Source organism: Plutella xylostella, chromosome 6 (assembly GCF_932276165.1).
Source record: "Plutella xylostella chromosome 6, ilPluXylo3.1, whole genome shotgun sequence".
In the NCBI taxonomy this organism is placed as follows: domain Eukaryota; kingdom Metazoa; phylum Arthropoda; class Insecta; order Lepidoptera; family Plutellidae; genus Plutella; species Plutella xylostella.
The window spans coordinates 7,171,065-7,240,622 of NC_063986.1; the positions used below are offsets into that span (position 1 = coordinate 7,171,065).

General features: G+C 38.2%; 7 protein-coding genes across 9 annotated transcripts; 1 reads left to right on the forward strand and 6 right to left on the reverse strand.

Annotated features, from left to right (window-relative positions):
• Window positions 1-1,704: 1,704 nt before the first annotated feature.
• LOC105384910 lies at window positions 1,705-4,979 on the reverse strand. Its single transcript, XM_011555203.3, has 5 exons — window positions 4,611-4,979; window positions 4,338-4,397; window positions 3,361-3,453; window positions 2,876-3,008; window positions 1,705-1,995 (listed from the first exon to the last, which is right to left on the reverse strand). The coding sequence occupies exons 1-5, from the start codon at window positions 4,702-4,704 to the stop codon at window positions 1,947-1,949; spliced, it is 429 nt and encodes a 142-aa protein (XP_011553505.3). The 5' UTR covers window positions 4,705-4,979; the 3' UTR covers window positions 1,705-1,946.
• An 11,149-nt stretch (window positions 4,980-16,128) lies between these two features.
• On the reverse strand, window positions 16,129-17,031 carry LOC119690604. Its single transcript, XM_038106248.2, has one exon. The coding sequence runs from the start codon at window positions 17,029-17,031 to the stop codon at window positions 16,129-16,131; it is 903 nt and encodes a 300-aa protein (XP_037962176.1).
• A 4,467-nt stretch (window positions 17,032-21,498) lies between these two features.
• Window positions 21,499-28,908, reverse strand: LOC119694162 (tetraspanin-5). Of its 3 annotated transcripts, XM_038119958.2 has the most exons (9): window positions 28,649-28,908; window positions 27,913-28,033; window positions 25,651-25,724; window positions 25,239-25,313; window positions 24,841-24,939; window positions 24,283-24,462; window positions 23,732-23,845; window positions 23,323-23,439; window positions 21,499-22,718 (listed from the first exon to the last, which is right to left on the reverse strand). In XM_038119958.2, the coding sequence occupies exons 1-9, from the start codon at window positions 28,733-28,735 to the stop codon at window positions 22,650-22,652; spliced, it is 936 nt and encodes a 311-aa protein (XP_037975886.1). In that variant the 5' UTR covers window positions 28,736-28,908; the 3' UTR covers window positions 21,499-22,649. The 3 variants fall into 3 exon arrangements, with proteins under 3 accessions (XP_037975886.1, XP_037975885.1, XP_037975883.1); XM_038119957.2 differs by lacking the exon at window positions 23,323-23,439; XM_038119955.2 differs by lacking the exon at window positions 23,732-23,845 and having other exon boundaries at window positions 28,649-28,906.
• A 2,044-nt stretch (window positions 28,909-30,952) lies between these two features.
• On the reverse strand, window positions 30,953-36,468 carry LOC105384926 (transmembrane protease serine 9). The gene is made up of 10 exons (XM_048621646.1): window positions 36,227-36,468; window positions 35,873-36,075; window positions 35,581-35,647; window positions 35,311-35,355; window positions 33,047-33,215; window positions 32,357-32,565; window positions 31,942-32,135; window positions 31,379-31,436; window positions 31,150-31,194; window positions 30,953-31,056 (listed from the first exon to the last, which is right to left on the reverse strand). Exons 1-10 carry the CDS (start codon window positions 36,465-36,467, stop codon window positions 30,977-30,979), a joined length of 1,311 nt encoding a protein of 436 aa, XP_048477603.1. The 5' UTR covers window position 36,468; the 3' UTR covers window positions 30,953-30,976.
• Window positions 36,469-46,037: 9,569 nt separating this feature from the next.
• On the forward strand, window positions 46,038-48,770 carry LOC105384925 (acyl-CoA Delta-9 desaturase). Its single transcript, XM_048621840.1, has 6 exons — window positions 46,038-46,287; window positions 46,443-46,573; window positions 46,919-47,124; window positions 47,435-47,620; window positions 47,939-48,134; window positions 48,345-48,770. The coding sequence occupies exons 1-6, from the start codon at window positions 46,038-46,040 to the stop codon at window positions 48,585-48,587; spliced, it is 1,212 nt and encodes a 403-aa protein (XP_048477797.1). The 3' UTR covers window positions 48,588-48,770.
• A 668-nt stretch (window positions 48,771-49,438) lies between these two features.
• LOC105384924 (polyserase-2) lies at window positions 49,439-60,571 on the reverse strand. The gene is made up of 19 exons (XM_048621841.1): window positions 60,344-60,571; window positions 56,499-56,592; window positions 55,606-55,710; window positions 55,441-55,545; window positions 55,270-55,374; window positions 55,099-55,203; window positions 54,928-55,032; window positions 54,698-54,860; window positions 54,145-54,350; window positions 53,565-53,770; window positions 53,168-53,225; window positions 52,859-52,978; window positions 52,296-52,369; window positions 52,109-52,181; window positions 51,521-51,683; window positions 50,917-51,122; window positions 50,311-50,516; window positions 50,115-50,172; window positions 49,439-49,634 (listed from the first exon to the last, which is right to left on the reverse strand). The coding sequence occupies exons 1-19, from the start codon at window positions 60,401-60,403 to the stop codon at window positions 49,513-49,515; spliced, it is 2,334 nt and encodes a 777-aa protein (XP_048477798.1). The 5' UTR covers window positions 60,404-60,571; the 3' UTR covers window positions 49,439-49,512.
• Window positions 60,572-62,204: 1,633 nt separating this feature from the next.
• Window positions 62,205-68,245, reverse strand: LOC105384923 (trypsin-7). The gene is made up of 7 exons (XM_048621645.1): window positions 68,028-68,245; window positions 67,790-67,901; window positions 66,531-66,693; window positions 64,612-64,817; window positions 63,373-63,578; window positions 62,797-62,857; window positions 62,205-62,395 (listed from the first exon to the last, which is right to left on the reverse strand). The coding sequence occupies exons 1-7, from the start codon at window positions 68,082-68,084 to the stop codon at window positions 62,274-62,276; spliced, it is 927 nt and encodes a 308-aa protein (XP_048477602.1). The 5' UTR covers window positions 68,085-68,245; the 3' UTR covers window positions 62,205-62,273.
• Window positions 68,246-69,558: the final 1,313 nt, after the last annotated feature.

Consider the following 69,558-nt stretch of genomic DNA (forward strand, 5'->3'; position numbering starts at 1 on the left):
GTATAAGTAGCTGCTTATACACTTCTGTACATGTCACTGGGAACAAACAGACAATATTTTGCAATTCAACTACAACTTTTGTACACTTCTGTAGAACTGCGCAAAAAACTGAAATCCTGCTCAAATCAAGTAGGTAGGTACTTACCTTTATTCCGTTTAAATTCTAGATAGAACTCGTTCCGTTGGTAAAAGTTTACAACATTGTCTTCGAGTGAATGCATAAGCGAGTACTTCGAAATACTTGATGTTCAAACGTAATTTCTTTAAAGTTCCGTCAGAATGTTCCTATGTAGCTTCTTATAACGAGCTGTGTTCTACTACATAGTATAACAAGTCGGGTGTTCAACTTTCTTTAAAACATTATTATTTTCATAGCAAAGAAATATTTTAAAAGTCTAATTAATGATCTCATTCTATAGAAATAGACGATCTTACAAAGTAGTAGGGGTGAAGCGGGTCTGATTTGTCTAAATGGTACTTGGATGTTACATATCATAGAATAATAATATTAATAATATTACCTATATATAGGTAATATAATTATCATTGACAGATACGGTGATAATGATGATAATATTACCTAATCCTTCAGAAGTCCTGAAAACGGAAGTAGATTCTAACTAATTATTACCGACCGTATTTCATCGACATATTATATGTTTATTAAAGAACAAATCCGTTAATAAGCCATAACCAAACGGTATTTTATTTTAAAAATGTAAGTAAATAACTAATATAATGATAAAAAGTCACACTCTTTATGGTCATGACTTTATAGTTGGACTGTAACTATCATAGAACAAAGCGGACTCGGGTGTACCCTCGGGAAGCGTCATAGCGATCTTTCTTGATACAAAAAAGTCTGCCAATTTTTGCGGGGGGAATTTTTACCGTTTACCATGATTATGTCCCATTTGACATGTCATTATGAGTTTTAATACCCAGCAATAAGGGTTATGTGAAGTGACATTTAATAATGAACACAGTGTAGTAATTTTTATTGCCAATGGATGTAACAATTATCGATAAGTGTTATCGATGAATTCGAAAGCATGGGTTGGAAATACTAATTATAAATTATTTAAATTATGAATGAAACGAAGCATTTATTTATATAACTGTCTAGTGAAAATTGAGACTGCAACTAGTTTTTATAAATCGGTGGGCCTTTCTGGCCTACCACCCCGGCAGAGGGGAACGTCTGCCTTTTTCGTCTCCAGACCATTCATACTCAATGGTAACTATATTTTAATTTTGTATGCAGCTTTCCTACTTATCATCAATTATATCACCAGGATCGAAAGGAATTCCATGATATTATTATTAGATAAGTTGGTATCTAATATTTAAAACGTGGGAAACAGATAACTTTTATATAATTTATAGAATCGATTATTTGTTATAGTTTTCATTTATTTTTAAAACATTTATATTCATAACTCAACTGTCTCATCATTAATTTATTCTATAGATATACAGCTGTAACTAAACAAAATCATATATATTTTACTTGCCTATTTGAGGAAAAGAATAACTAATGCCTTATTTAGGTGCTTGGCTACACTGGGCTTGTTACCCAGCCTAAACCCCTAAACCACCACAACATGTGGTTTTTAATAGACATAGATACAATTAAATAGTGGTCATTTTCACATAATTATACTTAGTTAAATTATGTTTCCGGATCATACCATTTTTCAATAATAATTTTAAAAACTCACTTTTATTATGATAAAATCTACTTAAGATATTAAATTAACAACAATAGTTAATAATATTACAGGGTAACAAGCGTGTACTAAATATGTAATTTAAGATTACGTACATTTTAAGGTACCTAGGTTTATCTAATATATGCGCCACATATTGATACTAAACTAGACTTTATGCAGCATAATATTAAACTATGTAACAATGACGTGTTGTGAATATTATAGACATTTATTTTATTCCATGGGTATTTCAATCATCCCACCACCAGGCAGATTCGCGACCCTGAAACAATAAAGTAAATAAAATATTTAGCAATTTTATGCAGGGTTTAGGTAGGGTGAAAAGATAATGCGGACCCTGGAGGGAAAATATCTAAAAAGTTAGGAAGTTTTACGTAAAAAAGTAACATATTTTCTTTATTTTTTAAAGAATTAAAACTGCATTCGACAAGATACCGATGGAATTAATAAGAGAAAAATAGATAACAATGAAGATAACAATGATACTGAATGAATAGGTAAGGTACCTAAATTGTAGGAATATACTAATCACATGACATGACACATTCACTAATACAATGCAAATATTTCAGAATATTTTTTCTACATACCTATTTGTTATTTTTTCCCATAAGGACAACCACCTTCCCTGCAATAGCGTTTTGTTGGTATCTTACTCTCATACTGTATATTCACGACATCGACATAACACTCTCAGAAACATCTCCCAATTAAATTTTTAAACTTTACTTGATTAACGTAAGCTTGTTATATCTGTGCTTTGAAATGGACGAAGTTGCATCACAATAAGCTATCATCTGGGACATAAAAAAATCATAACTTAATATTGTAATATTCAAATTCACAGCCAAAAATAAAACCTCCAAATATAAAGAATTTTATGAAGAAAATACACTCGTCAAAATTCTATAAATAAAAACAGTTTAACATGGACGTACCTACGCAATTTCAGGGCAACGATCTCCATGAAAATCTCATGAATCAGTGTTATGATTATTACTTATGAATTGCTGTTGTGGCAAATTAATATCGATTTACTTCGACAATAAAATCCTATCCTATCTTTGACAATAAAATTAGTTTTGTGTTTTTTTTTCTCGTAACAAGTGGGTTAATTACTACAGTGTTATTCAGGTACTCACTTCTGATAGTTGTCGTGGCGGCCCTGCCCTATCATCAGAGACAGGGCGGTCTTGGAGCTGCGTTTCCTGGCCCGCGCCTGCGCAGCGCCCGGGCCCGCCTCGTCCTCCGCCAGGTCCTTGCTCAGCATGTGGTCTGAAAGAAAAGACATTATAAACCATACGATCTGCTGGTCTACTAGCTGATCTAAGTATCCTTCACATGACCAATAAAAGTCTCACACACACAAGCTTGGAAAAAAGTACATTTTAACTATATTTCTCAGAGAGAGTTGTTCAGTTGAAAAAGTAGTTATGTAAGTACAATGTAGTTAAATTTTTTGGGGGCATCTTCATATTTATAAATCTTGAAGTTTATTTGTCAGCATATGGTTGTGTCCATAGAAGTAAAGAAACTAACGTTAGTGTTTGATAGTTTCATTCATAAAATTACATTAATTTATGAACCTAACAATACCAATGTATAAAACTATGGAACTGAATCTTACTTTTGAAGGCGTTTCCGGTCCTCTTCCTGTATTCCTGCTCAAGCACAGCTGGCAGTATACCGGGATACAGCTGTAGCGGTGTTCTGTAGAAATCTATTAACATGAAAAACCTGCTTAATAAGGTACATATTTCGGCGAAATAAAAAAACATAAAATACTTATTTTAGCTGCGAGCAACGACTTTATAACATGACTTTTCTTTTTAGTTCTTTCGACGATAACGAAGATAGATTATGAATTTAATCGGAGGCTTTTAATCTTAATGTTTTCAATATAAAGATGCATTAGAATTCAGATTTATATTGTAGCAGCAAAATATTACTCAGTAATTTTCTAAAAGGTTGCGAAAGAGGCTTTTAAACAATCAGTTTGTTAGTCCATACTCCGGCTTTTCAAATCCATATTAATTATAATAATGTAGGTTCATCAAACACACACTCTCTAAATTGATTTACATAATATATACATTCCGTATGTTGTTCACAATATTATCTTGGTCCTATAAAACATAGCCATGGCCATGCCGTATCATAATCGTAAAGTCATAGTAAACCCCTGGTTGAGAGGTAATACTGTGAGGTCTATGAATCTTGGTGTCGTGGATTAGGTCTCGGCTCCCATTCGAGAAGCTGTGTGTTCAAATCCCTGCATGTCCCCATCAATTCTTAATATAATAAATAAATAAATCACAAATTATATCACGCGCTCTTACGCTGAAGGAAAACATCGGGAGGAAACCTACACATCTAGACTTGTTTGAACCCACCAAGTGGACCCGTACATGACAGGATTTGAACCCATGGCCTCTCGGATGAGACGAAGAGACTTTATCCGAAACGCAACCTATGATTCGTCAAATATATGTGACCAAGGGTTGCGTCGCAGTCGCGTTGCTTGAGAATCGCGTAGTGGGAGAACTGGCTTACCTACACCGCTACGGCACGCCTCATCAACATAGGTTGGTATGAGCAACTTACATAGCATCCTGTCAGCTTCAGCAGGCGGGAGGACCTCATCGGATCTGCCTCGCAGGTAATCTATAATAGAAATGAAAAACGTTTTGTGTCACTGTCTATCTATCTAATATTAATATACATTCTTTATTCTCATTCATGGCACTCAGAAACAATGTTTTTTAAAACTTAAAACTAATTTGTCTAGTTATTTTCAGAAACAAAACCCGTCTCGTCTGGGCACATATTTACCTAAGCAGATATTTCAATTTCATAGAAAACCCTTTGAAAACTTACCTTTGTAATAGTTGAACCCGTCCTTTAGGTCGGTCCCGCCCGCCCTCGAGCAGAGAGCCAGCAGCGCCAGTAGAGACAAGACTCCCTCTCTCATTTTATACTACTTTTATTTTATTTAAATTAATTAGCAAACAAACATGTCCCGACTCAAAGTGGAGGCTCACGTACAGTACTACTGGAGGGAGCGCGCGAGCTCCCTATTTATACTTATTTTAAACTCTAGTGAAGTGTGTGCAGGAATTGGATGTGGAGGGTTCTGTATTGAGAGAAAGTATTTTTTGCAGTAGATTACTCTGATAGGAAATTACACTATGCAGGTGTGTCAGAGATGAACGTTTACGACCTGATCATGTATGTTAGTGTTTTATGAAATTTTCTGGTCTAATTTAATAGTAAACTTGGCGATAGTAATATAGCGAAAATTCGCCTATTTACGTCTTTAATGTCTATTCCACTAATCCAACGTTGATTCCGTAGTTTCACGTATTGTCATTAGCCTTTGCTGGCTTTCATGTACCAAGTGCCATCATTTACTAAGCAAAGTTTAAAAAACAGTTTTAGTAAGATTCTTGGGAACTATAAAACTGCGGGGCCGTCAGAAAAGGGCAACCTTTCCACCTGTCAGTGTCGCTGACAGCCTGGTGGGAGGCTGTGGAGGAAAACTCCGCTCTGCCCATCCGCTGCACACATAAACTTCTAACATTCTTATGCAAATAGCGGTTAACTTCACTATAAGATGATCCCCCTTTTATATACGCTATTGTTTCTCATAAAACTTACGCTGCCCGCATTTTTATTTTTCACCGCAAACCCAACTCAATGAAAAGGAAAACAATTTTATTTAAAAGCTGCGCTATTCCGCCGCAGTTAACTTTTTAATATGCAAATGTAATGAGAGCGGCCGTCATTAAAAGTTCTGGAGCGAAAATTCGCAAAAAAAGAATAATCACGATGATAATTATAACACTGCCTCGTGCAAAATGTGCAACGGGCTGTTGAGGATTTTGTGCCGTGAAACAGACCAGGGCCCGAGACCCCCGGCGAGGCATTTGGCGCCTTCTGATGTTATGTGTTTTATGAGTGAAGGCAGGCTCTCCCCGGCTGGTCGCTATGCTACAGCTGAAGAACGCGAAAAGAGTTCCTTTGTTTGTCGCACACAGCTACTGGCATAACCTCTCTTTCATTTGCTGAAAGCATAGACTTTATACCTGGATCTTTTATTCGACGGAATTCTGACATTTCAAAAGTGATGCTACTTAAAAAGCTCTTAACCGAAAAAAGGAAAAATTTGGATCCATTTCTGGGCAATAAAAAAATAAAATGACAGATAATGTATGGAATTCATATTAATTACTTTATTTTATTCTTTAGCTGGCATCACTTCCTACTGAATTCAGGGATAGTAAACCTTTTTAATCGATTTCAAAAAAAGATTCTTTATTCGGTACATAATTGTATGTACTTATGTAAGATTATTGGGACTGCACAACAAACAAATATACCTACTTGCAAAATTTTATAGATGTACCTACGTATGTTTATAATGTTTGTCCACGCATATCTCCGAAACGATTGAACCAATTGCCACTATTTTTTTTTTAATGGCTTACATTGAGCAGTCTAAGTATCATCATAATCGGTTAGTATTAATAATGATTAGATATTCTATTCTCTTTGGGGATGTAAGTACCTGCACCTGGCTCTCTCGAGTGGAACCTTTGTGCATATCCCCAAGGTCTAAACTGCCTTCCTAAGCTTGGACCATTTCCCACCACGCTGGTCCACTGCGGGTTGGTGGGTTCACATATCTAGATGTGCTAAATCTAGATATGCAGGTTTCCTCACGATGTTTTCCTTCACCGTAAGAGCGATGGTATACATTGTACTTAAGTTAAAAGTACTCATTGGTACATGTCAGCGCCGGGATTCGAACCCGCATCTCTTGCGTGAGAAGCGGGCGCTTACCCGACTGAGTTACCACCGCTCTTATTATTATTTAATAATCGATTAGATATTTTAATAATCAATTATATTTTTTCTTTATTTATTAATTTATATTTTAATTAAGTATATTATTTTTGTGATGTAAAGGGACGTAATTATTACTCACCGTAGGTAGGTATATCCCCTTTTAATTTGGAGCGCCGCACTTAATAAAATGGATAGGTACATTCACTAACAAATAAAATGTATAGAGTAGTTTAGACTTAGATGTTCAGGGGGGTCACCCTCTAAATCGACGAACGGACGAACAAGAATTGTCACGCAATCGGCACGCTTAATACAACGAGATAGAGCCGAGCTCTTGTTCGTTTGATTTTGGTAGTGGCCCTCCAGACTCCTATTGAAAAAAGGGCTCAGCCAAAAAAGGTTTGTGATCTCTGACATGTCAAAAGTACATAACTGTCAGAATTCCGTGCAATAAAAGATCCTGGTATAAGTGCCGTCAGAAATCTACCCTTTTCAATCTAGAGGTAGTTGCGCTTTTAAAAAAACAAAAGTGATCTCTCTTGAGTGAAAAACGTACCTAAGCTCACTAAAGAAAAAAAGTAAATTGCAGCTCAAGTTAGATGTAGCAAATACTGTAACATACCTGTAGGTTGTAGGGCGGAGAACATATAAGTACTACTCTAATGTTATAAGGTGTCCGTTGTACAGTGACTAAAATGCCTACATTTAATTTATTTGTGTAACTACCTACGTATATAATTAAACCATATAATTCTGGAAATACCTAATGAATCACCTAACTATTTGGAATTAGTTTATGAAACGCACAGACAGTTACCTACACTAATCATATAGGTAATCAGACTCCAAGAAATAGAAATAAGTACCTAATATGTACTTATTTATATTTGGTGGAGTATAATATACTGTTACAGGATAGAGCACTGTTGCTTTATGAAAACCAACTATGTAGCCTTCCTTTCTAGTATCTAGGCATTGCCACAATACGACACAATGGCGTACTACCCGGGCACCATAAAAGCAATAAAGCTTTACAGGATTTCATCGCGCACCTAACGCGTCGATAACGCTGACATAAATCCTTTTCACTGTACACTGATACTCCATTCGATTTAAAATATACGCTCATGACTTCATGACAGCCTAATCCATTGTCAAACTACGAATACCTACCTACTCTACCTAGTGACAAAACGGGTTTGATAAATACACAGGGTGATTCAGGAGACTTCAGCAGGATTAATTCTATACAGGTTAGATAGATAGTAGGTATACTTGCAAAATGGCTTATATATTTTTGATATATTTATGTGTTATTTGATAGCTGACGGATTTCACTAAAGAAACTGATCAAAGATAAGTATGACAATATTTTCCTTAGTGAAACCTATTGTATAAAATAAAACGCAGTAGCTTAGTAATTACTTCTAATGACCATTAAAAAAAACCTTGACCCATTTAAAGTATGAAACAATATAAAAGACGATAGATAACTCCGACAATTAATTACAATAAAAGTCCCGACGACACAGCTCATCGGTTCCTTTAACCCTTATTCGGAGCCGTCACTTAGACGACACTCTGATTTATTGCCTCACCCGACAGCAGCGACAAACTGAAGCCAACCGCTTTGTTCGCTTAACCCGCTTAATGCTTGTATCAATGAGCCAAAAGAATGCGGAACCAAATAACCCTTTCAGTTTAAATTGTAAGTGTGGCTACAGCGGCCACGGCAACGGTTTGGCCATTAATAATGTAATTTTGTTAAATAGAAGGTGGGCGACGATAGAGGGTTGTGCAAATAATGTGAAAATACAAAGAATACTCGTATATTAATTTATAATTCGACGATTTTCTACAACGTGACAAAATTTTGCGCGTCTGTTTTTATTGTTGCCTAGTAAAAAGCTTATGTCATAACTACTATTGAATATTGCTCACATACTCACATCACTTTCCGCTCCTGACAACAAACACAATTTTCAGCCTAGGTCAATAGAAAAAACTCCGATTTCGTTTTATCGCGCTATAGCCTCAGGTTGAATTGCACCCATCAAACTGGTTTCAGATTTAAGCACCAAGCGCTTTGTGAAAAGCGGGTGCGAGTTTGCTGACTTTTTCACAGTCAACAATGTCCAATGGTGCATGCTGGTATGGTAGCCTTTAAAACGGGTATGAAAACTGCCAATCGATTCATTAATTAGGCTGAGCAAGTAACTGGGTCAATCGACTCATGCATCACTGTTCAACTAGGATATTTTATTTTTAGTATGTTAAACTTAGTAAGTAGGTATAAACAATTAAACATGTACCTACGTAAGTACCTCAGTAATGGAACTATACGTAGGTAGGTAGATACCACAAGTTATGTCGATTTCCAGAAGGTAGGTGCAATACTAACTTGGCTAAAGAAACAAATTTCAATGCCAAAACAAGATTATTATGGCAACAATTATTAAGTATAAGTACCTATTTATAGTTGTTAAATGTTAGTTAGTAAGTACATAGGTATTAGGCCTACATCATCATACTAGTAGCAGTTTCCTACTTATAGATATTTTATCATCTACCTACTCATGTAGGCCTATATAGGTATTATACCAACACCCTTTCTATCATATTCACGAATATAATAATAATTCCGGAAAGGATGTAAAAGAATCAAGGTATTTCCCAATTTTCCAAGTCACTGAACAAAATTGACAAGGCAATAGTTGAACAGAATTGGCTCGTGTGATCATGTCGCGTTTTTTTCGCAATTACCTATAGAAGAGGTACAGACTACAGATATTGGTTATAAAGTTATATTCGTTCTATTTTCATACCAAAATAGTTAACCTAATTACTAGCTTATTATGTATCTAGCCAGCTACTTACACCATTTTAAAATGCTAACTGCTCTATCTCCACCTTGTTATGGGCAAATATTGACATAAGTTAGTACCTACATACCTTTTTAAATAAAACAATGTAATTAATTATACATAAGGTATTGGGTCTTCAGCATATAACCCACTAACTACTGAAAATGCAAGTCCACTTAAAAAAACTGATACGCTTGATACGGATCCTTACATTGGCGAGTCACTTGGCCGGTTTTTGTTGACACAAGCTACTGCAACTCCTCGTGCTGAACCTATATACCTAGCCTATACATGTGTATGCAATGTATATGTCGCAGGCATCTGGTTTAATCTCCTGTTTGATTGAACCGCTAGCCCGTTTATTGGATGACGATATTCAGTTGTATGACTAGGCCGAACGTTGATTGTACAAGCGTCACAAAACGTCCAACTAGTTAGCGGACTTAAAATCAGTCAGGTGGTGAATAAAACAAATATGGCGTCTTACAGCGAACAGCTGACACAAAAAGCACTTGTATTGTTATTTTTTGCAAATAAATTAGCTTTAAAGTGCGTTATTTATGTTAAAATAGTGTGACAACATGGATTTACCTATTATTTCCCAGCCGGCGGATAGTTTCAAAGAAAAAAATGTGCTGAAACTGGATAATTATGAACAACAATATCAAGATACGTTTATTGTTATTGTTTAGTTAATTTGTGAGATGAGAGCTTTGTAACAGTCTTTTTGTTGACTCTTGTCTGGTCATGTTCATCCTAACCAGACATTACAAAGTTGCTATACTATATCCCATTTAACGACTTCGCTGAATAACGTTCAGTCAAGACGTTGGACGTTACAGTCAACCATTGACGAGTTCTTCTTTAGTCATTCAACTGAGTAGCGTCATCCAATGAACGGGCTAGCGGTTCAATCAAACAGGAGATTAAACCAGATGACTGCGACATATACATGTATACATGTGTGGGGCGATCGTCGGAACAGCGATACGTAATCGCCACGTCACGTCAAGTCCACGGCATACGGACACGTTGACAAATGACCATCTGACGCTAACTGCCTGCGACCTACCATTCTACTATCTCATTTTAACAACCTACTGATTCCAATTTGTACTAAGAACATCAATGTACGTATGTATGTGTCTTCATTAAATTCTGAGGAAAAAAGTTGTATAAAGTTGTATAGGTAGGTATGCTACCTAAGTAGGAAATTTCTGTTTTTTGTAGAGTAAGTACATTGGGAGATAGGCATTATGAACACTTTAAACCATAATTATATAAATAACTCAAATAACTATACCTATAGGTAACTATAACAATCCAAAATTAAATAAGGAGGAGTTCGGTTACAAATACAAATACAAATACAAATACAAATATCTTTATTGATAGCCAAAACATTGAATCAGTGTTATAATATCCCTAACCCCTACACTAGGATTCCCTGTGTCGTAGGGATTAGTCTCTTTCGTCTTATGCTATACAATAAAAAAAAAATTATAAGTTTAGAATGAAGGTTAGTAGTAACACAGTATTTATAAATTTTTTGCGACAAGACAAATTTTTCTATTAATCCTCATTTAGTTAAGGTAAAATTGTTAGTCAAACAAAAAGAAGCAGACAAAAAATAAAATAAAAATATTAGTACCCATGTCCACCGAGTAACAACAATTTGTGGCTTTAGGTATTTAGCGGTAGAAGTAGCTCACTATCTTTGTAGTCCTGTAACATAAGCCACGCAGTAGCTTTTTGTTTACATATATGTCTTGTAGTTTTTAAGAGGGATAAGGTTTGGTTAACCCTAGTGTATAAGAAGGGACCCATGTAACCGAAACGTCTTTTGCCAAACTCAGTCTTTGTAGTTGCAACTTTCCATTTTTCGTGTCTTAGGGGGCGTGATCTCTCCACAAGATTTAGCGTCAATTCACACGTACCACAACCACACCACGTCGCAGCGACAAAATGTGGTCAATCTGTGGTTACGTGTGAATTGCGTGACAGCGGCTTTTTGCAGTTGCGTTGTGGCAGCGACAAAATGTCGGTGTGGTTGCGTTGTCGCTGTCATTGCGATGTGGTAACCACGTCGTCGTGTGCAGTTAATACGGAAAACAGGTTGCCGCGGTGCCGCCGCCGCGTGGCGGCGTTGCCGTTGCGATGTGGTTGCGTTGTGGTTGCGATGTGGTTGCGATGTGGTCGTATTACACAGGTGGTCGATAACAACGGCAAAATGTGGCACGTGTGAATTGGATTATTCATTGTCAATACAAAATATACGCCCAACCAAACCGCGTGGTTGTGGTGTGGTTGTGGCTGTGGTGTGGTTGTGGTACGTCTGAATTGACCCTAAACAGGGGCAATTTTATGAAATCTCAGAGTTGTGGCTAGAATAAAAAGTTGTCGTACTGTTAAAACTTTCGTTTCTCTATAAAGTTTAGAAGTTGAGTAACGTACCGGCTTTTTGTATGCTACTTTTAATATTGCACGCTGAGCACGCTCAGCCTTGATTAGGAGACTTTTGCAAGCTACACCCCAACAAACGATGCCGTAAGATACAATAGCTTGACACAGTGCGTAATAAACAACCTTAATAATCGACTTATTAGCTACTGAACGCAGGCGTTTGAAGACGAATATTAGCTTTCTAAGGCGATTCTTTACTGCATCTACATGATTGACCCATTTAAGGTGTTTATCTATATGAACGCCGAGGTATTTTATGGAGTTTACCTGCTGGAAAGGGATACAATCACAATTTTGTCTAACTTTGCAAGTGTGTGCATAGACAGGAATCACAGCAGAAGCAGCAGACCGATGACTAATACTTAAGTTTACCACCTTCGTCTTATCGGCATTGAGTGTGAGGAGATTGTGGGATAGCCAGTCACCAACCAAACTAATACCATAGCTGGCAGCAGCATAGGCAGCATCCCATGTTTTAGCCGAGAAAACCAGAGCGGTGTCATCAGCAAAAGCAAATACGTTTGCCTGCGGGATGTCCAAAAGGCAGAGGTTATTGATGTAAAGTAAAAATAAGGTTGGTCCTAGAACGCTGCCTTGAGGGACCCCAAACTTAATGGTTTTGAATTTACTGGTATGGTTCTGAAGGATAACTCTCTGCTGGCGGTCAGTAAGGTAAGAATGAAACCAGTCTAGAGCCACACCACGTATACCAATAATCTCTAGTTTTTTCAGCAAGATCACCCTAGACACCGTGTCGAAGGCTTTCGCGAGATCTAGGAAGATACCCACACATTTTTTGCCGTTATCCAGTTCTGACACTATATGATCAACTAAACTGGTTACCGCATCCTCTGTAGATCCATTATTGCGAAAACCAAATTGCCGATCAGAGAGGATGTTCTCCTTATGTATATAGTTGAGCAGACGTTTGTTAACTATTTTTTCAAGTATCTTTGATATTGAAGATAATAGGGAGATTGGACGGTAATTGGCTGATATTAATACGTCACCATCCAGTACCGGCGTTAGGGTAGGGCGCGGTTGGGCGACCGCCCAGGGGCGCCGGACTTTAAGGGGCGCCGTTAAGCGGCGCCCCTTTATATTATTTAAAACAAAAACAGGAGTAAGTAACCACTTTCTGATCAGGCAAAAACGATTTCAGACTAACGAGTTCATCGCACAACATACATCCATCTATATCTGATTTGGAATTTACATTTATTTTCAATTGAAGATCACAACAGAGTTTGATAAGGTCGTGTTTTTCTGGAATCTCCATAAGATCCATGTCTGTTGATTGTAGAGATTTACTAACGACATTAATTTGAAAAAGTATGACATAACAGACAACCAATTTCTTAAAAGATATCCGCTTCATAGTTTCATTGGTTGTCAGTAAATATCTACAATCAACAGACATTGAAAAAATGCTGCAATTTCTTGGAAGAATATAGAAATACAGGCTTTAAAAGCGCCATTTTTACTGCGAAGGAATTGGCTGAAGAGTTAGAAATAGAACCTGTGTTTACAGCGACAACAAGAATTCGACGTGTTAAGCGTCAAGCTGGTGAAACTGCCCAAGATGAGCCTATAACTTCTCCAGAAAAAAAAATCTGTTGAATTTTTCAACTGTCTTTTGGACACGACGTTAACTTCACTCAACGAAAGATTTGAACAGTTATGTGAGTACTCGGAATCTTGGTCTTTTTTGTACAATTTAAAACAGATTCCAGAAAAACACGACCTTATCAAACTCTGTATCTGTAGTGATCTTCAATTGAAATTAAATGTAAATTCCAAATCAGATATAAGTAGATGGATGTATGTTGTGGGATGAACTCGTAAGTCTGAAATCGTTTTTGCCTGATCAGAAAGTGGTTACTCCTGTTTTTGTTTTAAATAATATAAAGGGGCGCCGCTTAACGGCGCCCCTTAAAGTCCGGCGCCTTACAAGAACTATATCCAAATGTTTGGATAGCATTACGAATATTAAGTTTTAACTATTCCCGTAACGGTTGCTAGTGGAGAGAGGAGTTTTTCTAAGCTTAAGCTGATAAAAACCTATCTGCGATCGATAATATCTCAATCTAGATTGACAAACTTGGCAACTTGGTCAATCGAAAATGAAATTGCTAAAAACATAGACTTTGATAACTTAATAAAAGAGTTCGCCAATAGAAAATTTTATTCGTTTTTTTATAAATGTTTATTTCTTTTCATAAATGGTTATTTCATTATTATCCTTCGCCTTTTTTCCTATGGGTTTGAAATGTAGGGGGCGCCGTAGAAATCTCGCCCAGGGCGCTGGTAGTACTAAAACCGGCACTGTCACCATCCTTATAAATTGGACAGACGTTGGCCCTTTTCATGCAGGCAGGAACAATACCTGATTGTAAACTCAAATTGCATATAAAAATTATAGGGCTTAGCAGTGCTCTATATGAGTGTTTTAGAACAGAGTTAGTGATTCCATCCCATCCTGGAGCAGAACCAGATTTAAGAGACACGATTATTTTGTGGACTTCTATCTCATCTGTAGGCGTAAAGAAGAACGAGTCTTTAGGTGGTCCGGAGCTCGAAGTTACTGAGAGAGCATTCGCCAAGTCTACCTCAGTTTTATTAAGCCGCTGTAATGTTTTCTCAGCTAGCGTACCACCAACGTTAGTAAAGTACTGATTGACATCGTTAAGGGAATCAGCAGGGTTAGATTTGTTGGTTAGCAGTTTTAGGCTTTTGGAGTCTTTCTTAGTAATATTGCATACTTTTTTTAAAGCAGACCACATTTTTTTACTATTGCCGGATGATTTTTCAATGAGATTGGATTCGTAGTTATTTTTTAAATTTTGTATAAGGTTATTGCAAAAGTTTCTGTAAGCTTTGTATTTTGCTTGTATGATTAAGTTACCTCTATTGACTTTCTTCCTAGCTTCTGCATGTAGTAAATCACGTTTTCGTATGCATTTTAGCATTCCATCATTGATCCAGGGTTTTTTTATTGACATAGAATTTCTTACAGAAACAGTTTTAGTGTGATGTTTTATGGCATTACTCACTACGTCTACAAAATAATTAGCAGCAGAATCGGCATCAGTCAACTCATAGATGGAAGTCCAATCTTTTTTCTCTAAATCGGAAGCCAAGGTGACGTAGTCTATTGTAGTATTAACTATCGGAGGCTTTACTTTGACCGGCTGGTGGTCATGATTTCGTTCAATTCCAAATAACACCGTGTCATGGTCCGTAATATCAGTTTGACACACAACAGTTCGGCAATTTTTTTCGTCCTTAATAGAACATGGTCAAGGCAGGAAGTATCATGTGTCGCAAGCAAATGTCCCGGGTAAAAGCCATGGTGGTTTGTAATATCCAGGTAATCATCAGATCGTTTGTCTTTACTATGAGGCCCATTATCAATATTGATATCTCCCGTGATAACGCAAGTGTCAGCTTTACAATAGTTAACAATTACATTTTCAAGTGATTTGCAGAATAATTCAATTTTATGGAAAGACGGTGATCTGTAGATGGCAATTAGAGTCAGTTCTGTTCCTACGTTAATTACTAGGCAATTGGACTCGTTGAAAGGAGGTTCTATGATATTAACCAGAAGGTTGTCCCTGGTAAATATTACAAGACCATCATTCTTGTTAAGGAAGTGTTTAGAATAATGACAGTTATAACCAGGAATATTGTAGTTTGGGGTTTTATCACTAAGAAAACATTCTGTTAAGACAATTATATCCGGAAAAAAGTTCAGTCTCGATAGGAAAACTTCAAAAACATCGAAGTTTTTATTTATGCTGCGAATATTTTGGTTGAGCACAGTAAGTTGGGAGGTAACATTTCCTAGGTTATCTTTGCATCTTTCAGGGTAAAATGTTTTAATGTTAAAATAAAGTTCAGTACTATAAATTTCATTTAGAAGTTCAATTTGACTAGCCATTAGAAATTATTAAGGTTGGTGACACACAAAAGTGGAGCGGTTTAGTCAGGTGAAGTTTTGGTATTTTAGGGGTATCTTTGGCGTTTTTTATGTCATATATCTGCATAGAGGAGAGATCGGCAATCGACGCTTCAGTGGCATGGCTTCTGTTCTCAGTTAAGTTACGAGTAGGACTACGGTTACAGGTTGTGTTAGTGTTTGTATACATTTTATATGTGAGTTAAGAGCTTTAGGTATAAGATAAGTTAAGCACACGAAACAAACTATGCTATAATATCTATTTCGGTTCATCTTCATCGTTGATGTGCTCTGGATAGAGGCTGGTCTCATTTTTAACAAGGATATACTTGTATCCTTCATCCTTGCGAAGAAAAACTCGTCCATTTGAAATCCAGCAGAAACGAAAGTTTTCTCTCTTAGCAAACTCTCGGGCAAGGAAGTGTAACCTCTTGTTTTTTGGTGACAGGTGTTCCGAGATGAATATTGGGTTGGTTCCAGAGTAACCGAGGTGGCTTGCATTTAATTGGGCGTTCTTATTTGTTTTATTAAATGATTTCACCGTTTTTAAAAAGGTTTCCTTGGTCAGGGCGTTGGAAAACTCCACTACAACTGTTGCAGTTTGAGCTGTATCCTTAGAAGGAAGACGGTAGGCATCACGAATATACGTTGGCAAGTTTTCCATTGACAGAGTAGTAGCAATTTTTGCTATGGAATTGAACAGGTCCTGCTTGGATTCCCTTACAGCTTTAGGGACGCTTCTGATTTCAATACAAGTTTTCCTTGTATTACGCTCCAAAGCATCCACTCTTTCATCAATCTCTGCAACCTTGACATTAAGCTTCTTTTTTTCATCTTCAAAGCTACTAATCTTCTTTTCGATATCAATTACCTGTGCCGATAAAAAATCAAGGGATTTCTCAATATCTGTGTTGGACGTTTTAATTTCAGTGGTTTGTCCTTTAATATCTGCGACGTTTTTCTCCAACCGCTCAAATCTAGCACTCTGCTGTTCCATCATGCTCGCTAGCATTTCTCTCATCTCATCTTTAAAGGATTTAAAATCATTAACTCCATCGTCATCATCTAGGCGCTGTCGTTTTTTGGCTTTTCCATCAGTTAACTTCGGAATATTAGGCGCCGAGGCTGAGAGCGGAGGTGTACGCAGCAGGGGGTTATTCATTATTTATTTATAATAAGCAGCACAGTATTATTTAGCGGCAAGCAAATCAAGCGTAGGACTCGCTGGCCTCGATACCTCGTAGCGGATGCTACAAGCGGTGCAAGACAAGAAAGCAAATATAATATTCTATACCCGTCTCCTTCTATTCCGCACTCGTAGCAAGCACGTAGCAAATTTCGTAGCGGCCGCTACATGCGGCGCGAGAGCAAGAAGAAAGAAGTTCGGTTAGATAGCTGTATTTTTTTTGTGAGCGGAATAGTTTAGATCAGAAATGTGAATTCAATGGATTAAATCAAGGCCCATTCCACGCCAATCCCAAGATTAGTATGTCAACCGAATCACGGGTTACCTAATGACTTCACAAGTTCACATGTTGCTATTTAAATTAGGTACTTATAAATACACTTACCTTGTTTTCATACTATTTTTATTAAATAGTTAGGATGAATGAAGGCATAGAAAGTGAAGGTTTCATTCAGCGGTTGAGTTTTCCCAGCAGTTTGTTTACATCTGGGGGCACGGCAGTGCCCCCACCAAGTCGAGCAAAAAAGCGGCATAAAACATTATCATGTACTTATAATATAGTCAAGTTAAAAGGAAACCGGGTAAGTATAAGTTTTAAACAACATTTTAATCAACGGAGATCTCCCATATCATGCATTCAATTTGCTTGTTGGGAACTAAATAAGAAACTTATACTTGTTCCATCTTCAGAGCGGCAAAAGTTGTTTAAAGAAGTTTAATTAATCTGCCGCTGGTCGTGAGTAGCTAGCTGCTGCAGCTGAAACCTAGGCACAGGTTTTCCGCGAGGTAGGTAGGTATCTATTTTTTTTAAACAGTTTGTGAATTTCTGCTATTATATATAATAAATTAGTGAGATTTATGTAGGTACTTACCTATATTAAATTTTATTAAATAACTTAAACTATGGTAATACCGTACACGGAATGCCCACGGATTTTTTTTTTAACTTAGGCAACGCCTATGCCTTGGTCTTACCTAGATGCTACTGTTTTACGCAATCTCTACAATTTAACATTTACCCAACATAAGTTGTAACAATTCAGAGAGTTACAACACAGCTTATTTTGTTGCTGGTCCAGTCCAATACGTAGACACGTCCTCGGCATAAACTTTAATCCGGCGTGGACAGTGCGGGTATTACTTACAGTTTACAGCGACTGTCAGCGGACTCCAACTTGTAAATACTTAGCTACTTTGAAAATACACACAACTTTTACGAGTTTTCAACTGTGATTTTTGCTTCTAACAAGAAGGGGATGAGGAGGTTCTAGTTAGATTTTATGAGTCAGAGATTAAGCTGTAAATAGTAATAAAACAATAAGTACTTACACTTTGTCTTTCCTCACCTTTAATAATTTTGGGCTGATCGAAGAATGAATTAACCTACTTAACGCAAGCTGTAATGTCTGAAGTTGCTTAGGTTATAATGTCGAGTAGGTAGCTACTTGTTTTTCTATGGTATAACATTGATCGGAAAACTGAATACACCACCCTGTATAGGTACGTAAATCTAGCTACGTAGTATTTATCTCATTCTCGATGTGTGTTGTGGACCTTCCCAGCGTAAACTTTAATACAGCCAGGACAGAATTAGGCATTACTTTCAGTTAGATAGAACCAGCAAATGGACTCCAGTGCTCGCCAATCGTAAACATTGTGGCAGCGTTGTTTAGTTGCACTACTGAAGATAAACTTACTTTATAACATTGTGTAACGGTCAAAATACCTACAGATAAATATGCTATACCACTAGCCATGCCTTCTTTTCATTTATCATACCTAATATACCAACATAATATATCTGATGCACTGATAAAATTCAGTGGTATGTAATTACCTACACAATTCTTTTTTTTCTCTTTTGCGCAATAAATAATAATGACATAAGAGCTAATTAATATTCATTTAATTGGGCCCTTCATTAAGTGTGTGTGTAAATGATTTCACAATTTGTTGAGCGGGTGCCCAGAAGTGTCGTGGAATAAATTATGTGAGGCGCTGGCTCTACCTATGTACGATTAGCGGACATGTTCATTGTACAAACACGCAATCACCATAGTTATAAACTTACAAAATCAAACAAGAATAACTTGATCCTAGATTTTATTTTCAATATAAAAAAGTTTATTTCTGAATACATTTTTTTATAAATAACTTAATACATTTATGCATTACACAATCATTATAAAACTTCCACAATAATAGAGGCTTTCAAAGTGTTGTAACGAGCACTTAGCCATTATTACATGTCTTATTATTCTTAATACTTAGACCTACCTAAATAGGACACATGATTTAAAATTAACGAAGGTTATCAATATGCAATACCTAATGTACATAATTATTATGTAAGATTAAAGAATAACATAAAATGAAAGTCTTACATAGATCAAAACAAACCTAACAGGCACAGATATAAGAAATGCACGCTACCCATTCAATGTATTTAAATAGCTGAAATCTAAAAAAATGTGACCTATCGTAAACATTAAATATTGGACTATTGTAATCGAAAATGTCATTAAGATTTACATACTTAGATAGCTACTTATAAGGCAGTGGCGGTTAAATTAAGTAGGTAGGTTTATGGCTAACCATCATCAACAATGAAGGAACATTCGCCATTTCATTTTATTAACCTAGGTCTTTAAAAAGAAAAATCCTGATAGATCTACTGAAAAACAATGTAGTACTTAAGTATTTAGAACTTTGACCTCCATAATAGCATTTCTTTGTAAACAAAATATTGAATATGATCAAATGCTCAGTACCAAATTTCGTATAAGAAAACAGTATATAAAAATACTTTAAAGCAGGCTTGTTTAATACTGTATCATGAGATTCACGGAAAAGCAGGAATGTACTCTTAGGAAGTTATAACTATTAGTATCATTAAAATAATAATAAAAATGGGATAACTTTTGACAAATTATTTTTGATACGAGAAAACAACTAAATTTTATATGGTTTCAGTATAAAAGTAATGAGAATTTTAGAAATGTAAAGATGTATGAGTAGATACAGTCGGGGGTAGAGAAACCTGACCATGCATTGTGAGTTGTGACTTTGAGAGAGGTCACGTTTTTGCCTCAGTCTATTCATACCATAAGATTAGTCAAGTCAGGTTATTTAATATATCATTCTAATACTCATTAGTAATACCAATACGTTAAATATACGGATCAAAATTTTGTGCTCTTAAGATTCCGTAAATGAAACTCAACAATAAAATAATTGGGTATAAAAGCGGTAAAATTACATTAATTCATAAAATTATAAAATTCATCATACAAATATATCAAAATCTACCTAATTAAATTATATTTAATTCTATGTAAGTATTATAATTTGTGCAAAATGAAAATATTCAAATTTTATACTTAAATTCATAACAACTAAGTTAATCACTCTAGAACAAATTGAGACGTATTCAATCCAATCGCTACATTAAATATAATACTTTTTATTGTATAATAAATCTAAGGCCTAATTTCACACCATTCGGTTAGGTTAAAAATACCTCGGTTTGGTTACATGTTGGACCGTTAAGGTTAGTGAGTGTCCCACCATGCTAAATCACGGGGTTAACTCCCTTGATCGGGTGATAAACTTGACTGCTGCTGTGGGGTTCCGCTAAGACTTGGTTAAGACCGGTAACCAGGCAACGGGTTGTTTACTTGTCACTCATTCTGTCAAGATTCAAGATGGAAAAATGAACAGAGCTTTTGATAAACAATATACGAACTAGATGTTGTGTGACATAAAAAATTAAGCGAAATACTGTCTGGGTTTTATATAATGTCAAACCGAGATAAAAGTTTAAATATAATGTCCTAACCTAACTTGGAACCGCAATATATAAACACAAATTGATGGCCCTACCTGGAAATCGAACCCGGGATCCCTGGGTAATGAAGCTGAGCTTCTACCACTAGACCACAGAGGTAGATTCAAGAAGTTAAACCTAATGACTTAATGAGAACTATTGAATTAAGTGAAAAATCTTCTAACAAAATATTTTAAAATAATACCTTACTTAGAATTTGATATGTTATTTCCCGAGAAGTTTCTTTTGCACTGACACTCCGTCTAGTTCGTTGTATTGTTTTTCAAAGGGCATGGCGTAATGATATTAGTTTCAATGACGGATGTCAAAAAACAACCTCGATAGAAATAGTAACCATGGCAACCTCATAACCAAAAAGTTTGGTTGTTTGAGGTTGTTTGACATTATAGAGACATAGACACCAATTTCAATGAATATGACAGAATATTGAATGAAGTGTGAGTGAATGATTCACATAATGCTTGATTTATGAATGGTGTATTAGATTTTCGTCATGGGACTCATCCAATTAAAAAGGGTAATAATCCTTAAACGCGTCGTCAGCAAATCCGTTATTGAGACTGTAACTAACAGAATCATGAGAAACCAGGTCTAAGTCTAGGTTTCTAACGAAATGTTAGTGTGTACATAGAATAGGTAAAGCATTTATTTTAGGAAGCAGATTCGAAATTATACTTAATATTTTTAGGAAAAAAATATTAAACCCAAATGAAAAATTATATAATTTCAAAGCTGCTTCGCTTAAAGCACTAACCAACATTTTGACTATATCTAAATGAGTATTTCCTATAAATGTACTTATTTAGCTATGTTTCTATAAATAAAGTATTCCAAATATATACGTAAATTACATTTAAACTTAACGGATATTGTCAGCCATTATTCTCCTGCGCGTGCGCTCGCGACCCAATTCAGTTATTATTATTATTTCTATTTTAAAATATATTTTGCAAATATTTTTTTCATAATTCTTAATAAGTCATTTCCACTATAAAGCACTTCATATTTTAGTTGTACTTGATGGTATGCTAAATATTCTAGGAGCATTATTGTAATCATCAGCTTTAAATAAAACAAGGAATATTTTATGTGACTCGAGTTGATCAGTCGATTGTTTTAAAACTTTACGTACAGTACCGGTTAGGTATAACGTTAATATATAAATAGGTTATTTGGAGGAACTGCAGTCATTCATAAAATGTTCCGTATATTTGAAACTTGAACATATTTAGCATACACATATACATTGTATACATATTACAACAATAACTTTTATCATCTTCACAGCTCAAGTTAAGGCTATTAAATGCCAATTAATTGAACACATCTATTAGAGCACATAATAAGAACATTGGCATTCAATTTGGCATAGAAGGATGATACTTGAAGAAGTGCAAATAGTTCAAAGTGGGACTTGTAAAGTAAAATGAAGCAGTTTTCAAGGAAAAGGTGAAAGAGTGCAACAACAAAAATATTTCGAGAAAATCACAAACGCGGGCAAAAAATTTAAAGCAGCGCCATCTTTTGCACATTCACACACTACTGGCCACTAGTGTAAGTGTAGTCATCATGCATATAATTTCTACATTTCAGTCAACAGATGGCGTTGCTCGCAGATAGTTGAGACGCTCTGTGGCGCCATCTCTGGAGCGGTTTGCGTCGGTCACGTGAGCGAGTAGAGGGCGCTGTAGGGGTCGCGGGCGGCGTGGCGACGATGACGTCACACGGCGGCAGGAGAGGCTGATTGTCAGTGCCACTTCGCTTTCTGGGCGAAGATGTCGGCGCGCAAGTTCTGCGCGAAGCAGATGCCGAGGATCTGTCGGGGGGATTAAATGTTATTTTATTGGCTTGAAGATGAGGCTTACCAGCGGCTATGGCCCGGCTATGAAGGCGAGCAAGATAAAAACCGTATTGAAATTGGCCAAGTAGATTGTTCTGAAGTAGATTTATTGCAAAATAGTCACTATTATTATTACGTTATGATCTTATGATGCACCACTGACAGGTGGAAATTTCTCCAATCGTAATCCTCTGACTGATTGGATTATGTGTTTTATGGTACTGACTACTACTGACATTACAAATATTTAGTACTTAAATGCACTTAGTACATACTTGGGCACACTTGAAACCAGTTTTCCGTTTTGTTTGTAGATTCGGCCTAAAACCATGATTAAATGGATGCAACTTTAACGTAACTATAATATTATTTTTATATTTAATTCACGATGCAAGTAAGTGTAGAAGGAACGCCAACTATAAGTCCGAACATAGGTACATGCGTTTTAACCTTACACACAGGTGACAGGTAAGTTACCTACTTATAATCGCAAACATATTCAAGTTACATACAAGTAGATTATAAAAAAGCACAATGACATGCTATTTCTATAATAAGCGCAAAACAGGAAACAACTTACGTGTGCGAAAGCGGTACAAACTGCGGCCGTGGCTACTATCAACAAGTTGTGGTCAAACCATTCCTCGGCAGCTTCTAAGCAGCCTTTGTCGTAAATTATCTTAGCAATGTCATATTTCTAAAAACAAAACGAAAAAAAAACCAAATGAAAACCAGAAAAATAAAACATAATACGATGGACTAAAATAAATTATCGTACTATCCCATACACGGATAAAAATACTTTAAAAAAATCTACGTTTTATGACTAGTATGTGTTTAATATTTTAGTCCATCGTCATTTTCACACAACAATCACAAAAAAAAACAACAATCTACAACGAAAACTCGCAAACAACGCCATCTAGAGTCAAATCATCAAACTATAGCAAACAACGCCATCTACACTCATGTCGCTGAACTACTAGGACCTTGAGCAGCATGGCGGCGACGGCGGCGCCCGCCACCGGCACCAGGTGGCTCTCCACCCACTCCTCGCCGGCGCGCAGGCAGCCGCGCTCGAAGATCACGCTCTCGTTCGGATTCTATGTTCGAAATCCGATGTAAAGAATATTGTAGCTGCTTATGTTTTGTATGTATCGGTAAAGGACATAATGATAATACCTACTTAATTGATTATTTACTGTTTCTATTTTTTGTCGCATTATGGACACATACAGACACTATCTGAGCTGTTGCAAGAGATTTAGGTACGGATGAGGTGTTGCCTAGGTTTTATCAGAATATACAATTACTTTGAAATTTAAGTAGAATGACTGTATAGAATCGCTCTTATTATGAAGGAAAGCATTGTGAGGAAACCTACGTTATATATGTCTTGCAATTTTAGGACTTCTTCATGTGGGAATTGATCAACCCGCAGTGGACCAAGTAATGGTCCAAGCTTAGGTAGGGTAAAGTAGGGTCTGATCCATTCGTGAGATACAGACAATGGAATAAAATATGATTGTAATCTACTCACATAAGAGCTCTTCCGCACGTCGTACCCGCACTGTTTATTCCTAATAATATCCTGGGGTTTATTCCGGCAGCAGCTGAACGGCACCCCGCACGCCTCGCGAGACCCAACCGCGCCGCTCGAGCAGTTGAAGTAGGCGTTGCGGTCCCAGTCGCGCGGGCCTTCGACCCCGCAGCATTGCAACTAGAATGGAGGATTGGGTATCATTAGTAGCTTGATACTTTTGTGCCTTGACAAACTCGCAAGCCATCTGTAGCCGTTTATGTCAAAAGTAGCTGTTGCCTGCGAACATTGCTTTAATAAATTTTTCCGTGAGTATTCCAGGATAAAAAAATATTTATGTGTTAATGCAGGGTATCATCTTCCGGATAATCAAACCATCAAATTCCTTCAGTCAATTTTAAATTAAAGTAATAAATCTGTAAATATGGGAGCAAAGACCTTATAGGAGTATACGCCAGGACATCATATGAGTCAGCTTTATACAGGAACTAGCACACAAAAATGACAGTATGATTAGAATGGAACGGCGAGAAATAGTAATAAGTTTGTGACAGTTACCCAATCTTCCTGAATCCAGTCGATTAAATTTTGCTGATCGGGGTCTTCTCTGTAGTGGGTTATAAAACCTTGGAATCCTGTTGTAGCTTGCGTCTTTATCTGCAAGTATAACCGCGAAGAGATAAGAACTCTGCATTATAATACATATAAGTACAATCATTAATGTAAGACTCATCACTCTGACTCTGTCAAACCGAAATTACTAAGGTATTAACTTCATATCTAGTACAAATATTTCAGTTAATGCATGATTAAACAACGTAATCATAAGCAACAACATCCTGGGAAAGTACTAGGCATAATCTTATCAAATTTAACAGAGTAATAAAAAAAATATATCAAAAAAGCCTTTCATTAAAAAATTAAATATGAAATCTTAAAAGTACTCTAATGCTTACCCAATCTTTGAACACGAAGCCCAGAATTCCAACTGTCATTTCCGCCAGCAAAAGTAACGCCAAGAAAACTGCATACTGGAAATTAATGAAATATTTTGTTAGATAAATTTGGAAATTGTGGGCCTGATTTAATGTGAGCATTGTAAATAGGATCTTTTGTCGATGGTTAGGCCAGTAACTAAGTTTTACAATAGTAAATCATACAAATTCCTACTACTCAGTTAGATTTTAAAGGCCGGAATTACTACAATGTAAAGGTGATGCAAATAATATTTGTTTTTAACACAAAAAAATGGTGCTGCTTCCTTATACTGAAAAGCATTCAAACTCAGCATAACGCAATAATAAACACAGCCTGGTGCTAGTTTTCAGCTAAATGAATGTGGCGGTAGTCTGGCAGATAGGTACTTACACAAGCCAGCAGACAGGTGTTCTCACGCAGGGCCCCCACGCACCCAGTGAACCCGATCACAAATGTTATTGCCCCTGTAAATTAAGTTAAATTAAATTTATTGACATAGTAATTTGAAGTTTTAATTTGTAAATCAGTGCATTTGTTAAATCAATCAAGACTCCTAATTGGTGCCACCAGAATCCTAACTAAGAGTAACTGTGTCTGTCTGTCTGTTACTCTTTCACGCCAAAACTAAACGGATTTGAATGAAATTTGGTATACAGAGGGTCTAGTCTAGACTCTAGACTAGAGTCTAGACCCTGAGAGAGAACATAGGCTACTTTTTATCGCGGAATTACCACAAGATTTTTTTAAGGCTAAGTAAAGCACACGGGAACAGCTAGTTTTTGTATAAAATAAATGCAAAATGCATCTTGTTCTACTTTCAGTATAAAAAGTTGAATCCTCAAGGACAATTTTTAAAAACATTGTGTGTACCTCTCTATACTTTAATAATTAAGTACTGTATCACTATTTGGTCAATGATAGTTGGTACACATCAGCAATGTGGCCTTGACACAACAAACAAAGCAAGTTACAGAATTAATTATCAGCTCGTAACTAACAATGAACTTAAATTGTTCAAGTTAGGTAGGTAAACTAAATAGCTAGGTAGTATGAAAGGGCTTGTATTTAAACCTCCACCAGAAATTATATGATACTGCCGCCAATAAATTCGAAATCTCCGCCAAAACGGATAAATCATCACCAAATCATGCTTCCCAAAATATTTTTGAAATGAACCAAATTATTTTTTACTGCATACTGTAAAACTATATTGACACCATTAAAATTTATTTCAAACCAAATAAAGTATATCATCGCTATATAGATGTAACCAATATATTATTTTAACAGTATCATTTTAATAATCCTTTCTAACCAAAAAAAGTAAAAGTAAATATTAAAAATTAAGTTTATACCAAATAGCTTATCCCAAAACAAAGTCACTTGTTAAATTGCTTTATGAATTAATTAAATCATTAGTATGTGCCTAGTAAAATCTATCCGTTACGCCATCTCGACTCCCATTCGTGTGGCCGAGGGTTTGAATTTTGCCATGTACCAATAAATTCTATAGAAATAAGGAATTGAAATACAATTTATTATAGTTAAGTGGTGCTTGAGGTTTCTCTGATGGATCGTATCAGAAATGAGGTTATCTGTCAGAGGACTAAGGTTATTGACATAGCTGTCAAAATATGCAAGCTGAAATGGCAGTGGGCTGGTCATATCTGCCGAAGAACCGATAACTGTTGGGGTAGACGAGTTCTCGAGTGGAGACCTCGAACAGGCAAACGCAGCGTGGGACGCCCTCCTGCCCGCTGGACTGACGACCTTAGACGGGTTGTGGTTGGATGAGGAAGGCCGAGGACCGAGTGTTGTGGCGCTCCTTGGGAGAGGCCTATGTCCAGCAGTGGATGATTATTGGCTGATGATCATGATGATGATAGGTAAATGTAGGCGCCGCTCAAATTTGACCTTGTCCAGAAGGGGTGAATTTGCCGCGATGTATTGAGGTCGATGTACTAGACATCAACATTGCGTCCACAAGCATCGCGCAAATTCAAAATTCATGCCGCACCACTCTTAAAGCCTACATATTAAAATTAACAGGTAGGTAAAAATCGATTACCTTTATACTATATTTCATATTGTTTTTGGGTAGGATAATTTGGTGATATAAAAAAATTTTGAACACTTAGTTTTGGTGTCAATGTTTATATTTTAGTATAGCATAATTTGGTGATGATTTATCCGTTTTGGCGACGAAAAAGATTTTCTATTGTAAACTTGCAATTATTTGGAGGCGTGTTTATTTATTTTGGAACGTAAACGTTTTTTTTGGGGTTTCGATTTTGGAGTTGATTTAATTAATTTGGTTTTTTTTTTTGGTGCAATGTATTAGCGTACAATTATTTTTTTTGGTGATGATTTAAATTGTGCCCGTATGAAAGTGTTTTAATGTAGGTAATAATTATACTACAAAGGGCATCTATATAATAACATGACAGGTATGTATGTGTACAAACAGCCCTCTCCCCTCCCCAACTATGCCTATATTGTTGGGACAGTCCTTGGATATCCAAGGACTTATATTCAGTGATGATTGTTATTTGTCGTGATCTTTAAATTACATATTGTGAGTGAGAATAAAAGTATAATTCCCATTTTAATAGTTGCAAGTATAACAATCAACGAAATTAATTTGTTACTTACCAGCACATATAAGAACGAAGGCTGGATCTAAAGCAATATTAGTCAGTCTTGATAAATTGTTGAATGTGTCCTTTTCTGTCCAAGCCCACACTCCTACAGCCAGGACTACCAGTCCAATGAACTGAAAATTATAAAAAATTACATAGTAACTAGGAATTTTGATCATATTACCTTTAAAAAAATGCATTTGGATACAGATATAGTGTGTGTTGTATTTCGGTAGAATAAACACCATTAGATGTTAACTAATGTTAAAAGATGATAATATCAGAAAAGTTTTGCATGGAAAAACCTACATTTTGAATTATCTTATTAAAACTATGTTTTAAAACAAAATTTCGCTGAAATACCTAACATCATTTTTAAAGTGCATGAAAACAAAAAGATCTCATCCATTCAATTAAAATTTGATAGGAATTGCCAATACACCATTTACAGTTACACATTAGTATGATGATGACAATGGTGGACTTGGTTAAAAGAATTAGAATGAGGTTGGCAACTGATACTCAATGACCTAATGAGAAATCTACATCACAATAGGCTCACTTTTGGTCTGCTTACAGTAAGTACGGTCATTTTGATGTTAAGTTGGTAGCTAAGAGAACCTTGAATGAAGATTTTTTTGAATAAGATACAGATACAGAAAACTACATTTATAAACACGATTTAAAACGGAATGAAACCTGTACTGTTTTGATGTGTGTTTGATGATAATATAACAAACTGAACTCACCCAAAATAAAACATTTACACCAAAAATTACATATTTTAAACAACAGCTGACTTCACTGGTATCCCGTCGATATTTCCTGATTGGCATTGTCACTAGGTTATCGTCATTAAAATATTCTACACAGGAACTAGAAAGTTTCTTAACAACATTTGATTTGAACCTATTAGAAATTAATTTAGAAATTCAGATTTATGTAGGCCAAAGTAAGACCAACCAAAAGGAAACCCGACTTGGAGGAACAAGAATATGAAAGGAGGAGACTGACTAATAAAAAGAGTCAGTCAACAGAGCCTGACGACAATATATCTTCTATGCTCTAACTAAGGTATTGCGCTTAAGGCAGAAAGAGAAAGAGCATTATTTGACGTTTCCTTTTTGACTTTATAAAATAGTCGCATAATACCGTCATTGCTTAGTTGCAAATTCGTTCCGAACACTCTATCGTTTTATTTAATTTAAATATCATTTAGGTGTTTATTATTTTAATTTCGTACATTGAGTTGAGCTATAGGTAATATATAGGCCATGAAAATAACAAAAATGTACGCATTTAAATATCTTAAGTACCTAACTACTGTTATTACTAACTTCTATGGTATAAACTATTAAAATTACGTTTTGAACGTATATTTTTCAGAATCGATTTGCATGCCATCTAGCGATTCAGCGATTGGTAGGTACCTATTAAAGTTTTTTCTCAGAAAGTTATAAACTTTGGCTAAGCTTTCATTGACGTAACAATTTTACAAAAGTCTAGTACTTACAGTTACAGTGCCACAAACTTATCTGTTCCGGTGACAGCTCACATAAATGTCTAATATTTCTTCATTCTATAAGATTTTAAGTGAGCCCGTAGTGGTAATTTGCTGGTAATGGTTTCAATAAACCCATATAATCTATATCAATATAGGTAAAATTCATTAGTAATTAATGAGATATGGATCAATTTAGTTCGCTCTCACCGGAACAGATAAGTTTGTGGCACTGTACAGTGCTCCAAAATTGATAATGCGCATAGAAATCTTTGACAGATCGGTTGTTTTCGATTATGTGACACATGATATTGACTCCTATTCATTTCAAACAAGGTGCAAAATGCAAGTGTTTTTTTAAGGCTCTTACTATTTAATGATTCGGGTGTGAAGATCTGCATGTGCATTATTAGTTTTGGACAAGTTGTACTTACTTATTTTTTAGTTTTAACCCTTTACGGAAATATAAGGTATATAAGTTTAACGTGCCTGACATGTGTATCCTGCCCGTCCTAACCTACGGCGCTCAGACTTGGTCTTTGACGGAACATCAGAAGTCCAAACTGAAGGTTTGCCAACGAGCGATGGAGCGCAGTATACTGGGTGTGACCAGGTTAGACCACGTCAGGAATACCACACTGCGCTCCGCCACTCGCATAAAAGACGTAGGTGCACAGACCGCTAAGCTGAAGTGGGCCTGGGCAGGCCACGTCATGCGAATGCACTCGGATCGGTGGGCAAAAATTATAAACGAGTGGGTGCCGAGCGACGGACGCAGGCGCCCAGGTAGACCTAGGCGGAGATGGCGGGATGACCTGGACAGATTTTTGCCGGATTGGCGTCAGGTGGTCGACAGCAGAGACGTGTGGAATAAACATGGGGAGGCCTTTGCCTGACACTGAATTGGCTACTTAAAAAAAAAGTGTCTGTCAGGTGGTAGCGCAGGTTCCAAACGGCGGAACCGATTTTTTATACTTAGTGCCAATTTCTCCATAGTCGGTTATCACACCGGCAGGGATTGATTTATAAATTAAACGTCATCTCCATATAAAATTCATGACAGATTTGTCAAAAGTCAACCACTAATACCTGGTTATGCTCTAACCGACTATTTGACGGTGATAGGTAATGTGACCCCAAAAGTTCTTATAGCCATGTTTCATAAAATTTTGTTGAGCCGTTTTAACATTAGGTATATTATTATGATAAGGGGATCTGATAAACTTCCTGATGTCCGATCGATTCCAAATTTCGTACCATGAAATGATTTGGTAAGGTAATTCGTGACCTGATCAGCCGTTTGATCATCGTCATCAGCTCTTTAATATCTGATGAGAGGATCTACCTATCTTTCATTAATTCGTCATATCGATTCGAAATTTGGTAGGTACCTACCTACCATGTTACTTCATTGATATTGGAATGATCATGTGACCTTATCAGCCGTTTGACGAAAAGCTCTGAGGGGATCTAAATGCGTTCCCTTTTTACAATAGATCTTAAATCTTCCTTAAATAGAAATAATGATTTAAAATAAAACTGTTCATTTAAATAAGTATGATTTACTTATTCAGTTTCAACTATCGGAACATTTTGCACCGTCACTGCTGTGGCTTTTAATCCAATCAATGTAGTTGCTCACTTTCGTGTAAACTCCTGAAAATAAAAAAAAATATAGATATAAGTGGTACGTGTAGCAGGTAATTAGTTAGATTAGATCGTATAATCATTCTACCCAACTTTACTTACCAGGGTATCTGGGATCGGCACATCCAATACCCCATGATACGATTCCTGTGGGTACGAATAACTTAATTAGATTCTATACATAATGTATAGTTAACGTTGATAATATGGTAACTGAAAACATGTACTTCTAAACGGAATCGTTTAGAACAATCTGTTTTGAGGTATGTTTTAAAACCTACCTTCATTATATACTACCCTTACAGCATCCCATTGGGCACTTAACACTTACCAGCTTGAACGTATTTTCCCTCTGGTTCCAAGGTTAGCAACGGACCACCACTATCACCCTGAAATAAAACCGTAAACATACCTACATATAAGTTCATTATTATCTACATGCTCAAACTACCTCGGTGCTATTATCCTAACTAAGGGTGCTTACATAGAGAATCGGGTTCCCTGTATCTACCTGTACCGGTAACCTGATTATGCGAAAGCTCTCATGACATTAAAAAAATCCGGGATATGCTCCGCCGTGAGTGAGCGCTTTCGCATAGTCAGGTTACCGGCGGTACAGGTAGATACAGGGAACCCGATTCTCTAGGTAAGCACCCTAATATTATAAATGCGAAAGTAACTGTGCCTGTCTGTCTGTTACTCTTTCACGTCAAAACTACTCAACGGATTTAAATCAAATTTGGTATGGTCTAGACCCTGAAAAAGAACATAGGCTACTTTTTATCCCGGAATTCCCACAGGAAAACTTTTTAAAGCGAAGCGAAGCTCGCGGGAACAGCTAGTTATGTTATAAAGTGAATAAGTCATTGTGATGACTGCAACTTTTCTTCGTACCTGGCAGCCATCTTTCCCCTTGGCGTAGGCACACATCATGGTCGGCTTGAGGTGCTTCGCCAGCTGGGAGTTCTGGCACTCTTCATCAGGCAGGATGTCGAGGTTGGCCTTCAGCAGAACCTTGGACGGGTCGCCCTTCACGTCTATCCGACCCCATCCCACTATCGTCGCCACACGCCTCTCGAACGACTGGCCTGGGACACAGATTGATAAATCATGGTTTAAGAAGCTACTAACGTTTATGACACGTAACGTTTACACATGAAAAAAGCAAGGAGTAGATAATTAACTGTTGTTATCAATGGGATCTAAGTACCTAAGTATGTTCAATAATGGCATTTAAGTACCTTTATTAAGTATCAAGTACCTAAATTCAAATAGTTCGACGCTTATACAAATAATAAAGTCATCATGCCTGGTTTTGGTAAGCAAATGGTAGAAATGGTATCCCGAAATTCTACGGGCTCCGAAAGGGTAGCGATGGCTATGTCATTCTCGTCTCTAACAGAAGTGGATGTGAAGTCCTCGTGGATCACCACGTTAGAAATACTTCGCTTCTGGACATCTTCACGCTCATACATCTCGTGCAAACCGAGCAGGACTTCCATTGATTTAAAGTTGTCCCTGAAAAAAGTAATCTTCAGTAGGTACTAGGTACATTATAACGTATAACTCAATAAAATAGGTATACATCGTATTATTTACGTACGTTTATAAAATGTATTTATGGCCAGTCGCATATAAAACTTGGCACGTGCAACATTTTTAATTTCACGGACAAGCTAAGCGATTAAATAACTTTGCAGTTAAGTATACTATACTTTTTTTTCGGTATTTCCTAGCTTAATAAGTAGGTACATTGGTTACATATATATAGTTAAACTGTTAGGTATCCTGAAAAGAGTTACGGAACCTGAGAATAGAAAGCATATTCACAACATTTTCAGTATTAGAGTTTTTAAATTTGATATTGTAGCTAACTATATTTGTGTATTTGCTGGAGTTTGTATAAGACGTATTGATAACCTACACAGACACTTTTACTATGTTTCATCTTAATCTGGCCAGTTCTTAAATCTAATAAAGCAGTTGGTAAAATGCTCACCATTGGAAGCAATGCCCAGCGCTGAGTACATGTCTGTCGGTGAGCAGGGCGCCGCCGCAGTGCATCCGGTGGTTCTTGGTGATGGCCACGGTCCAGGGGAAGGAGTGGGGCTCGGCCTGCCTGCCCCCCACTATGCGCATGGACAGCGCCGACGATGGCCTGCCGCATTCTGGAATCGTCCACGGAAATTAGGTCCCCCAGAGCAGTGGTGGTAGCTCAGCTTGTTACACCTACCGATTATCGCCCTAGCACTCGGTCAATTGCTAACCGTTCATTGGTCGAGAATCGGCTATATACTGTCTCGCCTAGGTGTAACGAGGGTCTTAGCACGACAGAGATGCGGGTTCGACTCCCGGCCGTGACGTGTTAAAATGAGTTCTTTGGAATTTAAGGAAATCAGTTTTTTAAGAATTCAAGTTCAAGATTTCTAAGTACTCAGCTCTGTTGTATAAAAAATACATACTTACTTAAAATGTACTTGAGTTTGAAAATAGCCTTCCCTACTGTCGTTGTTGCAGTGGAGCTACATTTTGGTATAGTTTTAGGAATATATTGATTTGAGTAGTAGTAGGAGAATAACTCCTGCTACTTTTGGCCGAGACCACGTTGTTCTATTATAAAATTGTTACTCTCTGCTGATTCCAAATTACTTACCACATTCCGTACTGCCGATAGGCACCACCTATAAAATTAACTTCAATGTAGAATCTAGATTATTTTATATGCAGGTACTTAAGTAATTAAAAATAAAATAAAACCCACCTTTGAAATGGCAATGACAACAAACACAATGCTAAGCCAAAACATAACGAAGTCGGCGACAAAACAGTAGCACAGGCAGCGTTCTGATAATTGAATGGGTACATTCGATCAAAATATTAGGTATATTATGCACCGCAAACCATAAAAATCGATCAAATTATCCATGCCATAAATCCACTTCTAAGCACTTAAATCATAATACAAAATTTTCCTCAAGTCATAATAACACGGTGGTGTTGGATATGGCTATCAAGATTATCAGCGAACTGCAAGCATCCTGAAAACATAAGGAAATATACCTAGTAGGTACCTAATATTAAACGATACTTAACTTAAGTGGTTTTTCTATAGTTACAATATTCACCTTTAAGAAATTCCTTAATAATAAAATACTATTTACAGTAATTACAGTGTGTCCATGTTATTGAGAGATTCGTAGAAGGTTTAAGGTATACCGTGGTTTTATTTCCATCGCATTTCCCGAATGCCTACCTATCTATTATATATTTTACTTCGGTATCATATGAAAGGGTATCATCTGGTCTCTGATTTTTATCGTTCGGTACTTACAATATACATGTAGGTACTTGGGCTGATTTTTCAATGGTCAGATAAGTGTTATCTGAAGAATAAATTTATTGCTGTCATTATGTCTAATAAAAACATTCAGATGTGACAGAAACAGTTTTATTCCTCAGATAAGACTTATCTGACTATTGAAAAATCAGCCCTTAGGTAACTATATTAAATTGTATGGACCAATTATTGTATACCTTCTATTCTATTCTATTCTATTCTCTGTGGGGGTGTACGTAAGCACCTGCACCTGACAGGATTATTATTATTATTATTATTAATTACATTTATTTTCAGATAACAGGATTCCTCACGATATTTTCCTTAACCGTCAGAGCGATGGTATACATTGTACTTAAATTCAAAGAACTCATTGGTACGTATGTCAGCGCCGCCCGCGATTCGAACCCGCATCACTGGCGTGAGAAGCGGGCGCTTACCCGACGAGGGATACTTACCTACTAAATAAATAAACTTTACATTTTTTTTATTAATTACTTATAATTATAACATAATAATATAATTATATTATAAAATAAGTTTTATTGGTACAATTGTTATTCAATTCAATCATATCTTAACATCACCTACAATACATTCCATCAGCAGTTTCTTGTTTAATCCACTCTTTGTATTTTCGTACGTTTGTGTAAACCCCTGAAACAAATATTTTTTATACCATGCTTGAATATAATATATATTATTAATACAGGAAATGTACATACAAGTATAGTGGTAAGTAAGTATAGTAAACGAAAAGAGCTCGTCATTCTGAACCACTTTTTTATACGCCTTTAGAAATTCGTGAGAAAAATACTACTCTCCATAGTAAAAAAGCCACTTGGCTAACAAATTTATGTATATGAAGAAATTATGTAACGAAAATCCCCACGACTGAGGCTGTATATGCAGCACGCAAGGCTTACCGGGGTAGTCTGGTTTAGCGCAATCTATTCCCCATGACACAATTCCTGAAATAATTGTACTCAGTTATTATATCTCATACACATTTCTATTTAGGTAAGCCTGAATAGAGTAACTTACAGGGTAGAAACTCTAGCATACAAAAAACCATGTTTCGGAACGCAACTGCGCTAACCATGACTCTGCCTATCGTAACCTTCTTTATTCGTTTTTGTCAAGCTAGAGTAACCATCCAGTTTCTGTCCTATTATCATTAAAATTATAGTTATTACCAATTTGATAGTATTTTCTTTTGTTAGCATTAGGTAGCTTCCCAAACATAGGTCCACCACTATCTCCCTGAAATCATAATACAATTATAGAATTAGGTCCGCAGTGGCTCGTTAATAAACATTATGTACCTATGTTTAGTTCTTATGTATAATAGAAGACAGGCATACTGCCACCCATAGGACAAATACGTGCAAGGACCGGATAGGATAAATATGTGTATTTAAATAAACACACATCATCCCTAGTCAGGAAACCTACCTCATTCAATTTAATTATCAAGTAAGTACCAACCTGGCATGCATCTTTGCCCAAGTTATACGCGCATATCATGGTATTTGGTTCCAAATTGTCGCTATAGATGGAGTTGCGCTGGCACGTGGCTCCGTCCACCAGCCGCACCCTGGTCTCCAGGAGGTAGCGCGATGACGTCAGAGCTGCCTGTCTCGTCTTGCCCCACCCGGCCACCGTCATCGTCAAGCCTGTCCAATCCTCCTCTATAAAAAAAATCTGCTTGTTGTAGGCATTGGTTACAAAAATTCTGCTAAAAATAGATTTATTTCACGTGAACGTGATACCGAGCATTACCGGGCTCGAATCCTGGCAGTATAAAGTATGCTACATACGCAACTTTTTAGTCTTACTTACCAGTACCACTTTCTGGTAAACAAATAGGCCTGACGACATCAGAAAATTGGACTCTTCTATTTAAAGTCAGCACAGCTATGTCGTTGATGTCTCTAACAGCGTTGGATCTGAAGTTAGGATGTTTCAGGCCGTACTTTATTCTAACGACTTGATGGTTTTGGTCGAGTCGGTCGTGCATGCCTACGTGCACTTCCAAATCCGAGTAATGGACTCTGGAAGAATCATTAAAAATTAAGCTCATCTACCTACTCAAATAAGTCATCACTACAATAAAATTATTATGACAAATGAGCGCTTCTTCTATTTTGATGGAACAAGCCGCCAAAGAACATCCAACCACGTCACGGCACCTACTCTCTATAAAAAACATACCACTTTCAATCTCTTTTTGGACCCTCGGGCCACGGCCACGTGGCCCTAAAAACAGTAACGCTTTTTCAACTTTTACAGCTACATTCCAGCCAACCATGTTTAGGCCATTAACCCCTCGAATGTATGTCGCAAAACGCACCCAAACGTGATGCAGTGTCCTGCGGTAAGCACGTGCATGTCCGTGATGAGCGCGCCCCCGCAGTGCTGCCGCTGGCCCATCATCAGCGCCACCAGCCACGGATAGGAGTGTGGCGCCGCCCTCACCCCGCCCACGATGCGACGGTTCAAGCCCATGATGCCGCATTCTGAGGAATTTAGGCTTTTTTTAACAGCAGGCGGATTTCATCACGCACGCGGGATCGCGATTTTTCCGCAACTCACGTGCATATTCCACGCGTTACAAGGAATACTTAATTACTTGAACGTGCGGGCAATCCCACGTGCATGATCAAATCTGCATGCGGTTAAAAACAGCCATAGCGGTATAAAACTGAATGGGAGCTGAGAGAGGGACCTTCTCTATGAGTGGTATAATGTGGTCGTGCACTTTCCACACGCTTGCATAGAGGTCGGTGGGGCTATATTTTAATAAGTAATTATGAAACTCTCTCGATATCAGAATGATGGGTAGTCATTTTAAGAATACAAATTCTGGGAAACCTGATGTACCTACCAAAGATGGGCACCGTTAATCAAATAGTTAACTTCGTTAATCGTTAATCCGCTACAAACAAAGTTAGCTTCGTTAAACGTTAAAGCGTTACATTTCGGAAGAATTAACGGAAGTGTTAGCGGCTTCCGCAACCACTAGCGCCACCAACCTCCGGACATGAGCAACATGAGCATCAGCAGAAGTTACAAGACTAACTAATTTACTTAAGCAGTGATTAAATATAAAGCGAAGTGTCTTATATATTATTGTTAGCATTTATTACGTATTTTAGTGAATGATTTTCAAGTAGATTCTTTATATTTCAACTCTGCATCTTTCTTACTTAAAGTTACTTCCGTTACCACTGTTTCCTTATTTTATCATTTAATTTATGTTTGTTTTTAGTTAATACTTAATTAATACATAGTTACTATGGTGTGTAATTGATATCAATAATTAATATTAAATTAAATTCATAATAGTTAATGTATTGGTAGCAGTTTATACAAACTTAATAAATTATAGAGGTAAGGTAGGGAGAGCTCCCCGCCGCCGCGCCATATTGTTTTGTAATGATATAAAAGTAGTCGGGAGCTCATTTCAGGGATCATTCTTTATCGAGCATTTGCTAAGGGGTCACTATGCCCAAATATACGTCGACAATTATACTGTTCGAGTTTTAATCAAACACCCTACTACTGCAGGCGTAAAACCTCAGAAGTGGGATTACTCAAAGCTACCACAAGTGGACTGGAAAAATGTCAGGCCCGTACATAAACGGCCTTGGAAGACGAAGACAACGAAAACGAAGTGCAGAAGTTTCGACTGACGAAGAAGAAAACGAAGATTTTTTTTCTTATGAAGACGGGTATGTTCCCAAAAAGAAACGACGTGTATCACCATCTGATGCAGAACTTGTACCTAAGTTCCGTCCTGATGAAACGAGTAACGTATCTGGATGGCTGCACAAAATTGATCAACTCGGCGACATTTATGGCTGGAGAAGCATCGATCGACAATACATTATGCAGCTGCGCTTGTGTGGGTCAGCACGAGACTGGTATGATGACCTGGAAGATTATAATTTGACTTGGGATCAGTGGAAGACAACCCTTAAAACTGCATTCCCTCGATCTACGGACTTTGTCGACAGGCTAGAGGTTATGCTGGCAAGGAAAAAAAAAGATACGGAGGGTATGACAAAATACTACCACACGAAACTTTCATTGTTGAAAAAATGTAACATCGACGGTGAAGAGGCCATTTCCTGTATAATCCGAGGACTTCCAGCTGAACTGAGAGCCAACGCTAAAGCATACAATTGCGATACACCAGAGCAACTGTACTACGGCTATCTTTCTTCATTGGAAAACTTCAAACGGGTGGAAGCAGCTCGGTCAGAAGTTCACATTGGGGGCGGAAGATCTACATGGAGAAGAGGCACTGCCGGCACTTCGTCCAGTGGAGCTTCGACCCAGCTCCATCAGCCCAAGATTTGCTACGTGTGCCGCCGACCGGGACACGAGGCCAGGGACTGCCGCACGCTGCAACACTGCGAGACCTGCCAGCGAGCCGGACACACCTCGGCTACCTGCTGGTCTGCGGCAGGGCGATCTCAGCAGCAAACCCAAAAGGTTGGTCGTATTTTGGCTATAACTTATGATATTTATCTTGATATTTATAGGCGTGAAGTATTAATTAATAAGTACCAATTTACTGCGTACATCGATACCGGAAGCAAGCTTAATGTACTCTCGCTTCCGGCTGCAGAGAAATTACAACTTGAGATACAGCCATCTGTAGTTGTTATGAAGGGATTTGGGGGAGGTCGAACGCAGTCAGTTGGTACAGGCAAAGTTACAGTATTGATCGATGATATAGAATTAGTAGGCTGTGTGGAAATAACTTCATGTGAATTGCCAAATATAGACCTTATAATTGGACAAACGATGATAAACCAGAACAATGTTAGTTTGGTTACGACGTCAACGTCAGTAAAATTTATACCTACTCACATTTTAACTAATGCGTTAAAAGATATACAACTGAGTGCATTCGATTGTTTAAATAAGTTTGCAGTTTATTTGACTAGTGACGTTGTGTTGCCTAAGAAATGTAGAACATTTGTACAAGTTTATTTGAAATGTGATGATGAACAGGAACACGTGTTTTTGACAAAACCAGTTTATTTTGAATTAGGTAGTTTGTGCTACTTTATTGCGGAGACGGTAATTAATTCCCATAATTCGTACTTAGAGGTCATTAATCTAGGTAGTGAGGATATAACGTGGACTGTTCAAGGAGCTCTAGGCCTGTCTCTACCGAATGGGTTGGAATCATTACGTCATCTAAATATAGAGCTATATCTCTACTAACTCTACCTAGAGTCATCTGGATTAATCTTGAAAATACCGCTGGAGCATTAGCTAAACCGATCGGCATTTTTAAAAATTCGTATTGGCCTGAAGGTGTAACAAATGCAGTTTTATTAATTGACTCTACATCGATAGGAACCTGATAATAGCCTTGAGCAAGATCCAGGGTTGTGAAGAAACACTTCCCAGATAAACGTGTCACTTGGTCTTCTATATGAGGCAGGGGATAGCGATCCTTAACGGTGCGTGCATTTAATGCTCTATAATCTACGCATAGCCTATAGCCTTCATCTTTTTTCTTTACAAGCACTACAGGACTAGAATATTCGGACATGGATTCCCTAATTATACCTGCTTCTAAAAGGTCTTCCACTTTTTCGTTAACTATTTCACTTTCTTTGTGAGATAATCTATAAGGCTTGCAATATACAGGTTGATTTGTTGTTGTATGGATGTGCATTTTAATTAAATTTGTACAGCCTAAATCTTTGGTATCCCTCGCAAACGAATTACTATAGTTGTTTAGTAACCGCAATAATTTTTCCTTATCCGAGACATTAAGTGAACCCATATTTATATCCGATTCAGTTAATATATTATCATGATCTACACGTGAATCACTCGTTGAAGTTTCATTAATGGTAAACACTTCCATACCGCATCCACTGGTTTGCTGTGTCATTAGCTCAGCCCTAGCTATTAAATTGTGAGCTCACAATTTAATAGCTAGGGTTACTAAACAACTATAGTAATTCGTTTGCGAGGGATACCAAAGATTTAGGCTGTACAAATTTAATTAAAATGCACATCCATACAACAACAAATCAACCTGTATATTGCAAGCCTTATAGATTATCTCACAAAGAAAGTGAAATAGTTAACGAAAAAGTGGAAGACCTTTTAGAAGCAGGTATAATTAGGGAATCCATGTCCGAATATTCTAGTCCTGTAGTGCTTGTAAAGAAAAAAGATGAAGGCTATAGGCTATGCGTAGATTATAGAGCATTAAATGCACGCACCGTTAAGGATCGCTATCCCCTGCCTCATATAGAAGACCAAGTGACACGTTTATCTGGGAAGTGTTTCTTCACAACCCTGGATCTTGCTCAAGGCTATTATCAGGTTCCTATCGATGTAGAGTCAATTAATAAAACTGCATTTGTTACACCTTCAGGCCAATACGAATTTTTAAAAATGCCGTTCGGTTTAGCTAATGCTCCAGCGGTATTTTCAAGATTAATCCAGATGACTCTAGGTAGAGTTAGTAGAGATATAGCTCTATATTTAGATGACGTAATGATTCCAACCCATTCGGTAGAGACAGGCCTAGAGCTCCTTGAACAGGTTTTACAGCTTTTAAATGAGGCAAATTTAAAACTCAATCTAAAAAAATGCTCGTTTCTTAAAGATAGTGCCACATACTTAGGACATGAAATAACTGCAGGAACTATACAACCTGGTCAAGCAAAAGTTAATTGTGTCGCTAATTATAAAAAACCTGGCAATGTCCATGAAATTAGACAATTCATAGGTCTAACATCATATTTTAGAAAATTCATTCAGGGATTTGCTCAAATCGCGCGACCTTTAACGGAGCTTACCAGAAAAAATGTAGAGTTTACTTGGGGTGTAGAGCAGGAACAAGCTTTCCAAACTTTAAAGACGCGGTTAATGGAAAGACCTGTTTTAGGGATTTATGACAAGGATGCAAAAACTGAGCTTCACACAGATGCGAGCAAACTAGGACTTGGCGGGATACTCATGCAGTATCAGACGGATGGTAGTTTAAAACCTATTGCCAATTTTAGTAGAGTCACTACTAAAGAAGAGAGCTTGTATCACAGTTATGAGTTAGAGACACTTGCGGTTGTAGAGTCCTTGAAAAGATTTCGCATATATATAACTGGGATACAGGTTAAAGTAGTAACAGATTGCGCAGCATTACGTACAACATTGACAAAGAAGGACCTTATTCCGCGCATAGCTCGATGGTGGTTAACAATCCAAGACTTCGATCTTGAAATAGAGTATAGACCTGGGGAAAGGATGAAGCATGTTGATGCTCTTAGTAGAAATCCCGTGTCAAGTCACATACTAATGATAGATAATTCTGACTGGTTGGTAACTTTACAAATGCAGGACGATAATATACAGCACATTTTAACTCAATTAAAAGAGCCAAACGTTAGTCCTAACATTTCAAATAATTATGTAGCTAAAGACGGCGTTCTTTATCGAAAGACTTTGGCGGGAGAACGGTTCGTGGTCCCAAAGTTAGCCAAATACGGTATTTTACAAAAACTTCATGACCAAATAGGTCATCCCGGCTTTGATAGGTGTGAGCAAGCGATTAAGGCTCAGTTCTGGTTTCCGAAAATGACCAGATTTATCCGTAAATATTTAAACTCTTGCATACAGTGTGCATTCGGAAAAGGTAATCATGGTAGGCTAGAGGGAGAATTATATCCTATTGAGAAAGCAGCTGTGCCTATGCATACTCTACATGCGGACCATTTGGGTCCTTTTGTCAAGACGCGTAAAGGAAATACCTACATTTTGGTAGTTATAGATTCCTTTACAAAATTTGTATTTGCAAAGGTAGCTAAGAATTGCAGTTCTATTGAAACGATAAGACTTCTTAAAGAGATATTCACTGAGTTCGGTAACGCTTCCAGAGTAATAACGGATAGGGGCAAAGCCTTTACTAGCCGATACTTCAAACAGTTTGCCCAGGAAATGCAATTCAAACACGTGCTGAATGCTATAGCTAGCCCTCGTTCGAACGGACAAGTAGAACGGGTTAATAGGACCATTTTAAACGGATTAAATACAATGTCAGAATCTGACTGTACGTGGGACAATAAATTACCTGATGTTGTCTGGGGTATAAACAATACCGTTCATGCAACAACGGGAGTATCACCATTCAGTCTAATGTTTGGTCACTCTAACAGCCGTTTCCCGGCTATTCCAACTGGTGAGCCTCAAAACTCTGAGACCCAACAACAACAATTACAAGTTAGACGAGATAATGCTAAATTAAGGATTGATAGGAATATGACTGTCATGAAATCGCGTTTTGACAGTAAACGTAAGCGCGTTAAAAAATATAATGTAGGGCAGCTTGTCTTATGGAAAGGTGGAATAGCTAGGGACGCGAAGGCAAAGATTACTCGCAAACTCGATGGTCTATACACAGGCCCATACAGAGTGTGTAAAGCTGATCACTCGCTATATCGATACACAATATGTAGCATTAAAGGTCTGAAAGGTTACAAAAAGTTCAGCGCTGTAGTGCGAGGAGAAGTGCTACGACCATACAAAACTGTTATGTCTGAAGAAGAATCTTCAGGCAGTGATCAAGAGGTCGATCGCGACGACCTGATAGATTTATTAGAAAGCTAAAACACAACAAGCTGGTAGATGTAGCAAATGCGTGTTCTATTTACCAATTAATAAGTAATCGTAATATATTTAGCAGACATTAGCATTCCATTTAATCAATAAGTAACAATGAATAATATGTTGTATATATTTTTGTATGGTACAATAAAATTTTAGGATATGTAAATTAACTTAAGATGTGATATTTGTATATTATTGTATATACCTACCAACTACTAAAAATCTTGCGTAGGTTTCAGTAGTTATACCAGTATAATACTAATTGAATGTAAGATAAATTAATGGGTAACCGTGTGTGTGCGTGTGTATGAGATAGAAAGAATACACATAATTATTGTACTTACTGATTAAATAAATAATCATGATAATATACAATATATGTTTTTGGCTACTTTTAACAGTTACACTAAAAGTTCTAAGGTACTTACCTATTTTTACAACACAATAATGTATGATTGGACGACTGTGTGATTAAGTCCTTATTACATTTATCAAACAGATATATTTGATGAAGATCTTTTAAATTACATTATCAAAGAACTGTGTGGTTGGACGGCTGTGTGATCAAGTCCATATTATATTATCAAACAGATACCTACTTATTTATTTACTGTGTGATTCGACGGATATTTTATATTTTATCAGAGATACTTACTTACTGTGTGATTAAACCGCTGTGTGATGAAGCCTTATTACATTATCAAACAGATACTTACATCCAATTTACTGTGTGATTCGACCGCTATGTGAGTCTTTTATTACATCATCTAGCACATTCCCACTTACTGTGTGACCTGTGTGATCAATCTCCTTCAGACTAAATGTTTATGAAAGCAATTATACTGTGTTGAACATTTTTTTCTTCAGGAATCTGGACTCTTTGGGCGAGCCAAGCCTACAACGGATGGGGGCCGTGGGACACGGCCCGTGCAGGATGGCCGAGTGTTAGCGGCTTCCGCAACCACTAGCGCCACCAACCTCCGGACATGAGCAACATGAGCATCAGCAGAAGTTACAAGACTAACTAATTTACTTAAGCAGTGATTAAATATAAAGCGAAGTGTCTTATATATTATTGTTAGCATTTATTACGTATTTTAGTGAATGATTTTCAAGTAGATTCTTTATATTTCAACTCTGCATCTTTCTTACTTAAAGTTACTTCCGTTACCACTGTTTCCTTATTTTATCATTTAATTTATGTTTGTTTTTAGTTAATACTTAATTAATACATAGTTACTATGGTGTGTAATTGATATCAATAATTAATATTAAATTAAATTCATAATAGTTAATGTATTGGTAGCAGTTTATACAAACTTAATAAATTATAGAGGTAAGGTAGGGAGAGCTCCCCGCCGCCGCGCCATATTGTTTTGTAATGATATAAAAGTAGTCGGGAGCTCATTTCAGGGATCATTCTTTATCGAGCATTTGCTAAGGGGTCACTATGCCCAAATATACGTCGACAATTATACTGTTCGAGTTTTAATCAAACACCCTACTACTGCAGGCGTAAAAGAAGTTAACATTAATCGTTAATCCGTTAATATATTATATTAATAATATATTACCTATTATATTTCGTTAACATTTTTACAAGTTAACTTAAAATTTAATCCGTTAACCAAAATGTTAACTTCGTTAATTAACGATTAACGGATTAACGAGTTAATGCCCAGCTATCGTACCTACACTATGGGAAGTCGGAGTGGGTAACTTGAAAGATAGAGAAAAGTGTCACCAGAAAGGTTATAAGATTATTCATTCGGGCCGATCACTGATAAAATTCTATACTGTAAAATAAATATTCCTGATGAAAAAAAAACTATCCTGTAAACAATACTATTTTACGTACCACATGACTCATTTACATTTTCTGCGAGTACCTGAAAAAATATTATTATGCTGTGTTTTAGTAAACGCGAAATAGTTTTTTTCATAAGTAGATATATACCTAGTTAGAAGTACCTACTCACCAATGTAAATATAAAACAAAAGAAAAAAGCTAATTGTTTCATTTTATTATAAAAAACAAAGATGACCCTGGTTTATCACTATATGAAGAATCATGCGGTCAAAAATAATAGCATAGTTACAGAGATGCTGAAATTAATTCGTAATGCAAAACTGAACGTTAATTTCAATAGCAGGTGTAGGATGAAATTAAATTACCTACGTAACTACTTAATTTCATTTTGTATTTTGTTATTAAAAGCAAACGTTGATATTGCAGAATTCTTGTAAATAGTGACGACCGAATGGCGTAGTGGTTAGTGACCCTGACTACTGAGTCGATGGTCCCGGGTTCGATTCCCGGCTGGGGCAGATATTTGTTTAACACAAAATCGTGTGTTTGTTACACAGATATTTGTTCTCGGGTCTTGGATGTGGCCGTAAAATGGCAATAGGCCCGCCCCCTATTACATTGGGACTAACATAAGACTCTGGCGAAAATTGGGTGCAGCAATGCACCTCTGCCTACCCTGCAAGGGAGTACATTAGTATAAGGCGTGAGTGCGTGTGTTGTAAATAGTGATAATGTTTCCTTTTGCTATAAACTTTGTTAGTCATTCGTGATTTTTTAGGAAGTACGTTATTGTAGGGAATGATTTTTATTCAAGACTTTGACTAGTTGTAGAGCATACGTTTTATAAATTTATTTACAAGCGGAGTCGTCCTCTGCTTTTCAATCGCTTACTCTCAATACCATTTTAGAATCAATCTTTAAACTTTTCACGAGTTTACTGACCTTTAGGTGCCGATAATGTTATTGAAAAAGGCAAGGTTAGCTGTTTCAACTAGTGCCCTTCAATTTCGGTGTAATGTATTTAATTTACATTACATTCTAGTCAATTAGAACAATAGATTACGAGGAACATACACTTACACAATCTCAATGTTTACAATCGATCCTATTTCTTTATAATGACCCATTATTATCTGCGAACATTAATCAGAGTGAGACGACCAGCAAGTAAGGTGCTTCTTAAATTCATTACCTACAATGACTGCCACCGAATTGAGAAGCTTTACTAACAATAATTTAACTAAGATAAAAGCTGAGTTTGAAAATAATCAGAAAGTTCGCGAAATCAATGGTTTTGTATCATCCAAAACCATTGGAACAGACTACAGCTACAAACACGAGATAGTGTGGAAAAACGCTATTGGATTCTTGATTTTGCATATTCTGTGCCTGTGGGGTGTTTTCATAGCGGTTACAGGAAATGTGCAATTCATTACTCTTCTTTGGGGTAAGTTATGGAAATTATCATTTATTTTATGTACCTACCTACCTAAATAAACGCCCATGCCTCTTATTATCGACGCTATATAGTGCTACGTATAATAGCGCCTTAAGTACAGGTGCTTTTTTACAGTGCTCATCGACTATTTTGAATTGTTTCAGCCTACGTGGTATTGTTTATTAGTGCAGAAGGCATCACAGTTGGTGCTCACCGGTACTACACTCACAGGACATTCAAGGCTCGCCCTCTGTTGCAAGCCATCTTATTAACAGCTCAAACTATGGCGGGACAGGTAGCATATTCTACATTATCAATATTAGTGGATGACGACGATGAATAAAATGTTCACGTTCAGTATACAGAATATTATTATAGGTATATCTACCGGTAGATCTGACTATGAAACTAACACAAGTAAATAGACATGATTTTTAATACAAGAAGATGTCCATCCCGCGTCCCACTGTAAACTGGCAAATTTCAAAATCCACTTGCAAAATCCGTTTTTATCATCATCATCCATCATTTTATCGTCATCGTCATCATATCCTACATATCCATTAACTCTATTTTGCAGACCATGTTTCCAGTAACTAAACTTAGCTATTTTAATTTCTTCATTTGTTTCAACTGTCAGAACTCGATGTTCATCTGGTGCCGCGACCACCGGCTGCACCACCGCTACTCGGACACTGACGCCGACCCGCACAACGCCAAGCGAGGCTTCTTCTTCTCTCACGTCGGCTGGCTCATGACCAAGAAGCACCCGCTGGTCATGGAGCTCGGGAGGAGGCTGGATATGAGCGACCTGCAGGACGACTGGATGGTGCAGTTTCAGAAAAAGTAAGTGACGATCGCAAAAATATAGAAATAAGTAGGTATACAAACTCACTTCCAGAAAGAGAGTTTCACGCAATCTCCATGTTAAATGCAACGAGATAGTCGTGCAGCTAAACGTAACCTTCGTTTCCCTAAACTTCGGAACCACGACTCTATGTCGGTGACCCTTTTGAGCCCAGGTTTACTGTTATTCCTCATACTTTATTCCATTTCAAAACAAACTAAAAATAATGCACCTATATTTTTCATACTTACTATACCTATCGCAATTTCATCAGCTTTAAACTTTTACTATACCTATCGTAATTTTCAGGTACTACTATCCCCTGTACGTCTTGTTCGCGATACTGATCCCTGTGTGGGTCCCCGTGCACTTCTTCGGGGAGTCCTGGTTCCACTCTCTGATGGTGGTCTACTTCGCGCGCTACGTCATCATGCTGAACGGCACCTGGCTCGTCAATAGTGCAGCGCATATATACGGGACCAGGCCTTATGACCAGTAAGTGCTATAAAAAGTAATTCGTTCAAGGATTGTGTTCAATCTAAAACTGATCAGCTCATTATCGGCCTCTGCTGGATATAGGTCTCTCCGGAGGTCCTATCATCCGGAGAAACCAGGATAGGAGCACCACAATACTCTTTACTCGGACTCCAGATCCAGGCGATACCAGCTACCCTTTTAAGATTTTCACCAGGACCACGACTTTACCTTAGCTACTTAGATTTAGATACTATACATATTAGGTTTAGTTTAATGTTGTCTATCTAGTTATTCACTTACATAATGAACAATTCACATATTGACGCCTTTTTAAAGGAATCTTCAGCCAGTCGAGTCGTGGATAGTATCACTGATAGCGTTCGGGGAAGGTTGGCACAACTACCACCACGCGTTCCCGTGGGACTACAAGGCAGCAGAACTGGGCGGATTCATCAATCCGTCCACTCACGTTATACACTTCTTTGAAAAACTTGGTCTGGCTTACGACTTGAAGTCTGCTTCACCGGAAATGGTAAGGATCAGTAGATTTTTTATATACATACACACATGTTATATATCCCTCCTCTACTAAGCAGAAGCTCAAATCGTAATACCAAGAAAGCAAGAGGGAATGTCTACTTTAAACTACTCTTCTTTTGTGTTAGGTACCTAATTCCATTGAATATAAATTCAGAATTTTTATCTCCGAGTGCTCTCCAGTAATCATTATTATATTTTCCAGGTGAAAAACAGGATAGTCAAGACAGGCGATGGGACACACTATGTGCTAGGATACCCTGAGAACAAGGCAGCGGTGACCACTAGCTTCGGCCCAGTTCACCCCCTCAACCCCACTTATACTGCAGTCTACACCGCCCCAGAAGTGAACCTGAAGCAGGAGGGTCTCCCGTTGTTCCATGAGAAGGACATCATGAGCGCCAGCTGGGATGATGGAATGAGACAGAGAAACGTTGGCTCTGGATAGATGATCAAAAGTATTCCGATTTTCAGGTGATGTGCGTATGTGATGGGATTTTGATGCCACGGACAAATATGAATTTAATTTAGACTGAGACAAATTTTGTATTTTTAATTAGAATACTATAAACGACTAGGTTATTAATTTAAGAATAATGTAACTTTATGCTAGTTGATGAATGTATTTAGAGTTAGGTACCTACTCATAATTATTACAAATTCTAAGTTGAATTGTATGTTTTTGTACAAAAATAAATGTAATTATTTTATCATACCTATTTTTATTTGCTTATAAATGATCACTCATCTTTATGTAGTAGGTGTGATTTAGTGCCATGTGCATGCATAGATCTACGTAGCAGCGAAGATTAAAACAATAGATTCTAATTGATGCTAATGAAAGCCGAAGATCAAGTAGTTACAAACATTGACCTATATTTAAAAAGCAGTGAAAATGAAAATTACTGAATATTTTGTGTTTTCAGTGCCCTTGCTTCATGGCCATTGGCTATAAGTACTTACTAAAGTAAATATCTCGATATTTTAGTAAATTATTAATTTAAAACAAAATATGTATACTATGGTATCACACACGTATAAAGGAATACTCATGTACTTATCTGCTATAGTCAAAATAAATATAATTGTCCTTGATTTTAAAGAAACTAAATACCCATCATTTAAAAGAATAAAATAGCTAAATGGGGTGTCTGTATTTTCAGAAAAAAACATATTTATTCATCAGTCACTCATCGATGAAAATCTTACAGAATCACCTAGTTGTCCTCAGTAAGCAAATTACATCACTACAGTTCTAAATTAGAAATAATAATATGAGTTCTCCATTCAGTACATTTGGACGACCGTTGATTAAGGACCACGACGCAGCTCAACGCACCAATGGACCTCACCCTAATCCAACTATAACCCGGTCAGTCTGAGCAGAAGCAGCCGCGGCGCGCATTGTGCCGGATCCAGTACAGGTACTTGGTGACCCGCGTGTACACGCCGGGGTAGCCCACGCGCCCGCACCCGATGCCCCACGAGACCACTCCTGGAAGAGAAGAAGAAATATGCGAGCAAATTGTATATTTATAGCGATTGGACTGTACTCATATTGCTTTAGAATATTCGTTACTTTAATGAGCACAAAGTAGTCGAGTGCAGACTATGGGTGTCTGTATTGATACTATTGATATACATTGTGGCAATACGCCACCTGGAACCATACCAGCTTTACATAAAATATGTAGGTGATCTGATGATACTTGGACTTTCTCAGATTGTGTGAGAAATGAGGTCAGCTTCTTTCCTTCTGTACTGCCAATATAATTAGATTTCATCTCCGGTCCACTGTTGAGTCCAGGATGATGTTTATGATGATGTATTATAGAAACTTTTATCGGTTTCCGAAACATCTGAGTAGTCAATGCATATCCAAAGTGTACTTAAAGTCTTTTATAAGCCCGTGTCTCACATAATTTAGGAGCCCCAACAATATTAGTGCCATATTAGGATTAAATAATAAACTTACCAACTAATTCATATCGTTTGTCTCCTCTTTCAACTGTTAATGGACCACCACTGTCACCCTGAAACGATAATTACACGAAATTAAAAACACCACTCAAAAATAGTTGCTATGATCAAACGTTATACGTTATACGCAACGCTGGGGAAAATGTGAGCTCTTTTTATTATCGGTTATATAGAAAAGCTACCGTATTTACCTGGCAAGTATCCTTCTTCCCCTTATCAGGGTATCCGGCACAGATCATGTCATCAGAGATCATCTCCTTGTCGTACTTGGTGTTCCTACAGTCCTGGTTGCTGAGCAGCGGAACCTCTACATCTTGTAGAACACAGGAGTGGTTCTTGTTCTCGTTTATGGACCCCCACCCGGCGGCGATGCCTGTCGCGCCGGCGTACGAGTTCTCTGGAATGGATTTGTTGATAAATGATGTTAATTGTGAACGGCAAAGAAAGTAAAGGTTAATTTTGCTGAATGACGTCGTTGCTTACGTTGTTGTCAGAAAAGTCTCCAACGGCGCTTTACATAATGTGTATGGTTTTTTAAGTATAGAGCAATAAAAAAACATGTAATAGAAACTTGAATAAGCCAAGTGGTAACTAACAAATTGATTAGAATAGCATCGAACCTTTTTTATACTCAGGGTACTAAGGGAGTCGTAAAGACTAGCAACGTTAAATTATAGAGTTTTTAAGAAAACTGATATTTATTGATGAGCCTCATAAGAGGAACTTCAACAGTGCAGCAGTGGTATGGATAATAACAGAAGCAACATTGAAACAGGGTAAACTAAATTAAACATTACCATCATTATGCGGCAAACACACCGGCTTCACAGTTTCACTGATATTGACCCTCTCGTTCAGCTCGAGCAAGGCAATATCGTTCTTAAACGTATGGTAGGAGAAGTTGTGCGAGACGACCCGGACGACGAACCGGGTCTCCGGGCGGACCGACTCGTTGCACCGGCCATGCTCGCCCAGCGTCACCCGGATCATGAACCACATGAGCCTGGAACGGGAAATGAGAGCAGTAAGTTTGTGTAATAAATAAGGTAATACGGTATTAAAATTAAAAGAATTGTCTCTATTTGTTATGCAACGATTAAGTGGCTTTGTAATACTAGTCAAACATAATTTTTTTCATGAACGCACGCATTTTATTTTGGTGTAAGTATCTGTGTAGGAGCCTATGTTTTTACGGAACCTTTAGGAAACCCACCATATGATTCATGGTCGAAACGAAAAATGATTATCAAGTAGAAGTAAGTATGTGACTTCCTGACACATCGGTTATCCTAGTTTAGGAATCAATAGTGAGGTTACACATACTGGTCAGATGCTTACTGTTGGAGTTATGATATACTATGTACCTAATACGTATGTACAAGTACATCTAAGCTCAATTACCCTTTAACACAATGCGCGGCGGTCAGCACGTATCTGTCGTTGACCAGCATGCCGCCGCAGTAGAACTTGTCGAGGTAGGACAGGCGCGCCACCCACGGGAACTCGTTCACGCCCGTCTCCTGCCCGCCCACGATGCGGGACGCCTCGTTGCGCTCGCCGCAGCCTACGCACGCGCATGGACAGATTTAGAGGGGGTTTTCGGAGGTGTTTTGGAGATATTTTGATTGTAATAGTGGACTAGGCCTATAGCCCATCCTTCATTGGAGGAAGACCCGTGCCCCAGCAGTGGCGTCGTGATGGGTCGTGATGATGATGATGATGAATTGCGGCAGTAACTGTAACTATTTATCGATGTAAGTAGATTAGCCAGAGAGTGTAGCGAGAATACATTTTTGGGTTTACCTATACTAAAATGCATGACTTTTCCACAGGTATAAAGTAAGGTAAATTTTGGGCAATGGTATGGTTACTAAGTATTTCCTTATAGTAGACACTGTAATATCACATAATATTATCTGCCCCGGCCGGGAGTCGAACCCGTCGTCTATACGGTGCTTTGGTTACAGTATAATTGTAATTATTACTTACGGCAGTCACACTTTCGTCTTTCAGCATATTCCGGGTCATCTTCGATCTTTTTCAGCGTTTCATTAACACAAACCTTAAAACACATATCACAATTTAAAAAATATTAGGTACTTACACCAAAAACAAATGAAACAATGCATAGAAGATCTAGGCACGTTAATTATTAAAATACAATCTTAAAACTCACCACAAAACCGACAATGCACATAAAAGTCAAAACCGAACACAATTTCCATTTGAAAAAACACATTCTATAATTCACTGGCACACACAGAAAACTCTCAGATTTTCCTAGAAACTATATCCAAAGTTCTAGGACTCTAGGAGTAACCTCCGTACCGTGAAGCTGCATAGAATGCAATGACCAAGGAGTATAATAACATGACCTGCAAGTGCTCGCACTGGCCATGCCATTGATCCCGACTGGGCTGACCGCTTGTCTATGCAAGCCTCTATAGGCCAAGTGGCACAGCCAATAGGTCTGGTTCTCAATACATTGCCTACTTGCATATGCTTAGGTTGTATAACAATCGCTTGGAACGGGACTTGTAAGCGTAAAAGCATATTTGAGGAGATGAGCTGTAAGTACATGGAAATTAATACAGATTTTATAAAAATCTATTACAATTAACTGATTTCAACTGAAAAATAAGATGAACAAAATCAAAGTTAAATATATTTTTATTTAAAAAATATTTCAAGCGAGGCAAACAGGGGTCATTATTTCAATATTTATACATTTACAGTGTTAATATTTACAGTAACAACCATTTTCAGTGTTACTTTTGATCCAATCTAGATACTTCGTGACTCTTGTGTAAACTCCTGGGTAACCTTTTCTGGCGCATCCGTATCCCCAGGAAACGATGCCTGAAAAACAATAAAGGGATGAGTACTTACGTAAAAATAGTAACTAACAAATTTCATATTTTTATTACGCAGTAGTGTGCAACTAACAAACAGTCCTTATTGCATTTTTTTGAGATAAGCATATTAATTTGGCCAATGTTTATTAATGACAAATACAATGAACTATTGTAAAAACCCAGTTTTTCTTACCTATAAGTTCATACTGGTTCTCAGTATTTTCGGCAACCAATGGGCCTCCACTGTCACCCTGAAAAAGTTAATCCATATTTAGTATAAGAAGTTTGTATAAAAACATAGAATGTCCAAAATTACCATCATCCAAAGCCCGTAGCAGTTCGCTGTTAGGCGCATGGGTCTCCTCCATATTTCCGGGCTTGGCTGGTGGTATCAATTACATTACAAAAGTACACAGAAGTAAATCAACTACACAGAAGTAAATTAAAATAACCAATTTCCCCATACATTAGAGTTCAACGGGCGTAGAACTTTCAAATGAGTGACAGTTGACATAACGTAAAATATGTAAATCGGAAACTTTTTAAAGAATACCTAAGCTAAATTAAAAATAAAATTACACAAAACTCACAGTACACCCATCCTTATGCGCCGTCTCAGGGTACCCAGCACACATCATGACGTCCTTAATCTTAGTCTCATTATACTTGGTGGCGCGACAGGCGTCGTTGCTGAGCACGGGCAGGTCGGCCTCCAGCAGCTGGCACGACCACTTGCCGGTCTCGGCCACGGCGCCCCAGCCCGCCACTGTGGCTCGGGTGCCGGCGAAGGTGGAAGCTGGTGGGGGAGGTTTTCGGTTATGCATGGCTGGTGTGTCAAACTGATATTGGGAACCTTAAGTTGCCGGCAGTAGATGGACAAGGAAGGTCAAGGAGACAGTGTAGTGACTCGGTAAAGATCTGTGTTTAGCACAGGTTTAATATTAGATGATGATACTGGTTGTGATGTCAAAGTGACCCGTGACCATGCAGTGCCTTACGGATTAGGTGGAGAAGCATGCATAAACATGCATTCTCTTCTCTAGTGCTCTACCGCATCTGGGTGAAAATCTGTGCAAGTATTATAAATTATTCTTGGAAGTTATAATTGGGTGATTCATACAGTCCTACATATCAGGTTAAACAGAGAGTATCTAAAGAGTCCACACTCACCATCCGCAGGCGGCAGACACACCGGGCGCACCGAGTGCGAGTACGCCACAGGCTCGTTCAGCTGCAGCAGAGAGATGTCGTTGCTGAGCTCCTTCAGAGTGAAGTCGTGAACCACCATCTTCACCACGAAGCGAATGTTCGGTTCGCGCTTCGTGTCGCAGCGGTCGTGCTCGCCGAACGACACGCGGAACATGAACCACATGAATCTGGGAAACAGTATTGCAAAAACGGTGTATTATACGAAGTCAAAATATGGATGCTAGTGTCACCTAACTAAATAATGTACTACACCAAATTAATACCTGTAATTATGTGATGCTATAATAGGGGATTGTATTTATAAAAGTCACGGACAAAACTGACTTTATAAATGCGCCATCATATGTGACCTGGGCGCTATGATTCACACCCTAGAAGCTGCTATGGAATATTGTAATAACCTATTGATGGCTAAATATTGATTGCCAAGTCAAATTTAGCGTGATTACTTTGAATTGAAAAAAATTGCCTTTGCGGCTTATTCTCCTAATAAACGATATCAAACAAGCCATACCCTTTAACACAATGAGCAGCAGTAACGACATATCTATCGTTGATGAGCGAGGCGCCGCAGCCGAAGCTCTTGTGGTAGATGAGGCGCGCGAGCCACGGGAACGCGTTCACGCTGGCCTCGGTACCGCCCACTACGCGCGGCTCCTCGTTGCGCTCGCCACATGCTGGGGTAGATGGAGCATTTACTTAGGATATCATAGTGATGACGTATACTATAACATAATGAACAACAGTGAGACATCTTGTGGTAGATGAGGCGCGCGAGCCACGGGAACGCGTTCACGCTGGCCTCGGTACCGCCCACTACGCGCGGCTCCTCGTTGCGCTCGCCACATGCTGGGTACATGTAGCGTTTAATTAGTATATCATAGTGATGACGTATACTATAACATAATGAACAACAGTGAGACATCTTGTGGTAGATGAGGCGCGCGAGCCACGGGAACGCGTTCACGCTGGCCTCGGTACCGCCCACTACGCGCGGCTCCTCGTTGCGCTCGCCACATGCTGGGTACATGTAGCGTTTAATTAGTATATCATAGTGATGACCTATACTATAACATAATGAACAACAGTGAGACATCTTGTGGTAGATGAGGCGCGCGAGCCACGGGAACGCGTTCACGCTGGCCTCGGTACCGCCCACTACGCGCGGCTCCTCGTTGCGCTCGCAACATGCTGGGTACATGTAGCGTTTAATTAGTATATCATAGTGATGACCTATACTATAACATAATGAACAACAGTGAGACATCTTGTGGTAGATGAGGCGCGCGAGCCAAGGGAACGCGTTCACGCTGGCCTCCGCGCCGCCAACCACTCGCGGCTCATCGTTGCGCTCGCCACATGCTGGGGTAGATGAAGCATTTACTTAGGATATCATAGTGATGACGTAACTTAATGAGCAACAGTGAGATATCTTGTGGTAGATGAGGCGCGCGAGCCACGGGAACGCGTTCACGCTCGCCTCCGCGCCGCCCACTACGCGCGGCTCCTCGTTGCGCTCGCCACATGCTGGGGTACATGGAGCATTTACTTAGTATATCATAGTGAAGGCCAGTGACGACGTATACTATCCTCTTGAGACCCAGAGACCAGAAAATTCACAACTTTCAGATTTCGGCGGCTGCAATCTGCTGGTTTGTCTGAGCCCTGTGGTGGGTCTCTTCACTATATCCTCGTATGAGGTCTCGGTGTCTCCAAAGGCTATAACATAATGAAGAACAGGGCGCCACAGTGAAGCTCTTGTGGTAGATGAGGCGCGTGAGCCACATTCTGGGACAGATGTAGCATTTACTTAGTATATCATAGTGAAGTATATTATAACATAGTGAGCAACAGTGAGACATAGCAAGGAGGTGCCACATGTGATCCTCGTTGCGCTCGCCACATGCTGCGATATAACCGTGACATGTAGCATTAGTATCTCATGGATACACCCTCGTTACACCTAACGAGTAGAGTGGCGAGAGAGTATCCTCGGTAGTGATTGGCCGAGTGCTCGGCCAAGGAAACTGTCTTATCCACTGTACTCAGTAGGTGTAATCATAAATGATCACTGCTGGTGATAACGTGTGCCATTGGAGAAATCCGTGCTGGCCCGATAGTAAAACAATATTCCGGGTGCAGCTCGACAACGGGCTTACGGGTGTAAGGGTGCTTTTACAAGAGAGATGTGCTGTGATGCGTTGCTATGGATGCGTTCCACAAATCATATGTATACAATGGTCTACATAGCACAGCAATAGGGGAAGTAGGAGTACTCGGATGACGGTTTTTGTCACTTATTGTTTTCTACTTACCACAATCTTGACAGTCCGGTAATATTTTGGGAAAACTATTTCTTAGCGGCTCAGTGTGTATCACAAACGATTCATTAGTGGTAGTAAGGTTTTCCTGAAAAGAAACAATAATTTTAATTAATTACGACATCGATCCATTTCAAAGTCTAAGTATAGATTGGCAAGTTGCTTGGCGACCCTCCTTGCGGGGTGAAAGACGCGGAGGGGACGAGGTACCCAAGACGACAGCGGGTAGCGGGAGGGTATCGGGGAAGGGCAACGCGTGCACTGCATGTCATTGTTACGGCAGTCTCGGCCGCGCAGCCGAGGCGGCCACATGTCTTATATAGTCTGTCATAATTTGAGTGCGACCCACATGAGATCATTGATCCTGAGACTATTAGTCTTAGGATGAGTGTTGAGGCCTTTTTAATATTATCATTATATTATTATTAGGTATCTATAATTCGTCAACAAAATAACGTTAAAAACAACAAATCGTATAATGTCTCAATATAGGGGCTTCTTGTAGAACAGCGTACCGGATCAGTCATGCTACGCGGCTAAAGGTTGGTACTGCGCAGTCAGATACGAAAAAGTAAACAACAAAGACGAAGAGTCCATATGACAGTGCGTCAGTTGTCAGTTCTTGTAACTAGGAAAGCAACCAAAATTTATGTGATTTAATGAAAGTAATTAATGAGCAAAACACAGAGAAAAATTACAAAATTGATGAAATTTTGAAAGAAAATTTCATCATGGTCATATCGTGCTTCGCCTACCCCCATACCACCCGGAATTAAATCGTATTGAACTTGTGTGGCGGTACGTGAAAGGCGAGCTCGCAAGAACGTCGATTGACTCTAACTTAGATAAAGAGATAAAAGACTTAGAGTTGCTTTTCTCTAATTATTCGCCTAAAAAGTGGAGAAATTGTGACGACGAGAGAGTGTGTTGAGAGCGGTGGTAGCTCAGTCGGGTAAGCGCCCGCTTCTCACGCCAGAGATGCGGGTTCGAATCCCGGCGCTGACATGTACCAATGAGTTCTTTTAACTTAAGTACAATGTATACCATCGCTCTTACGGTGAAGGATAACATCGTGAGGAAACCTGCATATCTAGATCTAGCACATCTAGATATGTGAACCCACCAACCCGCAGTGGACCAGCGTGGTGGGAAATGGTCCAAGCTTAGGAAGGCAGTTTAGACCTTGGGGATATGCACAAAGGTTCCATTCGAGAGAGCCAGGTGCAGGTACCTATACACCCCCACAGAGAATAGAATAGAAAATTGTGACGACCATGTCATAAAAAATTAAGACGAATATTATAAATCTGATAGAGTATTTGACGATGTATTGGACAGGTATGTTTATTTATAATTTATTGTAAATTAAACATAAATTGGTTTTTGTCTTAGATTTATAATTGAAGTTAATGAAAACGATGATGAAGATGAGGATGACGACGACGATGAACAAGTTCAAACAGAGAGTGAACATGAAAGTGACATGGAAATTGATTTATAAAATAAAACACTTTTACATAAATAAATTCAAATTGGTAGATATTCTGAAGGTAAACATCCAAATTTTAATGCTGTCAAACTATAAATTTTAAGCTAAATATGACATTTACGGGAACAGTCATAGAATAAAATTTTACTTACGTTAGAAATAGTTACAAGCTATCGCGAGATTAATCCGGGCACACTTTTCTACGTGTGTAGCATGTCGTGCTACCTCGCCCCCGCCACTTCTTTCACCCCGCAAGGAGGGTCGCCAAGTAACTTGCCGCATTATAGTTATCGTTTCCATTAATTGTACAGAGGTAGTAAGTAGTGTAGTAGGTAGAGTAAGGATTAACATTGTGGAATTCAATGATATCCATCATAGGGCGATCTACAGATATGAAGAACAGAACTACAATATATTTTACCCAGGGGCGTATTTACCCTAGGGCTAAAAGGGCTACAGCCCGGGGCGGCAGGCGGCGAAGGGCGGCCCAGGGGCGGCCGGCAGGCCGCCCTTGGGGTTTTCGTTGGAGGATTTAAAAAGTACAGAACAATATTTTAGGACGTAAACCTAGAACTGCCCTGAGCCATATTTCCACATGTTAATTTCATGTCTTAAGCAAATTGATTTGAAGTATGAAAGGCGGCCTTTGTTCTTTTCTGAACCGGTGGAATAGTTTAATTTTTTTCCGCCTCGGTATTTTTTTGATGGAAATCTAAAGATTTTTTTTTGCCTTACTCAGTCGCCCTGCACAAGTTTATTTTTAAACGTTCTAAAATGTACTCGTCCATCCAGTTTTTTTTTTGTAAGGATGATATCATTATCTATACAAATCTATCACCACCTTTTATGCAACTGGACGAGGCCCATTTTACCCTTTTGGGTGCACCTGTGTTGCCAGAGGGGTGCCGAAAATGAAATGAAATGAATGAATGAAAATGAAAAGCGCCAACGGGATTGGGATGAGGAGATGTGACGGGTCACGGTAGATGCGCTTCTGGCACAGACTACAGGCGCGGAGGCGCGGTGTCGCAGCCGGAGCCGGGTGTTTGTATTGCCATCGCCGCAAATGGGACGTTGCTGGATGACGATTATCTGCGCGTGGCGGTGGCGCTGCGCCTGGGCTGCGATTTGTGAGCCACAGTGGAGTGACGGTGGATAAGCTAGGCCGGCATGGCCTCCATTGTGTTCGCAGCGCGGGGAGGCTCTCCCGGCATCAAGCAATTAATGACATCGTCCGTAGAGCTCTCGTCAGGGCTGGCGTTCCAGCGGCAGCGGTTTATGCCGTAGTGACGGGAAGCGCCCGGACGGTCTCACTTTGATTCCGTGGGAGAGGGGCCGGTCCGTGTTATGGGATGCGACGTGCGTTTGCACATTTGCCCCATCCCATGTAGGCCTAGCCTAGTCATAGTGCCCTCAACGATATAATACGCAGAGCTTTGGTGTCAGCTAATATCCCGTGCGTCCTTGAACCTCCTGGTTTTTTTTCGGACCGACGAGAAGCGCCCTGATGGCCTCACACTAATTCCTTGGAAGAGGGGCCAATGTCTGGTTTGGGACGCTACATGTGTAAGTACCTATGCCGCCGCTCATCTCGGCAACACAATTCGTGCTGGAGGAGCTGCTGCCGAGACAGCTGCAGGGGCAAAACATTTAAAGTATTCTAATTTGAAAGCCTCTTACAGCTGTCGAAGCAGCAGGTTCCTGGGGAACAGAGGCTTTATGCTTCATCAGAGAGCTTGGCAAGCGCCTGAAGGAAAAAGGTCATGATGCTCGCTCTGGGTCGTTCCTGGTTCAGCGCATTTCGTTGGCGATACAGCGCGGTAATGCGGCTGGCTTGTTGGGCACTTTCGAGCCAGGAACGATACGAGGCGGCATCTTTGACTAGTTAGACTAAGCTTAAGGCGAATACTTTGAATTTGTAAAATTTTATCTTTTAGTTCAGTTTTATACAATACAATAAAATTCAAATATTCTTTATTGCACACCAAAAAACCTACCTAACTAACTAAATACCTATCTCTATCTCCGTCCGGATCATATTGAACATTGAAGCTGATTTAACTAATAAAATTGATTAAGTACTATGATGTAGGTACTTAATATACAAGTTTGTTACGAGTTTTGTACAAAGAAAAAAAAATATTTTTTTTGTATTTTTTTTTTAATTTTTTGATGGGCGTAATTTTTTCTCTATGTTGATGGGGCGGAAAACTACAGGAGCCCAGGGCGCGCAATCTTTAAATACGCCCCTGATTTTACCCCTCTAAAGTTTAGTTATGACTTCTTTTAACATTGCAAAAAAATTAAATCTTATCCGTCTATAATTTTAATGATGTTATGATTTACTCACCAAATCAGGTAGATCCACAGCACCCACGGCCACCACCAAACATATAAAACACCACCACATTTTCACATAATATACTATTTCCTCAACGTATTCTGCACCCGTTACTTAATCGATATGCCACCCTCTACATGTGCTTGAAGTTCAAAGCCGTTGATACACTAACTGTCCCAGACTTTCATCTCCGATGTTGTCAAATATCGGAGCTCTAAAATGATGCGAATACTTTTTTGTACTCAAAATTTATTAAATGGAAAAAAAATATAGAGCACAGAAGTATTTTTTGCGAGCTAACAAACCCACTGATATAATTTTAATATAACACACCAAAAACTAACTCATTCTAATATTTGAAATCATTTTTAAATCCAAGAAATCGAGTATCCTGTCGTAGGTCGTTTAGTAAAAAGCGTCATCTTATACCTCCAAAACTTGTTTACTTTGGCAACAACCTCATAGATCGATGAACTCTCAATACCTACTTATCTTCTAAATTACTTGAATAAGAATCTTAATCCTTTGCCATGAAGCTCAAATTCAATACACCGGTTTAAGTATTCATAGCTATTATCCTGAGAGTTGAACCTTTGCATATGTTAATTTTATAAAGTACAGTAATTAGATACAGGTACAACATTCATAGTAAAAAGTAATGTTGGGTATAAATATAATATTCTTATTGTAAGTTAATTCGAGTCAAACCACACTATCTGGGTACTTTTTAATGTAATTATGAACTTATTTTTCATCCATCACTCGTTCAAAGTCTACGAGTAGATTTTGATTAAATATTGCGGCCATCTTAAAAACCTCCCTATCGTATAGATTTGTAAAACCAAATACATTATCCTATTTAAGTACTTCAAACTCCGATCCAGCTATAGCTGAGCTGAAACGTATCATATATCAGTACTTACACATTGTATTTTCTGTTTTCCGTAGCCGATTGTGAATAAAAAAACAAGTGGCATAGCTTTCTACAAGAACCTCTATGTCTGTTCTAGCGACGTTCAAGCGATCGTTACATCTCCGAATTTAATTGTATCAATGGCTTCTTACTTACTTACTCCGCTGGCTCAGCGACCCAAAGTGAGTCTTGGCCTCCGATACAAGAGATCGCGGGACGGGAGACTACCCTGGACCGTCAGAAGTGGCGATCAATGGCTTCGATTCAATAAATTACGTATTATGGAATCGTATAGGATTTCTGTTTCCTAGGTTATTTGATAAGATTCCTCATAATCAGCTTGTTATTATTGTCCACGCCATTAAGATAGGCCTCGCCCAAGATGCGTCACGACCACCACACTCTCTCCTCGGCCTTCTTCATCATAGTTACCTCTACAGCTTCTACCGGCTACCTGTCTTAGGTTCAAATGAAGAAAAACTTAATAATTTAGTCATTTATTTATATAAATATTTACAAATACAATCTTAAAACTATATGGCATTTTATACGTATTTTATCTAAAATTAGATAGGTTTATTAAGTATTTATAGATTTACTTATATTCATAAATAGCATACCTAGTAAGTATCAAAATTATTTTCAGAAAAAATACTCATCTCCGTAGATAGAAAAAGCTACGTTGGTGATGAAAGATACTAAAAACAATTTTGAAATATGTAATACAAAGCACGTAACAAAATCTACAGGTATTAAACCAAAAAATATCGGTCTAAGCTACGAACAAGTCTTAAATGCATAGTTTCCCTATCCTAAAAGTCATGGTAAGTATTAAATGCTAAGCAATTCTGTAATAAATTCGCAAACGAGCTCTTGTTGGATTTCAATCATGTCATGAGTAGTCATAAATGAACTCATGAACTAATTTTGAAAGTGCCATGAGTTCATATCTTTTTAAATTTGACACAACGCTCCGCTAAATTTCTAACAGAATCGCCCAGCAATATCGAGCTAGTTGCTGATTGGCTACTCGGTACAGTAGCAGCCATCTTGCGTGTTCTCCCGGATCCAGCCCAGATAGTTGGTGACGCGAGTGTACACGCCCGGGTACCCTGCGCGCGCGCACCCGTTGCCCCACGACACCACACCTGAGGGGAGAAAAATATTAAGAATTACAAATTATGGCTTACACAAAACGGGTTAGATCTGGCCATTCTCCTCTTAGCCTGCGGAAACGGCATTTTTAGGAAATCTGGAGTTAACTTACGGGTACCACCATAGTAGTCTGGCTGTCACTAAGTCCTTATTTTCATATTTTTACATCGAACCAATCAATAACCAGATTAACAGCTATAATACTGTTTCCCATACTTGGGCATGTCATGAAAATGGTTCTTCATCAACTCTACATGTGACATTGCTTGCTGTAAAATTGTACAACACCTACATACCTACACATGTCGAACTTAACAAGACATACTGATACAGTAGTCGGTGTCGATGAAATGAAAAGTGAGTAGTTAGTAAACTAGTCATCAATATTCATTACCTATTAGTTCGTATCGCTTGTCGTGCTTTCTCTCCGTGATGAGCGGCCCGCCGCTGTCACCCTGCAATTAAATAATAACATATTTTGACTGCATGTTAAACGATATGTCAGTATTTATTACCAGTTTAAGTATAGGTACACGTGTAAGTGAATTTTATTAACTGTTGGTTACAGTTGGGTTGACAAAGACAAGCGCAAATATCTCCCTCGGCTAGGAATCGAATGCAAGATCTCATCAAAATCATGCTTGGTCTTAGAATTATAAGCCTGATGATTTTATAGAGTACCTACTTAATTTAATCTTTTATTGCAAAAGTATAAAATACTTGTAACAAGGATGGACTTAATGCTATAAGCATTTTCTAGCAGTCCAGTACTTACTACAGATACAGGTGTCACGGTAAAAGAGATTATTTCAATATCTGTGTGTTTTGGGACACTGGTATTTTTGGCTAACGTTTGAGAAACGGATAGCTCTTTCCGAAAGGATGGGCTGAACCGGAAAAATATATTTTAAAGTTAAAGCAAAGTACATTTTATAAACAGAAATATAAAGTAGACGTATCGTCAAATTACCTGACAAGAGTCCTTCTCCCCAGACTTGATGTACCCGGCACAGATCATGTTGTCAGTGATCATGGAGGGCGAGTACTTGGTCTTCCGACAGACGTCGTTGCTGAGCACCGGCACCTCCACCTCTTGTAGGGTACAGGAGACCTTGCCCTCCTCTGAGAGGGTGCCCCAGCCCGAGGCGACGGCTTTGACTCCGACGTAGAGACTCTCTGTAAGGAAATGGTGGGGTTGAGGGTTATGATCGTAGGTATTCCCTCCTCGGCTTTGACTCCGACGTAAAGACTATCTGCGGGGGGTAGGGGGGTTGAGGGTTATGGTGGGTGGTGGTACGAGTATATATATATATATATAGACCTCGTTTATCGAAACACAAAGGGCTAGAATATGACTGTGATTTTCATGCGTGGAATCTGTGAGGAGTTTATGCAAAATGTCTGGTGAATATAATTGTATTTTTATAGGGTGCATGAAAAGAGTCCCTGAGATAGGTATGAAACAGTGTCCCATCCCATCTCAACTAGAAAAATAACAAATAAAAAACTTATATTACCACCAATTACGAACTTCTACGGGAAACGCACAACAAAATACCTAATACCAAAATTAATTAATCAAATTCCAACTGATATAAGAAATGGCATTAACAACATGAACTTAAAAGAAACTTTAAAAAAACTTTTTTCTCATCAATAAAACATTAAACATACATATCATACAAGATTAAACATTGTTTTACATGCTAAAAATGTATCATCCTGTATCTTGGTTAACTTGTTGAGTTACTTTTATCATATCTCTTTGTGAGCCTTTATTGTATAATAAAAGATAGATAGCAACTGTACGCATACCAATGCTTTGCTCACCTCGCAATGACCAGAGAAATAAAGATTTTGCATGTACCCACGTAATAGTAATAAGCTTTTTATGTCTAGTAACTTTTGTTCGCAAGATAAAATTGAAATTAATTGTACCTACCTATTGATTGTAGCACTATATTTATGTATATATTTCAGTCGAGGAACCATAGTGCGCATATAAACCCTAACAGGTTTCTGACGCACTATTCATTTGTAACCTAAATGTATTTAATGTATTCTTAAATAAATAAATAAATAATAAATAAAAAATCATTCCTGATACACCTCGCACAACCTTTACAGTGAGTTCAGTCAGTATGCTGACCACCTAATCCCTTCACCACGACGAAAACCCCTACACATGCCACCACAAAACATAACTCACTATCATCAGGCGGCAGACAAATAGGCTTGATGGCTTCAGACATGGGCACGCGGTCATTGAGCCGCAGCAGCGCGATGTCGTTGTCGAAGTTGGTGAAGCTGAACTTGTTGGCGATGGCCCGCAGCACGAAGCGCGTCTCCGGCTGGCTGGTCGAGTTGCAGCGGTCGTGCTCGCCGAACGTCACTTTTATCATAAACCACATGAAGCTGGAAATTGAAGGAAGGAGAGGTTAATAAAGTAGTTAAACGAAGGAGGTTAATAAAAAAACGAAAGCCAGGATGGTGGCCTTACTCTCTGACATTTCCTCCATTTTATGTCTCTATCTGGGCCTCCCAAGGAAGAGGATTAAGAAAGTAGTGCGTAGCTTTTATTTTTCTAGAATACCTAAACTTACACTTAAATAAGTATGGAAATGTAAGTTTTTTTATCCCAAAAAAATATATGTAAGCTCTTAATTTCTTAGAATCACCAAATTTGGTATCCAAATTATCCTCCAGACTTATTCTTTGTTTGTTTTTTCATACTGTGCACGTGAGCTTGTGACCACAATGCGACGGGGCCATCCTTGTACGAGTATTGGTTATTGGGTGAAAGTGACACCACGTTTTGGCACTCATGAATGTTGTAAGATTTTCTTCATTTATCGCTTTCACTATCTGCATTCACGTGCTGCCGAACTTACTGCGCATTTATTACAAATCGATTAATTATTTTTAATAGTTATCAACGAGATACTTTCATTTCGATTATTGTTTTTTTCATGGATTTTGCGAAGATAAACATTAACTTGGATGGATTTCACGAATGATTGAGAACATATTAATTAAACTATCATAAGTAGTGTGTTACCCCCCTAGCAGTAGCCTTTACAGTACTTATGTCTTCAAGTTATCGAATAGTTGGAGGGCTAGTAAAATTTTGACACATGTTTTTTTTTTATACCTATGCCATACATACATAGCTGTGCCAGGCTGTACAACGCAAGGACCGCAGGCGCGGATTGGACATTAGCGAGGATGTTGAACCCCAGTTTGGGCCGCCCCAGCCGGTTTGAAGGTGAACGATCTTTGTTCAATTGCCAATACAAGTATATTTGGATCACCAATTTATGGTCAAATTATTATCCGCCAGACTTCGGAATTTTATGCCCTTGTTTGTTTTCGATGATTATTTTTATAAAACCGCAATAAAAGGATCAATGATCGGAAAACATTGTGACAAACAAAACAAGAGGCGTATTTTCCACCGATTAAGAGTCGTTAGCCTAGATTTTTATTTAATAGATCAACGTTTATATTTTTGATTGCACCCACGCTTATGTAATGCATATGTGATTCATTTATATCAGTGGCCATTACTGCTGTTATTGTTGCCAGGATCTTATTGATTGCTTTTTACATTAAAATACAGTATTAGGTACTTAAACTGTATCATTGAGCGTACCTGACTTAAATCCTCCGATTCCCTGACAGGTAATAAAGCCAATCCATAAGGGAAGGTACTTTACCTTAGCCTCCTACCTATGCCTCGTAAATAATGTTCAGGTAGTAAATGCAAAGTGTGAAATGCAAATATTTTGCATCTCAGCAAAGTTTTATAAGTTTACTTAGTTTCAAAGTCAACAAACTCTCGAACACTTTAAAATCGAAAACTTGCATGGAGTATTTATTCAATGTCATCTTCTTTGTTATTATCCATCATCATTATCATCAGCTATAGTTAGCTAGACAACTGGATCTATACCAAGAGGATTAATGCTCAATGAGCGCGACAAAATTATCAGCCTTTCTCATCCCACCACTGCCAGCTACATAACATAGATCGTTGAGTACCTACGCTAGGTTTGGTAAATTGGTCCACTCGAGATCTCCTCTACCCCAACAGTTATTAGTTTCCGGCAGATACACGACTGTACTAACCCTTTAACGCAATGCGCAGCCGTCAGCACGTATCTGTCATTGATGAGCATGCCTCCACAATAGAACTTCTTGAAGTAGGTGAGCCGCGCCATCCACGGGAACTCGTTGGTGCCCGCCTCCTCGCCGCCCACGATGCGGGACACCTCGTTCCTCTCGCCACATTCTGGAAACATCCACGGGCATGGGGTTAGAAAGAGGGGTAGGAAAATTTTGTTTAAGTAAGGATGCGACACAATATTGAAGCTACGTGGAGGCGGAAACATCCATGGACCCAGGGTTAGAGAGAGAAGTAAGAAAATTTATCCTTGTTAAATTATGTGACACAGGGGTGTTAAAGCTCCTTGAAGGCGGCAACCTTAATTTGTTTGGGTAAATAGCCAAATGCAGCTATGTTTAGCGGCGCCTTATTCATAGAATCTCAATGGATATAGAGCGATAGTTAATATGCAGGGAATGCTTCTCTCTCAAAATCTTTTAAGTCACGAATTCTTAATCCATTTTGAAACCTTAGGATCTTTAGCATGCATGCTGCACGATGATATGGTTGTATTTAACAATATTTTCTACTCTGAAAATAATAGCTAAGTTGGTACTTATATCATTGTAATGTTGAAATTCATTTTCACTAGGATGAGTTAGATAACTAGTTAATGTAAGTTTGTCATCATTATTCCACTCATTTTGTAAATTCTACTAAAAAAAAAAAAAATCTCAAAAACTTAGCTCTTTCGGATACTTGCTTTCGGTACTTAAAAAAATTGTAGATATGTGCTTTTTATTGGTGAAATCGTTAAGTCAGCAATAAATATCTCCCTAATTGGATAATTCACCTTCAAGGAAAAAATCAGAAAGTTAAAATAAGTACTTATTGTATAGCTTTGCTTAAATCCATACATTCGATTTTAATGTTTCTTATAAATTTATATATATTACCTGTAATATATTTAACGTTGTAATTAAATTAGTTAACGTACTTTTTAAAGCTTTATAGGCACTGGTCCAGAATAAAAAGGGTAGGGCCGAGTCAGGCCATGCATTTAGTAAACCCAATTGATGGAGTAACTACACTAGTGCGTATTGATTTAGCACTCATATTATCTGCATAGACTGGTACTTATAGATCTTAAATCCACCGCGGATTTTTTTATAATTTAAATTGAAGTTAGTAGTCAAATAAAGTTGAAAGTCAATGGCATCTCCAGTAGTGGCTGGTCAGATGGTTACGGAGACTGGTAATGACGATGAACTAGGGTACTTACTGCAGGAGCACTGATGGACGAGGGCGTTCTTCTCCATCATGGGGGGTCGGTTCCCCCACAGTCCCCCGAAGATATTCCTGCCCTCCACGCTCTCATCTTCTACCTCACCACCCTGAATAATATTTTTAATTTTGTGTAAATTATCATTGTTAAATACAGTTGTATGTTCATAACAAGATTAATATTGAATTTAAAAACATGTCCACAAATAAATTAAAAAAAAACAAAGTAAACAAACCTGTGAAACACAGAGCGCTGCTGCAAAAATCACAAAAAGAACTGGCCACTTACACATTTTACCAACAAATTAAAAACTTTTTCGAAGTAACAAAACAAACTTTTTTAAAGTTTAAATTTGGAAGGCGCACTGCGGACGCATCGCCTCTTCCGCACTTGAACTTGGCGCGAGCGGACTCACACTGAAGATGCGCCGTTGCTGCGGCCGCTACGCGCCACACTACGTGATTTGCTTATCATGTATCACGCAACTATTATAAATCTATTGGCTTTTAGTTTCTATTTGCCATCACCCAACAGGGTATACATTTGTCCAACGACAACTGGGTAAGATATGTATATGCTAGTGTTGCAAGACTCGTGTTAGAAGCGCTATAAGTCTCTGGCAGCGGTATCGTCATCGGCGGTAAGCGAAATAACAGTCATGGCATGGACTCGGTCAGAAGCAATGGTGTGGCTAGTGCCGATCATAGTGGAATAGCAATACGTAGCATCTACTGGAAAAACTGGCTCATCTAAAAACTGCTTTAAAATAAACAGTTATAAAGTGACGTAATTCGGTGAATACACTTTAAAGACGTGCTTTGAATATATGGATAGCACAATTAATTTGTCCACCTAAACTTATTTATATTGGCAGCATCTTTTAGCGATGACCGGTTCTTTGACGCCGCAGAGTTGAAAGCGGCTGTAGAAATGCAAACTTATAGTTTCTTTGTTTCTTGGCTTTTATGACATAAGTGATTGGGTTCATTTTGTACCAGGTAAGGTGCAGGTACAAGTTTGTAACACGCGACAGCTTTCCAACGGCTTGTGACAATGCGGGTGCCTTTTTGCATATTTACCGCTGCCTCTTTGTGGTGTTATACGTCTCTGTAATATGCATGCGGCATAATGTAGATGTTAACTCAGTTATGTAGAAGCGGCTGAAACGCATAGCAGGCTTATAGCTTGTAGGCTTGTATGGCAATGATTCTACAACTAAAAATACGGGTCTGTCAATGAAGTAAGATGTAGGGATACAAATAGAAGGTTGAGATGATTTGGTCATATCGAAATTATGTACGAATTAAGATTAGATTGGTAGGTAAATAAGAAGTTTCCAAAAAACTAAATGCTTGGCGAGGAAATTGTAGTATAGTATGGGAAGAAAGATCCTGTGTTAGCACCTACCCTTGTAGCAGCAAATATTTAATCAAGATGCAATAGTTCATATTTCCCATAGTTATGTTTGTTATTTATCTGAACTGAACCCTAGGGTGCTTACATATTTAACGTTACTTGTAAGCACCCTAACACAGGATTCTAATTACTTATTGAAATAGAAAGTCATTTTCCCCCATTGATGGCTTAGGTACGAATACCGCTCCTAACATCGTATATGTATATCAGCTACGGTTCAAAGGCTAAACTGAATAGCTCTCTAATCCTAGGCAGACTAAGACACTACCTACGTGTCAGAGGTAAAAGTGAAATCACTATTGGCAGCTCTCACGATCTTGTACCTAACATTACTATATTTCAGTAGTATT

What these genes read in the sequence shown, in the direction of transcription:
- LOC105384910 (XM_011555203.3), bottom strand. Translation starts at nt 4,704, where the DNA reads ATGAGAGAGGGAGTCTTGTCTCTACTGGCGCTGCTGGCTCTCTGCTCG. An exon ending in CGGGTTCAACTATTACAAAG is followed by an intron (nt 4,398 to 4,610) that starts GTAAGTTTTCAA and finishes TTTCTATTATAG; the next exon opens with ATTACCTGCGAGGCAGATCC. An exon ending in GACCGGAAACGCCTTCAAAA is followed by an intron (nt 3,009 to 3,360) that starts GTAAGATTCAGT and finishes CTTTTCTTTCAG; the next exon opens with ACCACATGCTGAGCAAGGAC.
- LOC119690604 (XM_038106248.2), bottom strand. Translation starts at nt 17,031, where the DNA reads ATGAATAACCCCCTGCTGCGTACACCTCCGCTCTCAGCCTCGGCGCCT.
- LOC119694162 (XM_038119958.2), bottom strand. Translation starts at nt 28,735, where the DNA reads ATGCCAATCAGGAAATATCGACGGGATACCAGTGAAGTCAGCTGTTGT. An exon ending in ACACCTGTCTGCTGGCTTGT is followed by an intron (nt 25,314 to 25,650) that starts GTAAGTACCTAT and finishes ATTAATTTCCAG; the next exon opens with TATGCAGTTTTCTTGGCGTT. An exon ending in TCGCCGCCATGCTGCTCAAG is followed by an intron (nt 23,440 to 23,731) that starts GTCCTAGTAGTT and finishes TTTTGTTTTTAG; the next exon opens with AAATATGACATTGCTAAGAT.
- LOC105384926 (XM_048621646.1), bottom strand. Translation starts at nt 36,467, where the DNA reads ATGAGCTTAATTTTTAATGATTCTTCCAGAGTCCATTACTCGGATTTG. An exon ending in TTTACCAGAAAGTGGTACTG is followed by an intron (nt 36,076 to 36,226) that starts GTAAGTAAGACT and finishes TTTTTTTTATAG; the next exon opens with AGGAGGATTGGACAGGCTTG. An exon ending in GGGAAAATACGTTCAAGCTG is followed by an intron (nt 31,195 to 31,378) that starts GTAAGTGTTAAG and finishes TCGTACCCACAG; the next exon opens with GAATCGTATCATGGGGTATT.
- LOC105384925 (XM_048621840.1), top strand. Translation starts at nt 46,038, where the DNA reads ATGACTGCCACCGAATTGAGAAGCTTTACTAACAATAATTTAACTAAG. An exon ending in GGGACCAGGCCTTATGACCA is followed by an intron (nt 47,621 to 47,938) that starts GTAAGTGCTATA and finishes GCCTTTTTAAAG; the next exon opens with GAATCTTCAGCCAGTCGAGT. An exon ending in AGTCTGCTTCACCGGAAATG is followed by an intron (nt 48,135 to 48,344) that starts GTAAGGATCAGT and finishes TATATTTTCCAG; the next exon opens with GTGAAAAACAGGATAGTCAA.
- LOC105384924 (XM_048621841.1), bottom strand. Translation starts at nt 60,403, where the DNA reads ATGTGGTGGTGTTTTATATGTTTGGTGGTGGCCGTGGGTGCTGTGGAT. An exon ending in GCTGCTCATTGTGTTAAAGG is followed by an intron (nt 54,351 to 54,697) that starts GTATGGCTTGTT and finishes ACTGTTTCCCAG; the next exon opens with ATTCATGTGGTTCATGTTCC. An exon ending in CGCATAAGGATGGGTGTACT is followed by an intron (nt 53,226 to 53,564) that starts GTGAGTTTTGTG and finishes TAACTTTTTCAG; the next exon opens with GGTGACAGTGGAGGCCCATT.
- LOC105384923 (XM_048621645.1), bottom strand. Translation starts at nt 68,084, where the DNA reads ATGTGTAAGTGGCCAGTTCTTTTTGTGATTTTTGCAGCAGCGCTCTGT. An exon ending in GCTGCGCATTGCGTTAAAGG is followed by an intron (nt 64,818 to 66,530) that starts GTTAGTACAGTC and finishes TTCAATTTCCAG; the next exon opens with CTTCATGTGGTTTATGATAA. An exon ending in GGGAGAAGGACTCTTGTCAG is followed by an intron (nt 62,858 to 63,372) that starts GTAATTTGACGA and finishes ATTTAATTGCAG; the next exon opens with GGTGACAGCGGCGGGCCGCT.